The sequence below is a fragment of the Phoca vitulina genome, unplaced genomic scaffold (assembly GCF_004348235.1).
Source record: "Phoca vitulina isolate PV1807 unplaced genomic scaffold, GSC_HSeal_1.0 scaffold7, whole genome shotgun sequence".
In the NCBI taxonomy this organism is placed as follows: domain Eukaryota; kingdom Metazoa; phylum Chordata; class Mammalia; order Carnivora; family Phocidae; genus Phoca; species Phoca vitulina.
The window spans coordinates 14167922-14240010 of NW_022589710.1; positions in this window are offsets into that span (position 1 = coordinate 14167922).

Sequence of the window (72089 nt, forward strand, 5' to 3'; positions counted from 1 at the left end):
CCAGACCCACTTCCCAGGGTAATGTCGAGGAAGCAAATCTCGCCTGAGAAGTTGGGCACTGCCAATTAGACCACTGGAATGTGGACTCTTTTTGTGCTAAAGTGAATAGGGCAGCCTTGCCAACATGTTCAACACCACAGGAGCATGGCTGGTTGAGAAATGTGAAAATGTTGAATTGACTCAGATGTTTTATTCTTTCCTGATGTTTAAAATGTGAAAACAAGGGGCGCCTGGGTGGCTCAGTTGGTTAAGCGGCTGCCTTCGGCTCAGGTCATGATCCCAGGATCCTGGGATCGAGCCCCGCATCAGGCTGCCTGCTCAGCGGAGAGCCTGCTTCTCCCTCTCCCTCTGTCTGCCGCTCTGCCTACTTGTGCTCTCTCTCTATCTCTGTTAAATAAATAAATAAAAATCTTAAAAAAAAAAAATGAAAACAAGATTTGCAATATATTAAACTCAACTTGGTAGGGAAGTCCTAGGACTTTTAAAAATCTCATTGTCTTCACGTTATGCAGAACAGTAACATGAAAATTCAAGATAAAGATTATCTGGGAAGAGGGAGCCCAAGGGAAAGGAAAGGGGCACAGCACATTAGTATATACATAATTATGATGACATTCCAGTACTTTGGTCTAGATGGTATGTCAGTGGGTATTCATTTTGTTATTGTTCTTTATAATTCATGTGTGTGTGTAGAGATACAAAAATTCTTTTAAATGTAACAATTACTACATTTCAAAAGGACATCAATGTGGAAAATGAGTTCTTAAAAAAAAGAAACAAACACAGTTGTCCCTTGGAGAGGGAAGCATACATCATAAGATTCAAGAACTTAACTTCTGTCTGGGAAAATAAAAGATCAAACTCTCCACAACTATTAATATTTTGATTGCTCCTATTTTAACAAAGTTTTGTGTTTTGATTTGTTTTTGCTTTTCTCCTTTTTTGTTTGTCCTCCATTCTTATAAAGTGTTGAACAACTATTTACCTCTTGCCTGCTCTCTGGCCACTCCTCACCTCTGCCCACCGAGACCTTTGTTCTCTTGCCCTTGTCTGCAGGACTCTGTAATCTTCCCTGCCTGTATAAACACTTCCGAATGACTGTCCTTCTTGCTAAGATGGGGAACATGACTTACATCCTGTACCTTTCCCTCCATCTCTCCCTCCCCATCAATGTGCCTCTCTTGTAGTGCTCTAAGTCTCTGCCTCCATCATGCTTCTCCTTATCCTTTCCTTCACCTATTTTTTTCAAGTGGATATCAAAGCACATTTTGACCCTTTTGATGTTTTTCCTCTGCACAGATAAGTTGATTTGCTTCCTGCCTTTGGCCTTGAGAGAATGAAAGCTTATGGGCTGTCTCTGTAATGGGAGTCAGCTACTTGCAACTTCTATCATCTTTTCTTTCTCTCCTCTCTATGTATTGTTGCTTGTCAATGGTTTCTTTTCAATTTGTTCTACATTCCTCTTTGCCTCTGCAACCTTGTGGCCCCAGGACTATTTCTTAAATTATGCTAAACTTTGTGGCTCTCCTTCTATTAAAAAACAGTCTGTCCTTTCTTTCTCGCACACACATATTTTTCTATCGTGTCCCAAACAGAGGGAAGTCTTTGTAGGTTTTATTCATTCTATTTGTGGGTATCTCCTTTGAAGATTATGTCTGTCCTGCAATTAGAATGATCAGATCACCCATGGAGATTTCTGAGACATAGTTTTATAGTCTACAAAAATGGATTATATAGTTTTGAAGCTTCATAGGAAAATATAATAGAATGTGTATGTCTTAAACACACACAGATCCTTGTCTGCTGGTTTTGAGTGAACTAAACAATTAGGAGATCTCAGAAGGGGTCATGCAACCACTTACTCTTAAATAAAAATGAATACTTAACATCATGGCATGGAGAAAACGCCTTTATTACATGCTAGAAAGCTCTTCAGCTGCTTGACCTGTGTATCATATCTGAGAAGGATTTCTGTTAACATGAACCTCAGGAGATAACATTGTCTTCTGTGTTTCTTGCCTGAATCAGTCAGTGTCTGTCACAATAATGCCCACTGTTATAAACCACTCTCAAAATACATGGCAGACAACAATAAGCAAACATAATCATAGTTGCTGATCTGTCGGCCACTGGGGCACTTCAGCATCGCACTTTCTCATTGCTCTGAGACTAGGACACTGCCAGAGGCCCATTCTCATGGCAGAGGCGCCGGAAGGGTGACCAGAAACACTGTACTGCTTCTTAAGACCCGCCCCAGAACAGGCACACTGGCATTCCCATCTACAGTGTGTTGGTCAAAGCACTTCACTAATCCAACGCAATGGGAAGTACACTCTGCTCCTGCTACGAGGAACCTCAAATTCACAAGAAAAAGGGTGGGACTATGGGAAAGGGGGAAGGATTCGGAACAAATACCCATCTATTTCACTATGATTCTCTCCAATCCAAGGAAGGCTTGACGTTTATTATTTCATACATGAAGATCCACATCCTTACTTAAATATTTCCCAGGAAAATACTTAATAGATTTTCCCCTTATTTTGAGAAATCCTTTAAAATGATGTCAAGTAGGGGGTTTTTGTTTGTTTGTTTGTTTGTTTGTTTTTTACTTAGAGGAAACACAATGGTTAGCAGGAAACATCAGTTAATCAAATGTTTAATAGCCACCTGTGGGGTATAAGTCATGGGGTGAAGAAAAGAAAAGCAGAGTGTAAGATGAGGTCTCTGCCCCTTAGGAAACAGCCAATCTGCCATATGACAGGCAGATAGCAGGAGATGAAACTTCATGTGAATGGAATAAGGAATCCCTGATCCTCAGTGAAATCTTCAAAACAGACCCCCATATATCACAGGATGCACTTCTGTTAAAGAAAAAGGTTCCCACCAAAGGTCTTTGCAATATTCTAAAAAAGACTCAGAAGTCAGCCCAGAAAAATTATTCCTCTCCAAGAAGAAGACTCTGATCTCATCATAGTCACAATTGCCTTCACTAGGGGCGCCTGGGTGGCTCAATCGTTAAGCATCTGCCTTCGGATCAGGTCATGATCCCAGGGTCCTGGGATCGAGCCCTGCATCAGGCTCCCTGCTCAGCGGGGAGCCTGCTTCTCCCTCTCCCACTCCCCCTGCTTGTGTTCCCTCTCTCGCTGTGTCTCTCTCTGTCAAATAAATAAAATCTTAAAAAAAAAAAAAAATTACCTTCACTAGAAATAAAGAGGGCTGTCCCATAACACTTACAGAGCTATAAGTAAGACTCAAAGATCAGAAAAAAGACTTCTGACCTGCAGAGATTTAGAATGGTGATTTCTATTTGTTGCTTTGTATGAGGATTAGCTTCTAGAGCTGGACAAACATAGAAATGGCATTGGTGCTCTCTAGTCTGCCTAGCAGCGAGAAAATCAAAATGCAATTGTATCTCTAAGTTTTACAAAGCACAATAATAGCAGCACTAAAATCCAGGATTTTTCAGACCCACTAGGCCACAGTGGAATCCTGTTGGAATGAAGAAAATTTCCTTCAGAAAGTAAATAGAATTCCTCCAAGTAGCCAAAAGCTGGATCTGAACTATGGCTTTAAATAGGACTTTGTGTATGGCCTATAAATCATTAAAATCCTTGTGTAAGACTCTTGAATCACAGACCTGTACCTCTGAAACAAATAATACATTACATGTTAAAAAAAAAAAAAGATAGTAGGAAGGAAAAAAATGAAGGGGCGGAAATCAGAGGGGGAGACGAACCATGAGAGACTATGGACTCTGAGAAACAAACTGAGGGTTCTAGAGGGCAGGGGGGTGGGGGGATGGGTTAGCCTGGTGATGGGTATTAAAGAGGGTATGTACTGAATGGAGCATTGGGTGTTATACGCAAACAATGAATCATGGAATGCTACATCAAAAACTAATGATGTAATGTATGGTGATTAACATAACATAATAAAATAAAATAAAATAAAAATCCTTAGGGGGGCACCTGGGTGGCTCAGTCGTTAAGCGTCTGCCTTCGGTTCAGGTCATGATCCCAGGGTCCTGGGATCGGGCCCCGCATCGGGCTCTCTGCTCGGCGGGAAGCCTGCTTCACCCTCTTCCATTCCCCCCCTGCTTGTGTTCCCTCTCTCGCTGTCTCTCTCTCTGTCAAAATAAATAAATAAAATATTTAAAAAAAAAATTAAAAAAAAGAATGATTTAAAAAAAATAAAAAAAATAAAAATCCTTAGGGATATTTGCTATCATGTTCTCTTCCTTCAGAGCTATATTTTCCACAGGTCCCAGTTTCTTCTATGGACAGAGACCTCACTAGCGGAAAGAAAATTCAGCATGTAGAGAAATTATATTAATCAGAGGGTCCTTTAAGTTCATTCATAAAAAGTAGACACCTTTCACATATGTCTTGCCTCATTAACAAGAAACCAGATATAATAATAGTCAATTTCCTAACCAGTAATAAAGCTGATTTATGGGCCTGTATACAGTTCCAAGGTAGACATTCAATACATACTTGCTGAATTAATAACTAAATATAAGAAAAACTTTGCTATTATTAGAGTGGAAGAGGAAATGATTAATAAGAAATGAGTAATAAAATAGATCAGTGAATCTGATATAACTTGACCTTTTTTTTTTTAAAGATTTTATTTATTTATTTGACAGAGAGATACAGCGAGAGAAGGAACACAAGCAGGGGGAGTGGGAGAGGGAGAAGCAGGCTTCCTGCTGAGCAGGGAGCCCAATGCAGGGCTTGGTCCCAGGACCCTGGGATCATGACCTGAGCTGAAGGCAGACGCTTAACGACTGAGCCATCAGGCGCGCCTGATATAACTTGATCTTATTCACTAATAGCCCTGTCCTCTTCATTTTTAGGTTATATAGTGTTTCTACACAACTGTTTAAAAACCACTGTGTTAAAAGTGGAAGGTCATTAGAGATTATAACTCACACATTATAAAGAATGGAAGGATTGATCAATGCTTTTACATGCAGGCTGCAAATGACTAAATCCTCTGGATTTTAGAATCACCAAAAAAGTGAAAATAGTATCATCTAATTTTCTCCTTTTATAGATGATGAAAATAAACCCTTCTAAAAATGAGAGTTTCACAAGCTGGTTGTACACTAAGGCTTAAAATCTAGGTCTTTGGATTTCTAGCACAACATTCTTCCTATGGGAAGATATCAAAGCCTATGTTTGACCACTTTTATGTTTGTCTTCTTTTGCTCCATATGACATCTGTGAAATTCACCCACGTTGTTGTGTGTATCCATGGTTTATTCCTTTTAAGGGTCGAGTAACGTTCTATTGTATGAATATACCTTGACCTGCTCATCCATTCTCCCACTGATAAGCATTTGACTTGTCATCAGTCTTCGGCTATTGTGAATGCAGCTTCTATGAACACTCATATCTAAGTCTTTTTGCAGACATATGTTTTCATTTCACTTGGGTAAATACCTAGAAGTGGAATTCCTGGGTCAACTGCCTGACAAGTATATCCTAAAATTTATAAGAATCTGCTAACTGTTCCCTAAAGGCAGCACAGCCGTGCCTATAAAGTTCCCAAAGAAAGAGAGTAAATCGAGATTTATGTACCCAGAAAAAATGTAGATAAGGTATAAAGGCAGAAGACAAACTTTTAAAAATATATAATGAATATATATTCCTGAACTTGAAAAGTGACAGGAGATGAGCTTCAGCTTTCCATAATAAAAGACATGGCTGTAATCATTAAATCCAATTAACCACAGGATTTAAAAAACAAAATAGTGAACTTTTTATTGCAGACTAGAATGTAAGTGTCTTAATCCCCAACAATATAGAAATGATAAAAATCATAATTGTTGGTAAGAGAAGGGGAGAGGTAAGGGCAGTCAGTTAAGTAAGCTGATCTTTCATAGCCAAGGAGTCAAAAGACATTTAAAATAGATAAAGAAAGAAATAAAAGTCTAAATATATTTAAAATATAAGAATAAACACTGATAAAATGCACAGTCAACTTAAATTCAACTAGTAGAAGGGAGGGAGAGAGGAGGGAGAGAGGAGGGTGTGTAACGTGTACATATCCTAAATTTATTCCTGTTCATAATAAGGAATCAATACATGAGCCTAAAAAAATAGAGAATTCAGTACATTGGACAGAGTTAATCATTATTTAAAGAACAAGATTTTTTTTTTTTTTAAAGATTTTATTTATTTATTTGAGAGAGAGAGAATGAGAGAGAGCACATGAGAGGGGGGAGGGTCAGAGGGAGAAGCAGACTCCCTGCCGAGCAGGGAGCGCGATGTGGGACTCGATCCAGGGACTCCAGGATCATGACCTGAGCCGAAGGCAGTTGCTTAACCAACTGAGCCACCCAGGCGCCCAAGAACAAGATTTTTTACATAAAAACAGAAACTGGTAAAATATGGTGGTAGAACTAAGAAAAAACATTTCTGTCATGTCAGTAAGGGTCTGCACTTTTTTGAGAGAGAGAGAACACGCATGTGAGCAGGGAGGGGTGGTGCAGAGGGAGAGAGAGAATTTTAAGCAGCCTCCATGCTCAGCGCAGAGCTCCAGGTGGGGCTCGATATCACGACCCTGAGATCATGACCAGAGTGAAAATCAGGAGTTGGATGCTTAACCTACTGAGGCACCCAGGCGTCCCAAGGTCTGCACTTTTCAACGAAAAGAAAAAGACTCTTATCGAACCACAAAGCCAAACGTAACTACACCCTGTCTGCAAGAGAGACACCCTTAGGACAAAACACCAATGTCCCGAGAGGAACACAGTAAACAATGAGATGTCTCATTTCCATACCCTCCAAATCTGACTGAAGTGAGGGAAAGGGCCCCACTATATGATACTTCTATGAGCTGGGCTGGGTGAGACTTTAATTAATAAGCTGTACTCTAGAAAAAAATCAATTGAAGCTCATGTTCTATTTGTTTTCTCCACTTTCTCCACGTTCTCTACTAATGGTCTTTTTGGAAACTTAGATTTTCTTCTTCCTGACAATGAGCCAGCAGTAGGGACCAGCGAGACCCCATCTATGTGCCTTCCCACACACCAGGGCTCCACACTCCTTCTAGATTCAAGAGACACATTACGTGCGTGGTTGACTTAGAAAACTGATGGTGATCTGCCACATTGACAGTTGATTTCTCTGTCTCCATGGCAGCAGCATTTCTCCCTTTGCCTTGGGTTCTTTGGGCTGGGAAGCTTGTGTTCTTGTTCACCAGAAAGAAGATGGACAGGGTTGGGCCAAGGTGGTGCAACATGGTCTCCTGGACAAGTATGACTAAAAGAAGAGTTACATTGATAGGAATAAAAATATGGAGTTTAATATGTCTGATTGTATCTTTCATTAACTGCACAATAAGCTCCAGCAGAGAGTTCTATCTCCAGAGCAGTATTACTAATATGAATCTGCATTTATTTAACTATTACTATGGGGAGTACTTATGTTTTACAGCCTCATGATTGTTGGATTTCCTCTCAGCTGCAGGTATTAGAAAACTGATGATACAGCCAGTGGTATTCAAGGACACTGCAAGCAGCCAAGGCTGCTTTACTGCAAGCACATTTTAGATATTTGGATTCTTCTTCTTTCTTTTTTTTAGAGAGAGAGAGAACACGCATTCGAGAGAGAGCAAGGGGCAGGGGGCTGAGGAAGAGGGAGAGAGAGAATCTTAAGCAGGCTCCATACCCAGCACAGAGCCCAATGTGGGCCTTTTTCCTAAGAAAAATTATGGGTTCTGAAAAGAATGAACCATCTAAAAAAAAAAATGCAGAAATGATGAAGAATAAAATAAAAATGGTCTCCCTTTCTCCTTCAGTATAGAGACAGAATTCTATAAGTCTTGGTGTCTGCACATTATAAGTTACCATAAAAAGACATAATACATTCATACATAAATTAGAACTATTATTTTCAAAGGCCTAGTCCGTCTCATCTCCTATCATAGAGATGTATCCTTGAAACAAGTGACCATTTAATTTAAAAATTTAAGATTTAGCATTTACTTAAAGAAGATGTGGTGTATATATATACAATGGAATATTATGCAGCCATCAAAAGGAATGAAATTTTGCCATTTGCAATGACGTGGATGGAACTGGAGGGTATTATGCTGAGCAAAATAAGTCAATCAGAGAAAGACATGTATCATATTACCTCAATGATATGAGGAATTCTTAATCTCAGGAAACAAACTGAGGGTTGCTGGAGTGGTGGGGGTGGGAGGGATGGGGTGGCTGGGTGATAGACATTGGGGAGGGTATGTGCTATGGTGAGTGCTGTGAATTGTGTAAGACTGTTGAATCACAGACCTGTACCTCTGAAACAAATAATACATTATATGTTAAAAAAAAAAAGACGATAGTAGGAAGGGAAAAATGAAGGGGGGGGAATTGGAGGGGGAGACGAACCATGAGAGACGATGGACTCTGAGAAACAAACTGATGGTTCTAGAGGGGAGGGGGGGTGGGGGAATGGGTTAGCCTGGTGATGGGTATTAAAAAGGGCATGTACTGCATGGAGCACTGGGTGTTATACGCAAACAATGAATCATGGAACACTACATCAAAAACTAATGATGTAATGTATGATGATTAACATAACAAAAAAAAAGATTTAGCATTTACTTTTATGAATGGCTGTAATTTGGTAAATTTTTGTATGGTCCTTGTAATCAACTTTCGTGAGTGTCACCTTTATCATTCCCCTGTTCAAGCAGCACAGTATGTGTTAATAGTTAACATGTGTGGAATAACATGGGCAGGGTGGGGAGGAAGAAGGTGAAAATTCATCAATCCTTCCCAACCCTCTTGAGGGAACTGTGACTACTTTTCAGAACCAGACTCAGGCAAAATGCTAAAGGCTAAACTTTGCTCTGCTGACAATGCAAATTTTGGTGTGGATAACTCATGGCCCAGGATTTCAGAAGATGTCACGGGGAAGAGTGTCAGTCCCACAGGCAGCTTACCTATGTCTGCAAACCCTGCACCAGGGAGGCCCACCCCCAAACAAGATTCATTTTAGTTCTTGATTGAGGGGATAGTGTCCACAAGCAAGCCCTTAAATTGTGGGACACGTGCCTTGACTCTGCATTCTACTGTCTGCTGGGGGCTCTAGGAAGCCCACGGATCCTGAGTAGTCTCAGTCCTACACTTCCCTGGCCTTATCGTCATCTATTCTCCTCATCTCACTCTTAATTTCAGTAGTTGTCAATACACGGGTCTCACATTGAGCCCTGGGAACCTCAGCTCCTGATCTCCCTGTAACCTCACCAAATTCTCTAAGTCCCAGCCTCTGCACCACCTCTGCTCTCAGTAGCAAAGATCCAGACACCAATCCTATGCAACACACAAGATTTCAGGACTGCTCTGTCCTGAAGCCATTACCCCCAAAGGGCCTTGAATGCTCAAGAAGAAAAAATGCAGCCATGAAGATATGTACCTGATGGGCTCTGCCCAGTGAACGTGTCACAAATAGAAGGTAAACTCCTCTTCTCCATGTCCACAAAATGACAGTCTTCTGTGATGGAGCAATGGACAATCGTGAACTAAGAGACAAGGGAGAGAAAAAGCAAGAAAGAAGTCAGTTGGAGAATAGAAGGAAGAAAGTAACAATTAGAGATGAGAAACCCAGACAGGTGATCAAAGGAGCTGTAGTGGTGATGATTAAAACTGAGATGAGGGAGAAAAGTCTTCCTCTAGTTAAAGTCAACTAATAGAAGCATGGCAAGTCAACGATCAGCTCAAGAGAAAATGGACACCCATTTAGCACTGTATAGGGCTGACCACAGGAAAGTATTAGTAGATAAGTACAATACTCTTCCACATAGTACATAAAATATCAGAGAGTAGGATGACTGATATTTAGGGCTTAATAGATTTTTAGTCTCTCAAAGTATGGAAGGAGCAGTGCTCCATGATGCACTCACATAAATAAATTAGGGAAACTATATGGTGTTCTGAGTGAGTGGTTCTCAGTGAAAAGATAGAAATGTCCTTGTCTCCAACCCAGTGCTCTTTGAAAAGGCAAAAGAACTTTATGAGCAATGCAAATATGCAATGACTGATTCATGTGTATTTTTGGAGGAGTGTCTTTGGCATTTTAAAAAAGACCCTTGGTATTAAGAAGGCTAGATATAACATGAAAAATAGTCAGCAAATGACCATGCTGCAGTAGAATGTTGTGACATTTTAGGAGAGCTCATTTCTTAGAACAATCTCTTCTCTATGCACTTCTACAGAGCTGCTGGTACTGCTGAAATCAAGCCCCTCTGGGATTCAGTAGAAGAAGGACTATTTTTACACGTGCAAATTGAACAGACTCTCTGAAATAAAACTGCTGGGCTAGAAACTCCATTATCCTACAACTTCCAAAACTAAAAACATCTTCACACGCTACTCACAGATTGCCTGCCATTGTGTGGATGAATAAACAAATGCATTTGTTTTGTTTCGATATCCAGAGCAGTTCAGACATACATTTATAGCTTTAGGAAGAAAAACATTTCCAAGTCATTGGTTGTCCAGGATTATGAAGTTACTCGACCCACTCTGAGGCAGCAGGATCAGTTTGGGGAATATTTTTTCTACATTCCTATTAAAATGTATCTCATTGATTTGACTCATTGTTTTGTGAATCATTCAGAATATCAAATAATTCTAATAATAGCTAACATTTACTTAGTGTCAGGCAGTTTTAAGCATTTTACAGATGTTTACTCATTGAATCCTCACTAGGGTGGTTTTACCTGGCAACATCAAGGTGAGTTCTTTAACTCTGACAACTAATTGGACTTTGGCAGTCATGACGTCTTGCTATGATGTTGAGAAATGAGGCAAAAGTGAGAAACTAAGCTCATCTGTCAAGTCCGGAGAGCAGAACATATCCAGCCTTAAGCCTTGAAGAACCCATGAGGCTGAATAATTAAGACACTTGAAGATGACAAATGACTTCTACTGAATTTGGTCTTCTCGGGAAGAGTGATATTTACTCTAATGGCTGTAATATTTATTTCAATGCAGGGTCTAGGCATGAAAAAATGAAACCGTAGGTATTTTAGTAACTAAATATGTATCCATGTTTTATTCCAACATATTATTTCTTTAAAATATTTTATAAAATGTGTCTAAGAAGGCTTTTATAAAGAAAGTTCTGCCCAGAGCCAGTCATTTGTGAGGGTCTTATCCGACTAAGTATTGGTCTTACCCTACTAAGTATTCTTTGCCTGGATATGATATATTGCAATAAAAGAATTAATTCCTATTACACTGGGATTCTAATAAATCAATGGATTTGTAGCTAGTTTGCCTTTTGGAGGGAGTGGGTGACATCCAGAACACTTTTTAAGAGCCCCTATTTCTTAGGTATATTCTAGGAAACCATAGATGCAATCACCAAGAGTCTTCTCTCCTGAAACCGAAAAAACCACAGTTAATCTGGTACCGTCATCCTTGGATAGAGAAAACTTGTTCATTGTTGCCTCAGTATCAGGGGAACCATGAACCCCACTCCTTCCTTCCTCGTGGTATTTACTTTTATGCCATATAACTTCTTAGCCCCATACGGGTTACATGCATCACAGCTTAAAGAATATCTTCCCATATGGCAGAAGTGATTGCCTTTAATTAAAAGTGTGTCTTAAAAGAACTATGCTTCCAGATTGGATTGAGGTCATCAATGACTTTTCTACTTTTTACATAACCCAAGGACACACTGCCAAATGTCTCCTGTTGCCACTCTTCTGAAAAGTGCATATTCTGAAGCACAGAGGGAAGGACAGAGTGGATGTAGCAGATTCACAGGATAATGAAAGGTGATTAGCATTCACTTCAAGTTGAATGGCAAGTCAATTATTTCCTTCAAAAGCATCCCGTATCATCCACTCAGGCCAGATTTATGGGGAGAAATATTTATAGCTAGCCCTCCAGACTGCTGACAACCGCACTGCATTTACAACTTTTCACAGTAGCCATTGAGAGGTTGGTGGTAAAAGAGCAAGAGGCTGCTGCCATCCCAGGACCGGGCTCTTCTGAGGGCTAGCTACCTGGGGCTATAGCTGCGCTCTGTCCGCATAAGGGGCAGGCAGCGTCCGTGCTCCTGGGATTTTGTAGCAGCTCTTCTCACAACAGTGCCAGCCAGCCCTGTGATGGTCAGATGGAATGCATTTTTTTTAAATGCTCTAATCTATGAGAACGTAGTTGGATCGAAGATATTTTAAATGTATCCAATGAGAAATTGTTTAGTTTAATTTTTGTTCAAGATCAACCATAATTAAATGGTATAAAGTCACCTTCAGATAATTTATTTCTCTAAGCCCTTTTTAAATAAACTTCACAAGCAAATAGCTTTCCCTTTCAAGTAAACCATGTAACACCTTTGCTTTATCACAGATTGTACGAGATAGGAACAAATTTTACTGGTGCAGCATAATATTAGAAAATCACAACTAAAACAGGAGAGAAAAAATGTTTTCTTCCCTCTTTCCAACACTGTAAGTCATAAAATAAGCTAAGGAAAGTACAGATATATAAAAACACAAGTTGCCTAAAACAGTGAATTTAACTTAATAGATGTCTTTCTACAGTGCTCTAAAGTATTAACTTTTAGAAAAGTCATTTTTCATGGTTATCATTATAAGTGCTTAGAGTAGCAATATAGCACTTAATTGAAAAATGTATGGTCTTCTTCTTAAGCAGACGAAGCTTAATATAGACATAACGAACCAAGGTCTGCATGGGATGAAATTAAAGTGGGAGATTCAAACAGAAACAGGTGTGCAGAGAAATGCGTTTTGATTTTTCTGCAGATAGCAGTCTCTTGAAATGAAATTCCCTATCCCTGATGCTCTGAATGTCTCTAAAACAAACTTGAGCAAAACTGTTCACTGCAGTACTGAAAAATAAAAAAGGAAATAACCCATCTGTAAGGAATACATTAGAGTTTATTCACACCTTGGAATACTATATGGTAGCTAAAATATGTCAGTATGGATAAATTTCAAAAACATAATGTCAAGTAAAAAAACCAAGAAAATTGAAAAAGAGATACATATTGAATACTATATATAAAACACACAGCAAAAGTATGTATTGTTTGGGGATACCAACACAATTAGAAAAAGCATTAAAATATATATGGGAATGACACACTCCGACTTCTGAATAGTAATTAGCTCTCAGGTTGGGGGGGAATAAAATAGATGAAAAGATAGAATTTAGGTGTATCTATAAAAATTTATTTTGAGAGAGATCAGATGCAAATATGAGAAAAATGTTAAAATTTGTTAAATCTGGGAACAGACAAAAAATCTTATTTTTTGCTAGTCTGAAATATTTTATTAAAAATTAAATAGAAAAAGAAATTAAATGCCTCCACATATATTTTATACAGGATTATATGATTATCTGGGTACACTGGATTATTAGGACTAGAATCAAGTTATATCTTGCTGTTAGTACATTAACCACTTAGTTATAATATTATAAAGTACACGTGTTCTCTCATTTCTCCATTTCCAACCGAGAGAATATAGTTCTCAGCTTTCTCTTATCATTGTCCCTGAAAAAAACTACTATCAAATGCAACTACCTTAGCTAAGGCCATTTGTGACGTTCTCAACCCCATCTAAAAAAGTGAGGGCCAAATTCCTGGTGAATATCAGATTTCCCCAGTGCCTAAATCTTATTAGAATTCAATTTAGTAATTGTCGGCAAGAAACATCATGAATTGTACGTACATGGTCTAAAATAAATTTTAGAAGATGCTTAACATTCAACCAGGAAGAAACCTAAATGTCACAAAAATATGATATATAACTATAGCATTTAATATAGGAAAATTCATAATTAAATTTATCTTAACAGAAGAGTTTTCAGTGAATTAGCCATATATCAATGTAAACATTTATATTGGGGAGGTTGTAGCTTACTCAACAGAATGATCAACCATAACAATAATCGGAAATTACATTCATGTATAGAGTGGCAAATGGTCATTATTATTCCGAGATGAAAGTATATTTTATGACAAGATCAAACATATATCCATGTGATATTAAAGGATACAATGTTAAAATTCACACATTTAAAATGGGAACAAATACTTGCCATTGTTTCACAGGATTTGCAGAAAAAATTATTCTGGGAAAACATTAAATCATGGTTTGCCCATCACAGTAATTCTAAGACAAATCTGTTTCCAAAGAAATGAAACAGAAGTACGAGTCATGACTTATGAAATAGAGTCTATGATCTTTGGAATTTGCACTTTGCTGGACAACCTGCAGGGAACAGGAAGATCAGGGGTGGGGGGAGATAGGATGGATTATCGTTTCATTTTTAGTTCTGAGTAAGAAAGATGCCGAAAAATTTAACGTGAACCCATGAGCGCCTAATTACATTACTTGAACCTACAGGATATACTAAATGCTTGAAAGCTACACACGTATTATCTGCTGTCCATTTATTTATACCATTTTCAAAAACACTAATGGAATAAAGCTAGCTTAGAAACAAATGGAACAAACTATGTTCAGAGGCAGCCTTGTGGAGGTGTTAAATAGTGAAATTCCTCAGGAAACTCAACCATGTGTTCTGTGCCTTATCGGCTCTGCATAAATAATACAGCCTGTCTGCCAAATTAAGAATCTCATAATAGGTTGTTCAGATGGTGTTATTAGCGAGAGACTTGGATTGGGCTGTGCTCTCCTGAAGGAAATGGGGAGATGACATTGGTGGATAAGGAAACTGCACATTAGTGGCAAGAACACAAAATTAAAAATGACAGAATAAGTGTGAGATAGGAAAGCAGGAGATGAAAGGATTTAGAGAGACAAAAAGGATTCTCTTAATTAAATGTGATTAGGCATTTGTTATTTTTTTTTTAAAAAGGAAATCAGAGTAGCATTGGGACACATGTTTCTGACTTTTATGATTAAGCAGCTAGACTCTACTACCCCCTTCATGTTTTTTAAACTTTCATTTTTGGTGGATGAATACTAAAGTAGGTCTCAGACATGAGTAATTTCAGCCTAGAATAGCTATAAGAAATAGGGAATTTTGGAACAGAGTTTGTAAAGTCAGTCATTGGATCTTCTCCAAGAAATAACAGCATGTAGTTTTATTAAATGTTGATAGATTCCCCTCACAGAATTTTTTTTAAGAAAAATGCATAATCCTTTATAGAGACAGGGTCCTTGCAGAATAAATCATTCTAAATAGCCTATTAATTAATGATCAAAACACAGAATACTATTTCAACCCACAGGGGACCCTCAGAGATTTTTTTTTTAACTACAGCACATACCCCTGAAACAAATTAATACATTATATGTTAATAAAAAATTTAAAAAAATAAAATAAAATAAAAAAAGAAAAGACATCTGCAAAAAGAAATAAAAATTAAATTTTTGTAGTAGCAACTGCGTTTGGATACTATTAATGTTATAATTCACTAGATTCCTCTTCAAGGGTTTGCTTTAAATCACTCAGGTTTCCTATACTGTTGCCACTATAGAATATAATTCAAACAATGATTAGTGAACAGTTAATGTATACAAGACACTGCAATAGATGCAGGGATTAGAAATGAAAGTAAGTTTACAGCTCAGCCCTTGTTTTTAAGAAGCTTAACATCTAATAATGGATATTCAGGAAATGTGTGATCAGGGAAGACGTTATGGAGAAGGTAGAGTTTGAAGTGGACTTTGAAGGATTCTTCACATTTTAAGAGCCACGGCTGCAATACAAAGAGTAAGTAAGTAAGTCTAAGAAGAATCAGCTATTTCAGGCCCAGCAAAACAACGGTTCCTACCCACCCACATACAAGGAGGAAACGTAATGCTAAAAATGAATTTATAGCTAAGAGATATATATGAATTAAACCAAGATACTTGAAATAATAACATGCAGCAATTTCTAAAATAAATTAGTGGTTCATCACCTGAGAACTTCAGACCCCTGGAGGGATCACTGAATTATTGCAAGTAATCCATAAATGGAATGTGAGCCCAGGCAATAGCATTAATAAATCATATCACCTGTAAATATAAACCACCATCTTTCAAAAGCCATTGTGAGTGATAAAGAATATATTCACTTAATAGCATTATTGCATTTTCTGTTACACTAAAAGAATACTGAAATTTCATATCATTTCATTGTTTTATTCAGATTAAAGAAAATTATATCTACATCTCTCTAGATATAGATATGGACATAGATATAGATACACATTATACTATATTGCCATTTTTTTAAGTAGGCTCCATGCCCAGTGTGGGGCCCAAAGTGGGGCTTGAACTTACAACCCGGAGATCAAGACCTGAGCTGAAATCAGGAGTTGGACACTTAACTGACTGAGCCACACAGGCACCCCACTATATTGCCATTTTCATCTGCATACTTAGTTGATATATTATGACTATATTTTATGTAAACAGATATCCAGCTTATAAATAATTTCAAAATATTAACTGCTATTTTGTTCTATTCTACACTTTAAGCACTTCCCTATTATTGAAAATTAAATTGTTCTAATATTTCACTATTATAAATGATGCCATTAAAAACATTTTTTCCATGGCTAAATACTATATACATCCTTACTTATTTTTTAGGATAAATTCCCACACATGAAATTGTTGAGTCAAAAAGTATATACTTTAAAAATTTTCAATATATATTGCCAAATTACCTTCCCAAAGATTCTTTCATTTCTGTGTTCCTTCCACAGGCTATGAAACCACTAGTTTTCTTGCTAATAGGAAACAATATTATGTATTTAAAAGGCCAAGAAGTCAAAGTCATAGTCAAAAAGATTAGAAATTTCCAAGCTACAACTAAGGCATGTGCAGTTACACAGAAGGTCAAAACATACTTATGTCTGGGCATGTGTCTCAGATCAGCAGACTGACTATAGCCAATGAGAATTGAGTACAGTGTTTCCTATCATCAACCACTCATAGGCTTTCCTAAGAGATATTCACTCTGTTGAAAGTCCTTTTCTTGGTAGCCTCAAAGAGTTACAACCCAAGCTGCACTGAAAAAAGGAATCAATGCGGTATGAAATATCCTCGTCTCCCCATATGCAACATGTGAGAAAGAGGACTTTCCCTTCAAGATCTTGGTACTTCAACAGGAGCTATATCAACAAGAAGGGAATGAGAACAGTGAAAACATGGTCTCTGAGAATGTGGTCCAGAAAGAAGAGAGCAAGAGAATCAGAATTTTTGTTAGTTTGGGGAACTTAGCAAAAGTACCTTCTAAACACACATTCACTGTTTTCTGTGCATGGCAGGAAAAAAAATGATTTTTTGGATCTGATTACAGTGATTAAAAAATCCAAAAGTTTTACCTCTGATTTCTTTATGTGATGTCTTTCCATTTATAGAGGACTGGAAAATACCCTTTGAAAGAAAACAGAGGGCTCAGGAGCCTGTAAGATTAATATTTATTAATTACACTTTGAGGTCTCTGACTACCCATGCATTTCAATGATGTCCACTTATAAGAAATGTTCCTTCCAAGGAAGAGAAACGATGAGGTATGTAGGCAAAAGAGAAATTGAGATTTTAAAAACTTGAAGTCCTTCAGGATCCTTAGATTCTCTATTTAGTTCTATACCTAGTTCCTCTTCCCTGACTGGGTGATTCTTTTTTCCCTCAGATATCAGGACATCCTCTTACCTTGATGCTGCCTGTTGATTAGGGCTCTGGTTTACCCTCCAAATTCACGGTGTCTCATTCCTTCAGTATCTGTTGTTTTGTTCAACACTGGAGAGAGGAAACTAAGAATTCCAGGCAAGAATCCAAAGTCACTATTCAAATAAGCTTCCAAATACACTAACCATGGAAAAGGGTTTGCTTTTCTGGACTACCGTTGAAATCAGGAGGGCAAGGGAATGGGACTGAGGCCCAAGGAAGAAGAGGCGAATTAGTTAAAATTCAGGGTGTGTTCTGTGGGCTTGAAAATAACAAAGAAGCTAAAGGGATTTATGGGAATTCAAAACAGAGTGAGATGTAGGAAAGAAAAATATCAATAAAACTTCTTAAAATGAAATAATGTAGACAGATGATAGAAGTTGCTGCCTTAAAATACTAGTTACCAATAAATATGAGCTAAAACATCAACACTCATCGATCAAAAGTTTTCCTGCAGAATGAAGCTGATGCCAAACTCTTGCATTACAGAGATGTTGACAACTGAGCTCTGTTGGGAAATTGGGAGGAAAAAACATACTGTCTTTTCCCTACAAAATTTAAGAAAAACAGCCAAGATTGCACAGAGAATTTCCACATGCCCTTTACACATTTTACCCTATTGTTAACATCTGACGTTCCCACAGTACATTTTTCAAATCTAAGACAACAACTTTGGCATATTGCAATGAACTAAACTTGATATTTTCTTCAGATTTCACTAGTTTCTTCCTAATATCCATTTCCTTTTCCAGGATCCCATCCAGGATACTACATTGCATTTAGTCATCATGTCTCCATCCTCTTGGCTGTGATGGTTTCTCAGAATTTCCTTGTCCTTGCTCACCCTGACAGTTTTGAGGAGCTTTTGGGGTTTTTATTTATTTTTGTTTTTGTTTTTCTGGATGTCCCTCATTGATTTTGTTTGATGTTCTAATGGTTAGGCCAGGGTCAGGGTTTTTGTAAACAAAACCCACAGAGGTAAAGTATCATTTTCAGAACACCCACTTAATTTTTTTAAAGATAAAATTAATAGATTGCCCTCAAGGCTTTTGAAACATGTTTCCTGTGACTCCACCTTCTAATTAATTCAGTCTATCATAATAAAATGGCATCAGCAAGGCTGCCATGACCTTTTCCATCAAGAACTTCTAGAATCTTGCAGTTGTGACTTTTCCTCAGCAGTGATATTATCTCTCTCTTTCGAAAGAGAAATTTATTGATGCCATTCAGTGTATGAGTCCTAGCAGCTACAGGAGTATAACTGGAAGACATGCAAATTCGTAATGACTGGATGATTCAACAGATACCAGCCTGGTTGGCCTCCCAGCACCCATCCTCAGCCTTCTTTCACCTTGCCCACCTCCTACTTTAAAGTTAAAAACGCCAGCTACTCACTTTCCCAGCTTCTTCTGCATGTGATCTAGGGCTCACCTAGAGATGAGAGCTAGTCTCTTGGGGTGTTCTGAGAACAAAACACTTCCTCCTTGATAAAGGGTGGGAGGCATGGCAGGAAAGCTCTTTTCTCACCTCTTCTGATGTGGATGTATGAAGATGAGATGCTTTCAGCCATGTTTCAGCAACAAGGCAACAAGTCCAGGGATAAAAAGCCAAATGCTGAGAATGGAAGATTAGAGGATAGAAACAGCCTGACTTCTAGAAGACATCACTGAGCCACTGGGTCTGCTAAAGGAACTGTTGATATCCCTGCTATTCATCCGTTTGCAGCTCAAAGTATCTTTACTGATACATATGGCAATATCTGACATTTCTCAGGAGGGGATACGTTGGCGACCCATAGACATGTTTTGTTTGGCCTACATGCTGTTAAAAATGTAGTTACCCTCTCTTTAAAATCAGTTGATTTCACAGGAAAAAAAGTTTCTCAGTTCCTTTGAAAAACCAGCAAACCTGGCAACCTGGCCCACGGGTCTACCAGCCAACAATCACCTGGAACTGGGTAGTGGCTGCCATTTATAGATGGAACCTGTGCTCTTCACTTCATTCACCACAGTCCCCACTTGTTCAGCTTCATGCATTTACATTATGTCTGGACCCTGTGAACATCTGTGAAAAACTCTTAGTAGCTGAGTTTTATCTAACACAAGTATCCTTCTGTAATTTTTTTTTTTTTTTCAGTTTTGCCTAAGAGGAGAGGTCCTTAATTTTGGAAAAATACACTCAATGAAAATCATAGAAATACAGCTCCAACATTACATTGCAACACCTTTGTGATACCGCATCTCCTCTTCTCCTTCCTACCCACTGACTTTCCACAGAGCTGCTGAGGAAAAATGAGTTGGTTCCAATTAACATATCCCAGGTGTTTTACTTAGCCTGGTAGCTACTCTAGTCAGTAGTCAGGAAAAAGATTTAAACCTTTCATGTATCCAAGTACCCTCCATAGAAACTCACCTAACTGTTCTAGACTTACCTCTTTGGATGGAGCCTAGCAAAGCTTTTATCAGTGCCATGTTTGGAGTTGGAGATTAAGGTTCCTAACTAAGGCAGTGCAATGCATGTCCCACTGAAACATGTTCCAATGCTGAATGCATACGCATGACCCATGAATTACAGCTTTTCACTGGCGCATTTCCAACAGCTACAGAAAAATTGACAGAGAGGAAATCTCTTTCCAGAAAAATGTACTGGGCCATCGATGACAATTGTATGATTGGAAGGGTAAATATGATAAGTCACTATAGATATTAGGCAATTCAAAAGGGAGAAGGCAAAAATTTTTTACTGCTTCTGTAGAAAATAAACATGAGACTTGTCTGAGGAGAAATTTCTGAGACTTGCCTCAAGATTTCAGAACCACCATCTTTGGGGTCATCCCCTGCCCTTAGTAGTAGCCTTACTATAGAAAATCCAGGAGCAATATATACCTCTGTGCATCACCCACAGCAGTGACAAACACAATGCCACAGGAAACGTGGACAAGCAGGGAAAGCCAGAAGTCTGTTCCCCAACAAATACTCTGGGGGTGGCCGAACCTGAGGCATGTGACCCCCAGCCCTGTTCAAACATACAGTACCGGTCAGCTGAACGTAGCCTCACATTCCCAGGCAGGGTTGTGAGCTCAGCTGTAGTTTAGAATACCTGTAACAGGTTTTTCTGATGAGAAATTTTTATCATTTCTAACCATCTGATGTTCAGGGCACTATAAGAAATCATCATCAGGGAAATCCAAATCGAAACCTCAATGAGATACCACCTCACACCACTCAGAATGGCTAAAATTAACAAGTCAGGAAACGACAGATGTTGGCGGGGATGCGGAGAAAGGGGAACCCTCCTACACTGTTGGTGGGAATGCAAGCTGGTACAGCCACTCTGGAAAACAGTATGGAGGTTCCTCAAAAAGTTGAAAATAGAGCTACCCTATGACCCAGCAATTAGCACTACTGGGTATTTACCTCAAAGATACAAATGTAGTGATCTGAAGGGGTACGTGCACCCCGATGTTTATAACAGCAATGTCCACAATAGCCAAACTATGGAGCCAAGATGTCCATCGACAGATGAATGGATAAAGAAGATGTGGTATATATATACAATGGAATATTATGCAGCCATCAAAAGGAATGAGATCTTGCCATTTGCAACGACGTGGATGGAACTGGAGGGTATTATGCTGAGCAAAATAAGCCAATCAGAGAAAGACATGTATCATATAACCTCACTGATATGAGGAATTCTTAATCTCAGGAAACAAACTGAGGGTTGCTGGAGTGGTGGGGAGTGGGAGGGATGGGGTGGCTGGGTGATAGACATTGGGGAGTGTATGTGCTATGGTGAGCACTGTGAATTGTGTAAGACTGTTGTCACAGACCTGTACCTCTGAAACAAATAATACATTATATGTTAAAAAAAAAAAAGAAGATAGTAGGAAGGGAAAAATGAAGGGGGGGGAATTGGAGGGGGAGACGAACCATGAGAGACGATGGACTCTGAGAAATAAACTGAGGGTTCTAGAGGAGAGGGGGTTGGGGGGATGGTTTAGCCTGGTGATGGGTATTAAAGAGGGCACATACTGAATGGAGCAATGAATCATGGAACACTACATCAAAAACTAATGATGTAATGTATGGTGATTAACATAACATAATAAAAAAAAAACTAAAAAAAAAAAGAAATAAGAATAGATACAGACAGGACTTTCACATAAAATGGTCTGTTCAGTATAACTGTTCTTCATTATTTTTAACAATGACTCCCATGGAACAGGTTAGATAGTTATTTTGTCTGAAGTGTCAGCATCTTTGTTTTCAAAAACCATTATTTAATTTTAATATTTTTTTTAACTACTAATATTTCAAAAATACATTTCCTATTTTTATTACGAATACTTTCAATACAGTGTTTGCCTGGAAATCACGACATAAGGCAGGTTGCCCTGAAGGGGGTCATATGTTTCCATAAGAACAATGTCATAATGGGGAAGAGAATATGCCATTTAATAAATCACAGTAATAATGAAAAATTCAGAGTGATAAAAATCACAAAAATACAGCTCTATGCTCACTTTCATGATAAAATTGTACTTCCAGTCATATAAAATAGGCATAAAAATAAGATACAGTAGTTATATCTATATATATGACAATTATACAAAGGCCCTCAATGTATCTGTATCTATATCTCCCCATGTATATGTAACTAAACAAATAAACCATATCATAAAACTGACCTAAAACTAATGTAATACTTACAGCAAATATTAATAATTTTGTTTGACTTCTTAGCATTTAGAAGAGATTTGAGAGAGATATAATTTGGTTAACATAAATTCTCAAGCAATATCTCACAAAAGTTTAAATCAATACAATGCTTTCTCTTGAAAATTTTCCATTTAGTAAGCAAAAACATTCTCCATTCTTTTTTTTAAATTTTTTTTAAAGATTTTATTTATTTATTTGACAGAGAGAGACACAGCGAGAGAGGGAACACAAGCAGGGGGAGTGGGAGAGGGAGAAGCAGGCTTCCGGCCTAGCACGGAGCCCGATGTGGGGCTGGATCCCAGGATCCTGGGATCATGACCTGAGCCGAAGGCAGACGTTTAACGACTGAGCCACCCAGGTGCCCCAACATTCTCCATTCTTTTTGACCTCATCACTTTCCTAAAGACTGCATAGATGTCCAGTTACTATATATTTTCCTTATTATATTTTGATGAAAATAACCTGTTCTTGTCTTGTCTCCTTGGTTTGGATTTTCAGAAGGCTTCCCAAAAAAATCATTTAAAATCAATAGGTAATCCCAACATTTAAAAATACATGCAAAAGGGGCTCCTGGGTGGCTCAGTCGTTAAGCGTCTGCCTTCAGCTCAGGTCATGATCCCAGGGTCCTGGGATCCGGCCTGGAGTTGGGCTCCCTGCTCCGCGGGAAGCCTGCTTCTCCCTCTCCCACTCCCCCTCTTGTGTTCCCTCTCTCACTGTGTCTCTCTCTGTCAAATAAATACATAAAATCTTTAAAAAAAATACACGCAAAAATTAATTAGTAATGTGAAAATTAATAAAGGGAAACCTCACTAAAATGGAGTTGTGATACCACAAGGGGGAGCATACTACTCAGTGCCAGTTACAGGAAGAATTGTGACTTACAGCCCCCAACAGAAGAATGTTCAACAGGGAAAGAATCAACTACAGGGCCCAACTGGAAAAGATGTACATTGTTTCATCTACAAGAAATTAACCACCCCTGCAACTCAGCCAATGAGAACTGTCATCACCCTGAACTCTTGCTTTTCTCCAATGGACTTTCATTCAAAACACCCCCTGCCGGCTTCCTCCTTCTCCATAAAATTACTTTCCTCTCTGTTGTTTGTTGGACTTGCCTATGGTTTTGTCTTAGCTTGCGTGTCCTGAATTGTAGTCTCTAATAGTGTTTGGTAGATCATTTTCCTGGTAAAATAACTGGCTGCTTTATCGATAGAAATGATTTTTATAAGCTCAACTTAAAAATTTTTACTTATTACAGATTCAATCAGTGAGATTTCTAGGTCTATTCAGTTGAACATAACAATGTGAAAACAGAAGCAGTTAATAATAGCTGTACTTTTATAAAAACTTTAGCATCTAATTTGTTTCTGCGATATTTTTTTGGCTACGCAGTATTTGGAAAATGCTAAAAAAATTGGATGCAAATATCAATAGTTAAAGTAATAGATTGTAATATCAGGATTTTAAAAATTGAACTTATTCAAAAACTTGAGGGAAAATTAGAATCTTTTTGCTAAAAGAAGAATGAATCAAACTTAAGCTATAATAACAGTGTGTACTACATTAATCTACACATTGTGCATAATACTATACACACATACCCTGTATACAGTAAGGTATTTTTACTGCATCGCATGTGAGCTTGCATGCTGTAAACATCAGCCAAGCAGAGGGTGGTGTTTGTCCATCGCTGAGTGGCACGTGCATGCTGTGTCAGTGTATTTTCTTCTGCAATTTTACAGGAATTGCAGAGATAGAAAATGCCTTTATTAGTTATACCTAGCACCTAGCACAGAGCTAGATCATGATAGGCATGTTTGTTGAATGAAATGCATAAAATTATTTAAGGCTTTGGTGAGAGGTCTCAGCCCAATTCTTAAATTATTGATAATTCACTATACCAATTACCAAGTCCTTATAAAGGACCAACATAAAGGCTAATAAAATATTTATTAGGTATAGTGAAACTACAAAGTGTAGACATATTTGTGTACATTTTGTTGTCTGTGTTTCACTGTGAGAAAACCAGAAGTTAATACTCTTGCAGGTGGACACAAGTGGTGCCACTGGCCATCACCTCCTATGCAGCAAGTGATTTCAGTTGCAGTGTGTGAAACGGCTCATGGAAGGAATATCTTGCCTTTCACTTATATTGTGGGTTAAATAGGATTTTGTGCTCTAGCCTGAAACACCAACATAAAAATATGTATTGAATAAATGTTTGATTATGGTTCTGTTGATGAATAACATATATGTGAAAATGTGATCATGAGATCCAAATAGTGGATTTACATATTAATTTTCTTTAAGATTTTATTTATTTATTTGAGAGAGCGAGTATGAGCAGAAGGAGGGGCAGAGGGAGAGGGAGAAGCAGACTCCCCGCTGAGCAAGGAGCCTGATATGGGGCTCGATCCCAGGACCTTGGGATCACGATCTGAGCCGAAGGCAGATGCCCAACTGACTGAGCCACCCAGGTGCCCCCACATTAATTTTTAAAATAAATCCTATTTGTTACTTGAGAAATTCCCCTACTATCCTACATGTTGTATCTACTTTAAAACAATGCTCAACGGAGCTACATTATTTTAAATTTGTTTAAAGTTTTAAAATTTTACCACTAATAATTTTGGTTCTGGAATGATTTTAAAAAGTAATGGATGTTAATGAATGTTCATGGATTTAAAACATTTGGTAAGTGCAAGGAACTGCATGAACACATTAAATGTCGCCTCATTTAAACATACAAATTACCTCAATATTATCGTCATTTTAAAAATCAGGCAACAGAGGTCCAGGGAAATGCAGTCATTTCTCTAAAGTCATAATGCCAGTTGAATGGGTAAGCCATGATTGCACCCTGGAGTGATCGCTCCAAGGTCCATGGTTCTTTCTCTTATACTTTGCATCTTACCCGTGAGTGAAATACTAGTGCAAAAACAGATCATGAAATGAGAACACTGTGATCTTGGACCTAATGATGCCTCCTAGGTAATGTCTCCTCTGGAGGGTCTTGAAAAATGACTTGGAACTGGTAGACACTGCAGTAACTTAGACTCTGCAGCAAGGGTCTTCCGTGTTCTTTAATCCTCTCGTCTGGACATGATGCCCTCTATTTGTTTTTCAAATCCTCTGAATTTTACTTATGTGATACTATAGTCATACATCTACCTTTCTTTGTTCTCCATTAGACTGTGAAAAATTTGAGGGCAGAAATGTTTTGTCTTTTATCTTGATATCACCGATGCTTTGCCCAATGCCTGTCAACCTATAATGCAATATCTGGTTGGTGCTTACTAACTCTTTGAAATGAATGAATAAAAAGGCAAGAAGCATTACCTTACTTCTAAACCAGTCCTTGCCTAAATAAGTAAAATGCAGAAAACCTACTTCATTTACTATTTAGTATTTTAAAAGACACCAAATTTTTCCTGCTATTTCTACTTCTCCCTGTAGATTACTGATTCTCTTTTGCCTAAGGACTGCACGAAGATTAGTACAATAAATTCCTTGGGGAAAAAAAATCTGTAAAACAAAGGTAAGTTTTTATGGTTCTTATTTTATGCAAAAAGGTATAGGTTATATTTCCTAAGATTTTACTTTTAAAAAATATAGATGGTTCCTTACTTTGGGATTTTTTAAAAAAGCAACAATAACTAAAACAATTCAATTATTCTCAGGACAACACAAACATATTTTCCTTTCTTGCAATTTAAAACCATCACTACGTAATGCAATTAAGCAGAAAAGAAATGTTTCTAGTAATATAAAGAGACATTCCTTCTATTCATTTCTGAACAAAACTGAAACTTTTTTTGCCAATACATTACTAATTAGTTTCTCAATATATGTGCCAGTAAAATTAAAAAAAAAAACAACTAAAAATATAAAAACACTTTTGAACATAAAGCTACAAAAACACATTTCTATTTTAGATAGCTAGTTTTCTAGACTCTTCACCTATACTATTTATCTATCTCCCACCTATAAAATTTTCCTAATGGCTTCTTTTAGATTTTGTTAATTGCAAGATAAATCCTCAATAGAAAGTGACCCCTTTCATTCTAAATTTTGTCCTAAAAAGGTGCTATTTAACTGAAAGAAAGGCAGATATTAAACCTACACTTTTCACATGTTAGCCCCCAGTAATGTGGGGACATTAAGATGCAAGGACTCCAACATCACCTACACAGCTTTTTATTTCTAGGTCTATGGAAGGAAATTTCAAAGAACAAACTCAAGTATAAATAATAAGGGAGCAATATTTAATTAAAATCAAATTTCTTAGGTCCTCATTTATGAATGCATCACTTATGGAATCAGTATTGATCATTTTTATGATAGTCTTTGTGCCCCTTCATAATCTATTTCTAGTACAGCTATGTGAGCGTTCCTTAGGCCAGTCATAAACCAGCAGGTATACTCCAAGCTTATATTATTCTCATTGTCTGAAGGGCAACAGGATGTGAGTGGGGAAAGTACTGATCTCAAAAAAGTCAGCACCTTTGGGCTCAACTCTGTGGTCTCTCATTACCTAGTTAGATGCCTTTGAACAAGTCACTTAAGCACTCTTGAACTCAGCTTTCTCATCTGTGAAATAATGGCATCAGGGCTGGTAAGTTTTGAGATCTGTTCTCAATGTAAAACTCAATCAAAATTTCAGAAAAAAAATTTACCTTTAAGATTCAGAGAATATTTGTATCTATAGGAGTTGATGGCTGTTAACCTATTATGGCCATCATTTCACAACATATATAAGTCAGATTATTATGCTGTACATCTTAAACTTACACAGTATGTTGATTATATCTCAATAGAAAGGAGGGAAAAGATTCAGAAAATAATAAGTACATGCACAATAAGGGGATTATCTTTATGAATATCCGTTCTCATTCTGCACAGGCAAGGAGTTGATTTAAAAGAAAGTTCTGGTTAATTAGATTCAAGTTTTAAAGTCATAAAAGCTAATATTTGTAAAGACCATTGATATTATCGTCTTTTTTGTTATTTATTTTAAATATAAAACCATTCATCCACTTACTAAACATCATTCCCGTGAATGGGCTTGTGATCATTCAGACTGCTACACCCAATGCTAGCACATGGCTCAGGTCTGTGATTTTGGTACAACCTCTCTTGATATTAGACAATGTTTTTAGAATTTTCATTGAGTCACCATAGCAGCTGGGCTAACATGGAAAACTACCTCTCCCATCTCAAGTACATATAAATACTAGTTCAATGTAATCATGCCCCCTATTTGTATATATTTAAACAAGATGTAAACTAATCAATGTATCCACATGCAAAAGAGTGACCATGGACCCCTACCTCAGATCATATATAAAAATTCACTAAAAATACATCATATTCCTCAGTATAAGAGCTACAACTATTCAAATATTAGAAAAAACACAGGATTAAGTTCTTTATAACTTTGGATTAGGCAATGATTTCTTAGATATGACACCAAAAGCACAAGTGACAAATGAAAAAATAAATTGGACTTCATCAGTATTAAAACCTTTTGTGCTTCAAAGGATACCATCAAGGAAATGAAAAGATAACCCATACAATTGGAGAAATGTTTTCAAATCATATATCTAATAAAGATTTTTTATCCATAATATATAAAGAATTCCCAGCTCAACAATAGAAAGATAAATTATACAATTAAAAAATGATTTGTTTGGGCATTGCTCCAAGGAACATATAAAGATGGGCAATTAGCACATGAAATGATGCTCAATATCTTTCATCACTGCGGGAATGCAAAACAAAACCACAATGAGATACCACTTCACATACACACTAGGATGGTTATAAGCAAAAAGACACCACCAATAAGTACCAAATATTAAGAAATTAGAAACCTCACTCATTACTGATATGAATCTAAAATGATGCAGCCACTGTGGAAAACAGTTTGGCAATTACTCAAAATATTGAGCATAGATGTACCCATAATCAAACAGTTTCACACTTAGGTATATACCCAAGAGAAATGAAAACATATATCCACACAAAAACTTGTACACTAATTTTCATAGTAGCATTGTTCAAGACAGCCCAAACGCGCAAATAATCCAAATGTTCATCAGCTGAGGAATGGATAAACAAAATGTGGTATAGCCACATGATAAAATATTATTTGCAATAAGAAGACTGAAGTACTGATATAGGCTATGTAAGTTGGAGAACTGCTACATACACAGTTTTTTTGTAATAATGGAAAAAAGTGAGAAAACCTTAAATGATCATCATGGTAATAAATAAGTTAGGGTAGATTCATTCAATAAATAATAGCCAATTTCTTAAATGAATCAATAAGACATATGAGAAATATTGGTACATTCAATACATATCTTGCATTTAATAAAACATGTTGCAGTTGCTTTGGCATTGATTCAGTTTTTAAAAACATATAATATGCTATATGTCTCAAAGATATTTATGTCTGTATATAGCATATATATGTATATGTTTAAAATCTGTATTTATTTTCATAATAGAAAATGAAAAGTGAACCAGAAGGAGACACACAAAATTCTTGTAAAGACAGGAGAATAACCCTGGAATGCAAGAATAAAATGGATTTCAACTCCTTACTGAAAATCTGTGTCCATGTGACAAATATGGTCAAATGCTAACATTTTTTAATTTGCAAATTTATCGCCTTCTCTGATGGAGATAAATCAATGAAAATCATGCATTAAAGTCACAAAATGAACTACAAATGCCATTTTAAAATTTCAACACTTGAACAAGTAAAAGCCAGAAGGGCCTGGGGATTCATTTGGTATAGGACTAACTTTGAGGTATATAAATACTCATAGCTTTTTTCAAGTGTGTAATGAGTAAAAACCTAAGAAAATATGCCCAAATGATAGCAACCTCTATTTATTTTAGCACAGGACTACATCAGACCCGATGGAGATGCAGATCTTTGACACACATTAAATTCAACATGGTGATGCACTTCACTCTATGGAGGAAAATGCCATTATTATTATTATTATCATGTGTCCAGATGCTCCTGTATATGGCTCTTTCCTATTGCCCACCCACTCTGAGATCCTGGGACAATGGGAACCCATCAGCTTCTCAAATTTTGGGGTCAGGATTCTATGTAGGCAGTATAATGCCAAGGTGTGGCATCAGACAAAACACTTAATCTCTATCCCTTACTTTCCTTATCTATAAAAGGGGGATAATAACATTTAAGCCTAAAGTTATTATGAAAACTAATGAAATAATATATTTAAAGCACCTAATGCTTGACACATAGTGCACTCTAAATAAATATAGTTATTTTTGAAGGAATACTCACAAACCACAAATTGGGAATAAGCATTAGCTACAAATATGTGAAGGATTAAATTTTTACAATGTAAAGATTTATACTGAATGAGATTCCCCTCTCCTGTCTTATATATACAGAAAAATCAAGGGAATAAATGGGAAAATACACTGTATGTTAACTGGAATTTAAATAAAAACTTGAAAAGAATTAAAAAGATAGGATACATGCATGGCTAATGAATGTGAAAAATATTCAACCTTAGATACTTAGAACAAAGGTGTGAAAATTATAAAAACTGAATGTAATGCCATATTTAGCCACTCAAATTGACAAAAGTTTTGTGTTTATTTGTTTAAGTCATACTTACCTCAGATGTGATGAACCCAGCGTTTTTGGTAGAAGGCAGGAAAAAAGTTGATTCAGCTGCGTTAAGAGACAATTTAAAATACTTACCAAAAACCTCAAAAAATTAAACTGATTAATTCCACTTTTAGAGATCTGTGCTAAGGAGATATTCAGAACTATGGATCAAAATATATACACAACAGTGTTTCCAGTTTTTCACTATTATACATACTTCCATTGTTTAACAATAGAATATAATTAAATGAAGTGTGGTTCATGCGAATAATGAAGCTTCATGCAGACATTTAAAATTATGCTTTCAAATGGTTTAAAAGCATGGCTAAATGTAATATATAATTAAAATATTAAGAGGAACAAAGTAGTATATAAACACAATACTTACCCAATTTGTTGGATAGATAAAGATACAGAATATAGTAATATATCAAAAGGTGACAGTTTATCTATTTTTAAAATATTTTATTACACATCTAGTTCATATTGTTTAATAATAATCAGAAAACACAGATAAGCAAAAAAAAAAAGATAACCACCTATAAATCTATCAAAGCGAAAACAATATTAACAGGTGATGTATACCTACTTCTGGATTTTTTTCCTGTGTATGTATGTATGTATGTATGTATAATAAAAATTTATCATGTTTCATACATTTTTTAACATTTTTATATTTTCCAATTTTTTACTGTAAACAATAGTAGTGTATTAAACTAAATCTTTGCATTTACTGTTAATCATCTCCTTAGAATAAATTCTTACAAGTAGATTTTGTGGTTCAAACTATGCACACACTTATATATAAATACCACACTTAACTTTATGTGTCAACTTAACTGAGCCACAGGGTGCCCATATATTTGATCACACATAATTCTGGGTGTTTCTGTGAGGGTGTTTTTAGATGAGCTTAACATTTAAATTGATAGACTTAGTAAAATAGATTGTCCTCCCTAATGTGGGTGGGCCTCATCCAATCAGTTGAAGGCCTGAACAGAACAAAAATGTTGACCCTGGCCTGAATAAGACAGAACTCCTCACTGCTGACTGCCTTTAAACTGGAACTAAAACATCAAGCTGAACCTGGCTTTTTGCTGCCTTCAGACTTGAACTGAAACAGCTCTCCCTGGATCTCAAGCCTGCCAACCTTCAGAGTGGAACTATATCATCAGTTCTTCTGGGTCTCCAGCTTGCCAACTACAGATCTTAAGACGTATCAGCCTCTATAATCTTGTGAGCCAATTTTTTATAATAAACCTCTTTCCATATATAGATAGATGTTCATCCTATTAGTTCTGTTTCTCTAGAGAAACACTTACCCTAATAGATAGTTTTTAAGAAGTGCATATAAATTTATGCTGCCACCAGATGCATTTCAAAGTGCCCATCTGCCGGCACCAAGGCCAATGCTATGTGTTCCTAATTCTCTGTACTTGCCAATTTGATATAATAAAAATGCTATCACTTTGTTATTTTAATTCACATTTTTATTAGTTAAAAATAGATATTGTCATATCCTTAACATTTCCATTTTTTTTCTTCAATGTATTCTCTTCATTTCTTTGTCTATTTTTCTACTGATGTGTAAATATTTTGTAAAGAAGCTTTATAAGTCACAGATATTAACTTTTTGTCATATACACTATATATATACCACAAATGTTCTCAGGGGTTTTTTTTTTTCTTTTAATTTCATTTACATTTTATTATAAGGACATTTTATTTAAGTATGCATATCCAGTATTTCTCTCCTTTATGGTTTCTGGTTTAGTGTCATCCTAAGAAAGTCCTTCCTCAAAGCAAGACTATATGACCTTCTAGAACTTTTATTTTTTCATTTTTATAATAAAGTCTTTACGTCATTTGGAATTTATTTTGGTATAGAATGTGAGATAGACATCTAACTTTTTTCCCACTACATAATCTGTTCTTATTACACTAAAATGAGCTGCTTGAGGTGATCCACTGTTCAGTGCCATTCACTTTTATCAGAATTAGCATGAGCAAAATCAGCAATAGGAACTATGACCCTTTCCTTCAGTAGGTCCTGTATGGTGGGTCTTAATTTCTATAGGTTTGCTTGAATCTGTATTGGACTATATTAACTATTTAACCTGGGAGTAGGTGAAGGGGTAGTCAAGGAGTTCCATCTTATTAAGTCAATTTCAAGTGCCAAAGGCTTAATTTTATTTTATGACTTTTGGGGCCAGAACATCCATGCCGACCATGGGATATTTTACGGCACTGGACGCTGAGACCATGAGAAATTTAGGCAAGATAGTTTTTCTGATGGTTAAGGTGAGGCATACCTGTTTGGCCTCCACTTTATGTTCAGTAACTCCCTTAAAAGTATAGGGGATAACTTGTTTAAATTTAATAGGATCCCCAGGCATAACAGCAATTTGAACCCCAGTATCAATTTAGACCACCAAGGTCCGTCAATTAATGCATCCCAGCAGATGTTAAAGTTAATTTAGAACCTTTACTATAGAGATACTATAGCCAGTGGGTAATCTTTTCATCTTTCTTTTGTATAAATTCTTTCAGTAAATTTTGAATTTCCAACTAGGTCCAATTGCAGACCCCTGCTACAGTTCCTATTTTTTCCCACTGCATAAAGAGATCATTTTGTTTTATTTTGTTGTGCTAAAGTTTTGTGGGGGGGGGGTTTGTTTGTTTTTTGTTTTTGTTTTTTGTTTTTGTTTGTTTGTTTTTGGTTGCTGGATATACTGGGGGAGAAAGGAGTCCCCTCTATCCTGATACTATTTATTATGTCTCCTATCCAAAGTATACCAGATCAATAATATCAACCTTAGGGGCCTCTCCCAAAATGAATGTCATTTGTTTGGGTTAAGGGACCTTGAAATTAAGTTGAGTTTGAATTAACCATTTGATATGTTGATAAGGTTTGGTATTCAATAAAATCTACAATCTTTACCAGTTTATAGCTCTCCAATAAAAGGATGCTGTATTTTGGTCCATGCCATGGGGTGCCATGAGAATTCTTCCCCTCTAAGCTTGAGGATAAAGATCTTTGTTCCAACAGAGGGTTGGACAGCAGCGGCAGCAGAGACATTTAAGGCATTTAAGAGTCCCAGTGAGCTCAGTGAATTTAGGAATGTGGACCTGCACATGCAATATAGTGACTACTCCTCCTCACACCGGCAATCAACTAATGGATCCATACTTTGCACAGGGGTCAACGCCTGGTTGAGACACACAACCAATTGTCACAGGGTAAGAGTTAGTCCCCTGAACCTAGAATCAACCATGGTTTCTACTGGAAATGAGACACATAAATAGGCCCAGGTCAAAACCCACAACCCAGGGCCACTTTAAAGAGGACTTCAAATCCCATACTCCTGTCTCTCAATGCTTATCAAAACTTCCAATCGGATTAGTTACATTTATAACAGATGTTTGGTAGGGCTCAGCAAATGCATCACAGCACAGCACAACTCAAAATACAACAAAATACAAGCTTAGCAGCACACAGCAATACAACTCACAACTTATGCTAGCCAACAGGCAGCAGCTCAATCTGCGTGCTCACCAGCAGGCAAAAAACAAGTGAAGAGAGACCTCCCAACGCCAACTGCTTTGTAGTTGCCCTGCAAAGGGTGGGATCAACCCCCAACCTAAAATTGGTTCAGATATTGACAGACAGGTGCAATAAGAGGGCATGAAAAGGTTTACTGCTCACATAGGGGGCCTTTGGGAGAGCAAGGCAGGCACCAAAGTAGGTCTAAAATGACTTGAGTGAAACAAGGTACTGGTGGCTTTGGTTTATATTGTGGTTAGGGCATAGGGCTTGGGTCAGGGTTCCTGCGGCTTGAACTTCTTCAGTGTCAGGGGAGGAAGAGCTCAGGGTTTCTTATCAGCTTGCCCAGACAGCAGTCAAGAGCAGAAAATCGTCATCTGTCAAACATCAGAAATGGAGTGAGAGTCTTTGTCACAATATTTATTTTTCTTTTTGTACTATCGTTGTAGATTTTAGGATCAGTGTTGTATGAAGGGAGGAAAGATGATTTTGGATTTTGGAAGCTTCCTACATTTTTCTATTCTGTGTCATAATTTAATGACTATGTGAATTATCTATTCCCTAAAGCTTTGCTAGAACTTACACAAAAGACGTATGGGTCATTTTTAGAGCTAATTCTCTGACAATTTAATTTTTTCTAAGGTTATTGATATTCTTGACTTCCATTTCCACTTAAGTCAGTTTTTATAATGTTATATATTCCTGTTTATTCTATTTAGGTCATTTATATTTTTAAGTAACAGTGTAAATTTTCCTTTATACTACTTTCTTATTTTCTAAGTTTCTTTTCATGTTTGTGGTTCAGAATATTGAGTTAATCATAGTCCTCATTTCATGATGTATTACACTTATTGATTTGTTTCTCTAATTTGATTTATTGATTTATTTAATCCATTGCTTTCACTTGCTTTCTCCCCATTTCTCTTCCTCTCATAAGAAAATACTCTAGTACGTTTGTTGTATATCCTTTATACGTATGCATATTGTGAGTCTTGCATTGTTTTGTGCATGCATTTTAATTTAAATAAATAGCATCATTCTGTAGATACCATTCTGAATATTACTTTTTAACTCAGCACTATATTTTAAAAGATACAGCCATGTTTGTGGACATATATCCACTAATTCTGATGGCTGCATAATAGTTCATAATGTGCATTTGCATTATGTTCCTTATCTATTCCCCTAGCAATGGATAAGTACATGGCCTCCCAACTCCTGGTTTCTACAAATAAGACTAATAAAGATTCTACACGTCCCCTCATGGGTCTGTGTGTGAATGTCCCTGCGATATGTAACCAGGAAAGAGGCTGCTAGAGTCCAAGGTACACATCTACTCATTTGACTATGGCAGATGTTTTTCTAGAATGACTGAGACAGTCTACTTGAGTAGAAATATATTTTAGCAAAAACTGTTATTGACAAACGTAGATAACTTTTTCAAACTCCTTCAAAAAGGAAGGCACACCTTCCTTATTCAATCCTTCATTTATGATATATTTAATGAGAACTTATCATGTGTATGGTGGGTATGTGCTGAGCTTACAGAGATGTCCAGATGCAGTTTCTACTCTAAAGGTATTTCAAATCAAGCTGAAGATATAAACATAAAGCCTATTGTGACAGCCATTAGCATACATATTCATAGAAGATGAGGTTGGAATATCAAAAAGATGTTATCATTTCTACAAGTCATCACGGAGGAAGTCATACTTGAACTAAGTAGACATGGAGGCAATTTCCATGTACAGGGACTGGCACAAGACAGAGGATAAGATTGTCTGGTGCATGCACAATCTGCAAGAAGTTAAATGCAGCTGGAGCACAGGATAAAGAAATGAGAGATAAGATTGAAACACTGCCAACAAATAATAGATGGATAGCCTTGCAGGTGCTAAAGAATTTGAGCATGAGCAGATTTATGCTATAAAAAGGTCTTTTTGAGATCACCCAGAAGCATAGATCAAGATACCCAAGAATATGAGTCCTGCAAAGAATTATATCTATAAGACTAGAGCTCAGGAAGGAGAGCTGGGGTAGACAAAAATTTTGGAGTCATCTTTGTATACATAGCATCTATAGCCAAGGGTTTGAATGAAACTGTACATTATATAATATGAAAGCAAATTATAAATGGTACATACAGAAGATAAAATGTAGTAGGAATAATTCTGCAGAGGCAAGAAGACTCAGAAAAAAAATGTAAAATTGTTATCTTTTAACTTTTATTTCTACCTTAAGTCTGTCCAATCACTTGTCATCAATTCAATTTGCTCTCTACTCTTGCATTTGTTCATATATAGCTTTGAAAGTATCTTTCAGTCTCATTCAAATGTTCTACTATACTAATTAGATGGTCACTTCTTGAAGAGGTTTACAATAGCCATAAATTAAATCTTAAAAATTAAAAGTGTAAATGTGTGTATAAAGAAATCCTGTTAACCTTATTTCCTTGTTTTACATCCATAAATATCTGGTGTGGAGTAATGGAACAGGGTACTATTAAATAGTGATATTAATAAGGCATAGAGATTTTTAAGAATTTTACCTCATTAAGTCAGATCCATCCAGGATAATCTTCCTTTTAATTAACTCAAAGTCAACTGATTTGGGGTCTTAACTAAATTTTAAAAAATCCTCTCATCTTTGCCATGTTCTGTTGGCTAGAAGCAAATCACAAGATCTGTCTAACTCAAGGGTGAATTACACAAAGGTATGACTCACTGGGAGTCATCTTAGGGTATATCCCCTTGTTCAATGAGTATTTATTCAGTGCCCATTCTGTTCCAGGTGATCAAGACAGAACAAAGTTCTTGATCTCACATAGGATATGTTCAATTAGGGGAGGTAGATAAAAGAATAGATAAACATATACACACAGGTATCTAATTTCTCAATGTAATAAGTGTTATGAAGGAAGTGTAGCAAGACAAGGATATAGAGAGAAATAGAGGTTGGGTACTTTAAGTCGGATAGTAAGAAAAAGCTCTATGAGTTTCCTGAGGGAATATATGCATAAGACATAATCCAACACAGTAAGGCAAATAAACATTAGATGACCATTTGGAAGCTGGGCTTCATATTCCAATGAAAGGTGTTCTGACTGAGTTCAGACTACGGAAAGACCCACTTTTTTCAACCATAATAACACTTAAAGCATAATGAAGTTGTATGTCCGCTCCTTTCAGTACTACCCCTAGTTGGTAGCTTATGGCTCCAAAACAAGAAAAGACCCACTGAAAAGATGCCTTTTACTCCAAAGACAAAGCACTGAGAAATAAAACTTACCCTAGTTTCTAAAACTCTGCTTGACTAGGCTGACCTCCCAAATCTATTTTGGAGTAAGGATTACCTAAAAATAGGGATTACCCACTTCTCTTTGGGAGTAGAGAGAGAAAAGAGATTTAATCACAAGCGTGCTGACCTTTAAACCAGAGAAGGAATTCCATTCCTAGGAAATAAGGTCTAATGAGAGTATCTCATTATACTTCTCTTCCTTGGAGAGCATCATGAGAACAAAAGGAGGTTCGAGCTCTCCCTAAAGTAAAAAAACCAAAGTAACAACAGGAAAAAAAATTCAACCAACCACAACAAATACTAAAATTACAATAATAGTAGTCATTGTTAATATTTCAATATTCAGCAATATTATCATGAACTGTAAGACCCAGAGTTGTAAATAATGTTAGTCTTTATTAGAATAGTTAATACCAATCAAAATAGTTAAGGCCCATGACGCTTAAAGTTACTTAAATTTGTGCATGTTGTAAAATGTTGTCTTGATCCAACTGACTGATAAACATTTCATGGACCTTTGAGAGTAATTTGTCAAGTTATGGAACTTTAAATTTGTAATCTTAGCCTGGTTCGATCTACTTTATTGAAATGAAAGAATATTAGTAAAAGGGCATTACTGAGGAATAAAAGACTTCAGGATAGATAACTTAAAAATTTTTTCACTTTCATCTGAAATGAACATTAAAAATATTTTATAAAGTTTATGAGCAGAATTATACAACGTAGTAACAAAATGCAAATATCTCTGTTCATTAAGCCTCAACTGTTTCATCAATTTTGCATATATAGTTCAGTGAGGACTGATAATTATATTGCAATATGAAAAAATGTTTATTAAGTATCAGGATGAGGCAGCTAGGTGTATCCAATTATACCCATATAATACAATTTCACAAAGTGATTTTATTTTTATTTATTACTTCATGGTCTTAATTTTAGTGGATTTGATGGAGTTTGGCATATTTTCAAAATGAATTACAAGGGATGAAAACACTTGAATAAATATCCAGAGTCCTTAAAATTAGATGTCTGATTTTAATTGCATTTTATATATGTGTGTAACATAACCCTCTTCAAGATTATATAAAGAAATGCCACTGAATTTTTAAGTTTGTGTGTGTATACTATATATGTCCATTTGATTAAATACTTTTGTAAATTTAAACCACTTAGAGCTTTCATCTGAGTATTAGAATGTTTGTTTCATAAATTAGTTATGCCAGATTCCTTTTTCAACTTCATGATACTAATTCCATAAAATAGAGTGTACTAAAAGGAAAAACTGCAATATCAAGATGGATCTTCAAAGAAGTGGAATTTCTCTTGTAACACAATAATACAATAATGATATTGTTTATAGGAATTTGTAATTTGATGTGCTGACTGACCACATTCATAGTCATAGTTGCATGGACATAAAGCAATTATTCAGTGAAATTCTTTTGGGAATATCCTGAAATTGCACCTTATTCTTTAACAATCATCTCCAATCAGTTTTTACTAACTTACTCCCAAAGTTAAAGAGACTTTTTCCTCCTTCCTTTGACTCCCAAATTAACTCTTCCATACATATGCAAACAAAATTAGGCACATGGCTTCCCCCCCTCCCATGGATAGATCTGACTTTCTTCTGAGTAACTCCTGACGGGAATTTATCTTGCCTTTCTTTATGATTATGCTATTTGTTTTTTAGAGGTAAACATCCTTCTTATCCCCTTTATTTTGTCCCATATATTCTCCATCTCTTATTAACACCTTTAATCTTTTACACTAGCTTATTTCCTCTTTTTCTCAAACATATATGATGTTTCTCATTAAAAACAACAAGAAATAAAACCTGCACTCTGTTCTATTATTCCTTTCAATACATCTTACTTTTGTCTTTTCCTTTATGGTCACTGTTCGTTGAGTGCTTTAATAGAGGATTCCATTTTCTTATCCCCTCCTTTCTGCTTAAAAACCTGGAGTCAAATTTTCAACCAAACCACTCCACTGAAGTTACCATTAGGAGATAATCTCTTACCTCCTAGTTCCATTTAAGCACATTTCTTCTTTTATTTATTTATTTTAATATTTTATTTATTTATTTGTCAGAGAGAGAGAGAGAACACAAGCAAGGGGAGCTGCAGAGGCAGAGGGAGAAGCAGGCTACCTGCTGAGCAAAGGCCTGATGTAGGGCTCCCTCCCAGGACCCTAGGATCATGACCTGAGCCGAAGGCAGACGCTTAACCAACAGAGCCACCCAGGTGTCCCTAAGCCCATTTCTTTACCCTCATTTTAACCATGCCTCTTTCTTTGGCCCTGCTGATCAGTCTCTCCTCTTCTACCTTCTCTTGGTTTCTGTGATATTTCATTCTTCGGGTTCTTCTCCTACTTTTATGATAATGATTTCTTTGTCCTTTCACTGGCTTTATTCCCCTTTTCAACCTCCTTAATGATTTATTGAAGTACATCATAAACTAAAGACAAAAAGTGTAATGGTGCATCTTCATAAAAATTTTTACGAAGTATACACTCCAGTGTAACCAACATCCAGGTCAAGAAACAGAATATCAACACCATCCCAGGGGCCAATCACTACTATATCCCAAGCTATCCTAATAGTCCTTAGCTTTATTCTTCTCCTTCAACAAATAACTTTTGTAAACTAATTTGTGATCTCCATATTGATGAATCTCATATTGATATTTCAAGGACTGATGCATTGTTTGAAATTTTTGCTTCCTTCATCTCCTAATTCCTTTTATTCAAACAGATATTAGAATATAATAATTTTTTTCAACATCTCAATTTGTTTCCTTCTTTTCGTTTCCATGTCACCACTGTGGTTTAGACCAGAAGTCTGTAAACTATGACCTACAGGCCAAATACAGCCCTCTGCCTTGTAAATAAAGTTTAATTGGAACACAGGCATGCTTATTTGTTAATTTATTGTGTCCAGTAGTTGCCACAGAAATTGTATGGTCTAAAAAGTCTAAAATATTTACTACCTTACCCTTTACAGAAAAAGTTTACCAATCCCTGATTTATGTCTTCACTATTTTACACTAAATGGCTGCAGTAACTTCCTACTTGGTCGTATTAATTCTAGTTCCTCTCTCCTGCAATCTTTGGATAACTGCCTTGTTAAGCCTACTGAAACATGCTTCATTTCATCATGAATTCCCTTGCTCAATAGAGGACCAAACTCTTCTCTGGCAACCAAACTCTTTATTATAACTAAAAATAAGAAGTACAGGTTTTAAAGAAGGTTGCAGGGGTATACAATTTTCAAGCCACATTCCACTACCTCCTTCCTTGATACCTTTACTTCTTCCTTTTTCCTATACCTAATCCCCTTCACTCAGGCCTCACTCATCACTGTATCTTGCTATAACCAGATGTTTCTCTCTTCTTTCCTTATGAGCATCTCCCCCTTCCATCATATCCATGTCTTTAAAGCTTGCACACTCTTCACAGTTGGCTCAAGTTCTACCTCCCCCTCAGGCAACCCCAAAGCCTGTCATCTTCCCCATTGTTGGCATCTCATAACACTTGTAGATTGTAACACGGACCTACCTATTGATCATCTGTTGTCTTATATTATTTCCTCATTGACTTAAAGCTCCCCAAACGCAGATAACATTACTTCTGCTTTCTAGAATCCCCTGGGCATATACTGAAAACTTAATAAATACTGGTAGTTTTGATTTCTAGGTTTCATGAGGAAATTATCAGCAATCAGAATTCTTGTTCAGAAAATGATGCCATAGTCTCAGTTACCATGGCAGACTCAGGAAACTACATTTTTGATTAAAGCCTTAGCTTGGAATACAATCTAGAAATTGGGTGACTGAGCACAACTGGTGAAGAAAAATATTCTACAGAAGGTTGCAGCTCTAAAGGCCTTCACTTTCATACCTCAAATCACCTACAATTTGTCAGTCTAGGTACAGTAACTTAGAAATGGCATATTTCACATTCAGTAAGTTTTTATCATTGACAGAATGTTCATTTTCTTAAGAATTACTCAATTTGTCTCAAAAATCACATCCAGAGTTTTTTCATCATATTTTGTCTGGTTTCCAAATCTAAAAAAAAAGTAAATGCTTTATTGTAAACAACCACCAAAGTAACTTAGAAGAATGTGGATTCAAATGAAATATAAAACCCCGGGGTGCCTGGGTAGTTTAAGTGTCTGCCTTTGGCTCAGGTCATGATCCCAGGGTTCTGGGATCAAGCCCTGAGCTCTGTGTTGGGTTCCCTGCTCAGTAGGGAGTCTGCTTCTCCCTCTCCCTTTGCCCCTCCCCCCACTCATTCTCTTTCTCTTGCTCTCTCTCAAATAAATAAATAAAATCTTTAAAAAAAATTCAAAGCAATATATATACACACTTGGAAATATTTATCAAAAAAAACCAAAACAAAACAGGTAAGAGTTAAGAGCCTGAAACTGCTAAAAATACTCAAGGATGAAAACTGCCATATGCATTGTCTTCCATGAAAAAGCCCCTGTGAACAACTTTTACAAGTTTCTTCTTGAATGCAAGAAAAAATCTCACTTGCAATGAGTCCAAATGCTTGGTTTGAAGTTCTTAGAACTCTGAATTGCATGGTTACCCTATGGAGAGAAAGCAAACCCCCTATGCCAACCTAAGAATGAGGCAATCAAGGCAGAAGGAATAGCAGACCACAGGATTCATCAGACTGAGCTATTTGCTACCATTGTGCTACCCAAAAAGATATTCTGAAAGGTTCATTGTAATCTAAGATAGTGACTGTAGTCCAGTAACATTCCAACTGTAAGTGCAAATAGTAGTAGGAGGAGGAGGAGGAGAAGGAGGAGGCAGTAACTAAGGATCTAAGACGGTGGCACAGAGCACCCAGCATCCATGTAACAGACCTTTCCAGTCTATATTTTTTGCAGACACAATAACACACACATAGAAAGAAAAATGCCATTAAGAAATCCTAAATTATAAATAACATTTATTTTCCAAAGTCTCTTTTCTTCTTTCCTGCCATCTCATGATTTCTTTTGAAGTTTTCTGGAATAAAAAACTATAAACCATAAAGAACAAACTCACAAGTCCTTTGGGTATAGTGATTAGAATGAAGCAAAAGTTTATGGAGATTTAAATGGCCTCTGGGATAGCCTTGTTTGCTGTGATTTCTTTTTTGTTGATGGCAAAGTATTGCAATTTATTTTTTGCGCCATGATTACTTCAGGATACTCTGCTTAATCTCTTTCTTGCATTCTCAAGGCTCAACAGTGACCATTTCTCAAGGGCTTTTGGGGCATCCGTTCACTGACTGGGGGGAGGAAACATGACACAAAGGTGATGCCCCAGAGCAAATGTAAATTTTACCTGGGTTCTGCTCCAACAGACTTCTTGCCACTTAACAGTGCTATGAATTTTAATATGATTCTTATTGCAACTCACTGGCTTACTTTTAATCTTCAATCTACAGAATATATTGATCATATTCATCAGATCACAGAGGTGCCCTTGCTGTAGGCATCAAAGCTTTTATAGAGAAGCATATTCAATTTCTGCTTAAATTCTTAAATTCTTATCTCATACTTCTCTCTGAAAATTATTCCTGATTTTAATTTTCAGCTTTTTTTTTGTTTCATCCGGATTTTCCTAGATGGAAATTAACTTCAAATATATTGTCACCTATAACAACTGATCAACTTAAACATTTATGTGTCCAATATGTATCCAAATGTTCTATTCAGAAGCATTCATTGAAATCACACACATTAAGTAACTACTGCATACATAGGCACTGAGCTCAGAACTGGGAACATCCTGATAAATAAAACCAAATACAGTATTTGTCTTTAAGGAGTTCAAGGCTTAGTGGGCAGACAGAGGCACTAAGCAAATAACCATAAAACAGATGTGAAATTTCGATTACATCAAGTGTTATGCAAAAGAGTCATTTCATGCTATGAGGACCCACAATAATATTTTTTGAAAGATCAGATCATTCTTCCCTAAGGAAGTGATGTTGAAACTTAGATCTGAAGGATAATTAAGAGTTAAAGTAGGCAAAAAAAGTAGAGGAATGTACTAGGTATAACAAATGGCATAATGAAGACTCTGTGGTAGAAGGTACCTGGTGAGAATAGGAATTGAAAGAAAGTACATGTAACTGATGCAGAGAGAACAAGAAACATTTTGGTGTAAGAAGCTGACTCCTCTTGATTCTACCCTCAAACTATCTCTTGATTGTGTTCATTTCTCTCTGTCCTCACTCCTATTGCCCTACTTAAAAGTAGGATCTGCTATTTGCTCTATTTCACTGTTGCCCCCTGAAATTAATTCTCTGCATTCTAGCCAGTGATCTTTTCCAAATATAAATTACATTTATGTCACTTCTCTACTTAACACCAATCAATGGCATTTCACTTTTTATTGGATAAGAGAACTATCTGAATGGTCAGGCCCTACCCACTTCTCCAATTTCATCTCCCACTACTCTACCCCATGCCTTCAATGCTTCTGACACTCTGGCCTCTCTATTCCTCCAGAGAACATTTATACAAGCTGTTATCCCTGCATGGAAGCTTCTTATATCTTCAGTTGGTAACCATATAATGGCTTCCATAAAGAGAACGTTGGTAATAAAAAGCACCCCCAAACTAGCTTGGGTCTTCTTCCATTTATGCATTTTTATGGCATCCTGTACTTTTCCTTTCTTATATGGTGGATTTTATTATTGACCCCAATTTTTCATTCTTCCTTTTTTAAAAAAATATTTTATTTATTTATTTGACAGAGACAGACAGCGAGAGAGGGAACACAAGCAGGGGGAATGGGAGAGGGAGAAGCAGGCTTCCCAAGGAGTAGGGAGCCTGATGTGGGGCTGGATCCCAGGACCCTGGGATCATGACCTGAGCCAAAGGCAGACACTTAACTGACTGAGCCACCCAGGCACCCTCATTCTTCCTTTTATCCAAACTTTCTGCCATGTAACATTTTAGCTCCTGCTGCAGAAGTTGTGTGTAGTTCTCTACTCCTTGCCTTTGAACTTGGTGATGTAACTTGCTTTGGCCAATGAGATATTAATAGACATCAAGTAAGTTGGGACTTGTAAACTTCCTTTATAGTTAGAGGGCCCCCACTGTAGGAAGAACACATCCTGGTTAGCCCACTGGTCCAAGAAGAATGAAACATGTAGAGTAGACCCAACTTTTATGTGCTTCAGCTGAGCCAAGCAGAGATCAGCAGAGCCATGCAATTATGCCAAAATAAATGGTTTTTATCATACATATGTCAGAGATTTTTGTAATTATCTATTATGCAACAGTAACTGATACAACTTGTAACAGGTATGAACTGTTTTAAAATAGGAAATATAAGATATGTCACATTATTTGTCTAAACCAATGAAGTACTATGAATAGTACAGGTAACCACTGAGTGATTTTTACAGATGATGATTTTAGCTACCTGAAAGAAGTTAGTGATAACCAAAAAACAGCTCACTGTCACTACCTGGGTGATCATAAACAAGTTACTTAACCCCACAGGTACTATGTTTTCCTATCTTTAAATGAGGGGGATGGACTCAGCAGGAGTAATAAATAGGTTTGTCTTGAGAACTGACTCCAGTTGAGTGCTGTGACTTTCTGGAATGCAATGACCCTAAGGCCAAATTTAGGCTCAGTCAACTGAATGTCATGATCAATTTGGAGTGTCTTCCTTGGACAAGAGAGGAAGGTTTTATAGCACCAGAGCCAACATATTTGACATCCCCAGATTAGAGGATATCTGATGTTCTTTCAATATTTGACACATCCCGTAACCAGAGGAGTCAATAAATTGAGAGGAACAATAGAAATAAGTTCTAACTACAATCTCGGACAAGAATGATCTATTTTCTTTGGTTTTCTCCATGTTTCTCATGAAAATGTTAGGTACACAGAATAGTTTAATAAAGAATTGTGACTGCTTGTTTGCTTGTGGTAGCTCCACAGAGCAGGTGTTCAGTCAATGGGCTGATAAACCAGAAGCCTTTTGGATGCAGTTGACAAACACTCACCTTACTACAAACACTTACTAACTTAGGGAGGGAAAAAAGAGGTGAAAATTACTGACTTACATGATTGAGTTAGTTTCTAACAGGGTTAGATTCTGGGCTCAAAATCATGTTTTGGGACTTAGGCTTATGCAGCTCCTCTTGGGGAGTCCCCATGGTAACCTTGGCAGTTCTAGGCTCCCTTAATAGTTTCCGGGGAAGAAAAAAAGAATACTGAGTCTCACTGGACCTAATTCACCCATCTGAAGTCATATACGTACTCCTGAGCCAACCAATATTTCTAAGGAAAATGTCCTATTGCATTGACTGCGTCAAGGAGTAGCTCTGTCTGCTTGGGGGATTGCAGTTGATTTTTATTCTCTTCTTTATATTTTTCCTATATGTTCCAAATTTTCTACAATGACTGTATGATACTTTTATGATTAGAAAAATGAAGACATTGTTTATAAAAAGAGAACAAAAAAGGAGGAGCAAAACGTCTGATTCACTTTTCTTTTGGACAATTAATGATGTTACTATCTTTGAACCTGTTTCACTCAGTTCTGGAGAAATAGATCTTAGATCTACTCCATTTTTCACACATTATGCTACAAATCAAAAGACTGCTTTTGATCCAGGCCATTTTTAATTCTGCTAAAAATAATTTCTGCATGAAAGCTACTAGACAGCCAGGCATGAGACAACTTGCTTTAAAATGTGCTTGTTGTGGTAACAAAAGGTGCTGGACTTAGTGATATACTTCTTTGTTCTACAGAGACGACTCCATTATTTCATGGAGCTATTATTTGCTGGATTTAAAGATGCTTCTAAGTATAGATATTCCACATAAACTTTGAGACAAACAAAAGATAAAGTTAATTATAAATTCAGGAAAAATCTTGTGTGCCCAAAGCAAATCTATGGTGTAATGAGTAGCCTTAACAATACTAACTTTGAATAAGTATTGTTTACCCAATGCCATATACTGTGTGAGATTTCCTTCAAGACTGAAAGTGCATTGTTCAAGTCTTAAAAGGAATTCTTAAGATCTCTCACTATATAAGAACCATGGACTAAGACTCCAGTTAATGTGCAATAGATCTGCAATAGTATAATTAACAATGTTAATTACATTTATTTTTAGTCCACAATGCACTAAATACGCAGATCTCCATTCTGCTTATTCTAGAGAAACACAATAGAAATTGAATCAAGAGAATAACTGAATTTGAAATAAAGACTTTTTGTGTTTCGGCGATAGTCAATTCAAAATGGAACATTAAAACTCACTTTAATATCATTTCTCTTTTTAACACTAAAAAAAAATTTCCATGGAACACAGAAGTGGAAATAAATGGGGACCTATCATGTAGAGATTAATTCTGTCTAGCCATTTGTCCAATGTTCCTTCTTATCTATCTATATCTGCAACTGGAAAGTGTTACATTTTGGTTAAAACTATAGGAGTCACTCCATTCTCTTGCACTGAAATAACGATACCATTGTGCAAAACCTAGGACTGCTGCATCTCTGTAGTTCAGGTACAGTTCAAATATAATTGGAGATAAATTTGGAAATAACAAACTTCTTATAAAGGAAGATTGCTTTAGTAAATTATAGCAAGCACCCTACTAGTGCAACCATTTAAAAGGACATTTAAAATGCTATGTAGAAATAACAAAAATGTTTGTATGATTTTATGTATAAAAAACCTGCATGAGAGCAAGTGTGTCACAACTATAAATAAAATGATTAAAGACAAGGCTCAAAAAGCAATGTGGCAAATGATGAAAAGTTGTGTTTGAGTACTGGGATTAGGAGTGACTTATTTTAATATCTTCTTCAATTTAGTAATAATGCTCTCAAGTAAAAGGAACAAAGTTAATGTCTTCATATTTAGCTGTGACTGTTTCCACCATTAATAGATATTCATGGATGTTGCTTTCAATGGAATTGTAGAAGGTCATAATATTAATCATCTTTCACTTCCTAAACACCTAATTGTGGAACATACATCCCCCTATTAAAGCATTCTATATTTAAGATTTCTCATCTGATCCCCCCTTTTCTTCTTAGTCAATGAGTGTTATCAGTAAATGAATTTGATTCAGTTTCTTTCAGTTAAGAGCAAATATTTTCATTCAAATTATGTTCTGAACATCATGCTACCAATCATACACAAAGCATGGTTCCCTCACAATCTTTCATGACATTATCAATAGAAAGCAAGCATACGCCATATCCACCAAGAATTTCAATTTTTAAGCTGAATTTCATTCAGCTTAGAAAACATCAGTCTAGCTAGAAATATATATATGTTGACTTTATTTTGATTCTGTAACTATAAAGGAAAGTAAAAAGGCAGCTGGAGAATGTCAATAACCCACTTACATAAAAATGTTTCATTGGCTATCAGACTAAGGATACCTCATCTGTCCTGGAGTTCTTAAAATTGAAGGTCACAATGCAGAAATGGGTGAGTTTGATTTTCTCACTAGCTTAGTCCCACAGAGAGACCTCTGCATACCAGAAATTGAAATTAAATCATAAATTTTAAATCCCATAGCACCACATTCTCCTTCCACCATACTACCTAAATTTCTGACACATCTCAAAATGGCAACCCCAGTCCATTTCATAATTTATAGAACCATCATTTCATTCTAGCTACCTCCTCTCTTGAAAGAGATCCCTGTGGTCTTTGATGTTTGTCTCAGCCTCACTCATCTTTCCATTGTTGGTTTGCAAATTGTCCCTGTACACAAGGGATGTACAGCAAGGAGAGACTGAAGAGAGACAGGCCTACTCCCTATTGGTAGATGACAGGTTTAAAAAGCCAGGGAACTTATTTACGAGGCTTGTCTTGGGGGATGCAGGAGGATTAGATCTCTGCACCTACCTGCCAGAAGCCTAAAAGTTTATATAGAGGCCTTAAAGGGTTCAAACACATACACCATTCAGATGGTCTTAATACCACATCGCTATCTCAAGGCTGTGTCCTTGGGACAACTTCTAGCATGCGGAAGATAAGCAGAATATACAGAACAGGGAAGGAGGTAAAGGTCTGATTGCCAGGATCAAGCTCAAGGATCAACAGGTGGTCATGTCCTCTCAATGACCTCCTCTACCACCTGTCCAGATCTCATTATGGTCGATACGTGACTACTCATATGACTACTTATACCTAACTTTAATAATCAGGGGTCCAGAGGACTTCCGTCTCAGTTTAGCATCAGATGAACACTACAAATTTAATTTTATAACCTGTTCTAAGCAAGAAGAAATAAATGGGTTTAGTTTGTTGTGTCATTATAGTAAGAGTCATGATTTTTTGAGCACTTGGAGGCCAGGCATTATGTATGTTCTTTTAAGCTGCTCAGACTGTCACTGAAGTTAAATTTGAATTGGAGGAAATCTTGGCCTTACCTTCACCTGCTTCCCAATTTATCCCCTGACCCCTAATGTTAGCCAATAGGCTTAGTCTTTGGTTTTTGTTTGTTTGTTGTTTCCTACCTATATAAAGGAATTTATTTTGTTTTACCACAAAGATTTTGTGGGTGGGGAAGATACCACGACCTACTTCCTCTATCGGTCCCCACTTTCTTGCAGGAAAAAAACACAATGGAATATCAAAGAAGTATAAGATTTTTGAGGATTTATATTCACATATCTGCTTTAGTAAAGGATACAGGTAATTCATGCTTGAATTGTCATGTATACATGTTTTAAAGTCAGATACTTAGAGATTATATCCCTAAAATATACTTTACTATTCACTGTAAGGCTAATCAAACAATCTATAATAAAATGCACTGATAATAATGAAGAGAAACCAATGGTAATTTGTTAGAAAGAAGAGCAGCAATCAAAAATCAAACAAGTCAAGGTAACACTAATGATTTACTGCTACACAAAGCATTCTTTCTTAAAATTTCAGAAACTCCCATCTATCTGCCTGTATGCATGTGCAATGGAACTGGCCAAATAGTAACAAGCATTAGTGGAATACTTTAATTAGTTTCTTTAATAACATGATAACATTCACTTAAGTATTAATTACTAGTTAATCCCTTATAATACATTTATTTTACTAGGTAACAATGCTTAGTTTTACCTAAAAAGCCTATGGATTTGCATATGACCCACCTATAAGAAACAGAAGAGCTGAATTTTCAACTAAACTTATAGCACAAGAGGAGAAAATTCTTGACCAGTTATTAGAATTCCATATCCTTTGTCTGACACCCATAGGGTTAGATATATTTCAGGATTTTTCAGATTTAAGAAAGAATCCAGTGCCTATACTGTGTGTGATATACTGCAGCAGTGCCAAGGGAAATACCCTGTGAACAAATACATTTATATGTCTACTGTAAGACATACATTAAATGGGATAAATAAAGACTATAAATAGTTTCAAACCATTTCAGGTCAGAATTTGCTGTGAAATGAGTTTACACCAAACTTAACAAAAATCTGTTGGTTCTATTGATTTGGATTTTGTAATTTGTGGCTAAGAGATTATGTATTTATACAGTGTTCCAGATGGCATTTCAAATCTGAAATGTTGCAATCACCCTGACATTGATAATCACTAGTGTCTACTTCCAAATGCTTTCTTTAAAAACTCACTCAAGCTCCTCCAGCCCCCTATTTTCCCATTCCTTTTTTTAAGCTGACAAATAGTTTATTATGTTAATTTTTTTTATTTTTATTTTTATTTTTTTAGTTTTTGATGTAGTGTTCAATGATTCATTATTTGCGTATAATACCCAGTGCTCATTACAACACATGCCCTCCTTAATACCCATCACCTGGCTATTTAAGAAGTGCTCTATTAAGGATTTGTGCATTTCCTTTCTTTTCTTATCAACTTTATTGAAAGTTATTTTTCAAAAAATGATTTACTTACAATAAACTAAATCTAATTAAAGACCATAATTTTGAGTTTTGATAGTTGTATACACCTGTGAAACCAAGGTTACAATCAAGATACAAAACATTTCCAACATCCCCAAAAGATTCCTCATGCTCTTTTGTAATCTTTCTCTCTTTCTCCACCCTTCCTCCTGAGTTGACCATTAATCTGCCTTTTTTTCCACTTAAATAAATTTGCATTCTACATTAACAAATCATATAGTATATACTCTTTCGTGTCTGTCTTCTTTCACTTGGCATAACATTTTTGAGATTCATCTGTGTTGCTATATACATTGGCAATTCTTTTTATTGCTGAGTTCTGTTCTAATGTATGGACATACCACCTTTTATCATTCACCTTTTGTTAGACATTTTGGTTGTTTCCAGTTTGGGACTATTGTCAATCCAGCAGCTGTCTTTGCATGGGCATACATTTTAATTTCTCACTAATATAAATACCTAAGATCAAAATGGCTTGGTCAAATAGTATGTGTATATTTAACTTTTTGAGACACCTATAATTTTTCCAGAGTGATTTGCAATTTTACATTTCCATCAACAGAATATAAGAGATATATAAGTTGGGGTGGCTGGATGGCTCAGTCAGTTAAGTGTCTGCCTTCAGCTCATGTCATGATCTTGGGGTCCTGGAATGAAGCCCTGTGTTGGGCTCCCTGCTTAGCAGAGTCTGCTTCTCCCTCTCCCTCTGCCCCACCCCACCACTCATTCTCTCTCTCTCTCAAATAAATAAACTCTTTTTTTTTTTTTTAAAGAGTAATGTATAAATTGACAGATTGTGAAGTCAAAATTCAAGTAGTTTTGTCAAATTTTCTATTGGGTTGCTTTTCTTCTTGTAATTGAGTTATAATCGTTCTTTATTCCTGGATACAAGTCCTTTGTCAAATATACATATTGGAACATTTTTTCCCATTCTATGTCTTGCCTTTTTGTTTTCTTAATGGATATCTTTTGAGGAGCAAAACTTTGAATTTTTATAAAGTCTGATTTATCATTTTTTTCATTTTTATAAAGAGTTTCTCCTACTTTTAAAAAAGTTTTATAGTACTAGATTTATATTTAGACCTATTACTCTTTTCGAATTAATTATTGTATGTGGTATGAAGTAAGGGCTAATGTTCCTTTTCTAAAAAGTATGTCTCCAATTGTTCCAACACCATTTGGTTAAAAACTTTCTTTCCCCATTGAATTGTCTTGACATTTTTGTTGAAAATCAATTGACCATTTATGATAAAAACCCTAAGCAAAGTAGGATTAGAGGGAATATACTGCAACATAATAAAGAACATATATGAAAAACTCACAGCTAACATCATACTCAATGGTGAAAAACAGAGTGTTTCCCCTAAGGTCAAAAACAAGACAGGATTTCATTCTTTTTTATGACTAATATTTCATATATATATATATATATACACCACATCTTCTTTATCCATTTATCAGTAGATAGGCAGAAGATATGAATAGACATTTTTCCAAAGAAGAAATACAAAAGGCCAACAGACACATGAAAAGATGCTCAACATCATTCACCATCAGGAAATGCAAATCAAAACCGCAATCAGATACACCTCACACCAGTCAGAATGGTTAAAATCAACAACAAAAGAAACAGTAGGTGCTGGTGAGGATGCAGAGAAAGGGGAGCCCTTGTGCACTGTTGGTGAGAATGCAAACTGGTACAGCCACTCTGGAAAATAGTATGGAGGTTCCTCAAAAAGTTAAAAATAGAACTAACCTATGATCCAGCAATTGCACTACTAGATATTCACCCAGAGGATACAAAAATACTGATTCGAAGGATATATGTTTACAGCAGCATTATCTACAAAAATTCTAGCCATTTACAATGACATGGATGGAGCTAGAGTGTATAATGCTCAGCGAAGTAAGTCAGAAAGAGACAAATACCATATGATTTGACTCATGTGCAGAATTTAAGAAACAAAACAGATGAATCCGGGGGGGGGGGGGGGGGGAAGAGAAGCAAACCAGAAATGGACTCCTAACTATAGAGAACAAACTGAGGGTTACTGAAGGAAGGTGGGCAGGGGGTTGGGTTAAATGGGTGAAGGTGATGAAGGAGTGCACTTGTTGTGATGAGCACTGGGTGATATATGGAAGTGATGAATCACTGAATTCTATACCTGAAACTAATATTACACTGTAGGTGAACTAACTGGAATTTAAATAAAAACTTAAAAAAAGAAAAAAAAAAAGGAAACAAGACAGGGATGTCCACTCTAACCACTACTATTTAACATAGTACTAGAAGTCCTAGCCACAGAAATCAGACAAAAAGAAGAAATTAAAGCCATCCAAATTGGTAAGGAAGAAGTAAAACTTTCACTACTAGCAGATGACATGATACTATATATAAAAAAACCCTCAAGACTCCACCAAAAAATTACTAGAACTCATCAATGAATTTAGTATGGTTGCCAGATACAAAATCAATGTACAGAAATCTGACATTTTTATATACTAATAATTAAGCAACAGAAAGAGAAATTAAGAAAGCATTCCCATTTACAATTGTACCAGAGTTAATAAAATACCTCGGAATAAACTTAACCAAGGAGGTGAAAGATCTGTACTCTGAAAACTATAAAACATTGATGAAAGATATTGAAGATGACACAAACAAGTGGAAAGATAATCCATGCTCATGGATTGGAAGAGCAAATATTGTTAAAATGTCTATACTACCCAAAGCAATCTACACATTAATGCAATCCCAACAGTATTTTTCATAGAACTAGAACTAAAAAATCCTAAAATTTGTATGGAACCACAAAAGATCCCAAAGAAGCAAAAACAATCTTGAAAAAAGAAAAACAAAGCTGGAGGTATCACAATTCCAGATTTCAAGTTATACTACAAAGCTGTAGTAATCAAAACAGTTATGGTACTGGTACAAAAATAAACACATAGATCAATGGAATAGAATAGAAAGCCCAGAAATAAGCCCATATTTATTTCATCAATTGATCTCTGACAAAGGAGGGAAGGATATGCAATGGGAAAAAGCCTCTTCAACAAGTGGTGTTGGGAAAACTGAACGGCTACATGCAAAAGATGAAACTGGATCACTTTTTTATAACATATACAAAAATAAACTCAAAATGGATTAAAGACCTAAATGTAGGCCCTGAAAACATAAAAATCATTGAAGAGAGCACAGGCAGTAATCTTTCTGACATCAGCCATAGTAACTTTTTTCTAGATATGTCTTCTGAGACAACAGAAACAGAAGCAAAAAATAAACTACTGGGACCTCATCAAAACCAAAAGCTTCTGCCCAGTGAAGGAAACAATCAGAAAAACTGAAAGGCAACCTACAGAATGGGAGACGATACTTGCAAATGATTTATCTGATAAGGGGTTAATATCCAAAATATACAAAGAACTTTTACAACTAACCTCCAAAAAACAAATAATCCAATTAAAAAATGGGCAGAAGACATGAACAGATATTTCTCCAAAGAAGACATGCAGATGGCCAACAGACACATGAAAAGGTGCTCAGCATCACTTGGCATCAGGGAAATGCAAATCAAAACTACACTGAGAGAGATATCACCTCACACCTGACAGAATGGCGAAAAATCAACAACACAAGAAACAAGTGTTGGAGCAGATGTGGAGAAAAAGGAACCCTCATGCACTGTTGGTGGGTGTGCAAACTGGTGCAGTCACTGTCGAAAACAGTATGGAGGTTCCTCAAAATGTTAAAAATAGAACTACCCTATGATCCAATAATCATGCTACTGGGTATTTACCCAAAGGATACAAAAACACTAATTCAAAGGGATACATGCACCCCTATGTTTATTGAGGCATTATTTACAATAGCCAAATTACAGAAGCAGCCCAAGTGTCCTTTGATGAATGGATAAAGAAGAGGTGGTGTATATCTACCATCTATCTATCTATCTATCTATCTATTATCTATCTATCATCTATCTATCTATCTATCTATCTATCTATCTATCTATCTATCATCTATCTATCATCTATCTATCTATCTATCTAAATAGATAGATAGATATACACAATGGAATCTTATTCAGCCATAAAAAAAGAATGAAATCTTGCCATTTACAACAACATAGATGGAGCTCTCTAGAGAGTATAATGCTAAGCAAAATAAGCCAGTCAAGGAAAGGCAAATATCATATGACTTCACTCATATGTGGAATTTAAGAAACAAAACAAGTAAGCAAGAGAAAAAAAAAGAGAGAGACAAACCAAGAAATAGATTCTTCACTATAGAGAATAAACTGATGGTTATGAAAGGGGAGGTAGGTGGAGGGATGGGCAAAATAGATGAAAGGGATTAAGAGTACACTTGCCATGATTAGCACTGAGTAATGTATGGAATTGTTGAATCACTATGCTGTACACCTGAAACAAATATAACACTATGTTAATTATGCTGGAATTAAAATAAACTTATTTTTTAAAAAAGACAGTCAATTGGCCATGCAAGTATAGACTATTCCTGTGCTCTCTATTCTGTTATTTGATGTATTTATCTATCCTCTTGACAACACCACAATGTCCTAATTGCTGTAGTTTATCGTAAGTCTTTAAATCAGGAAATGTAAGACCTCCAAATTTGCCCTTTAAAAAATTATTGTGACTATTCTAGGTCATTTGAGTTTTCATAATAAGTTGAAAATCAACTTATCAATTTCTAAAAATCTTGCTATATTTTATTAGAATTGCATGGAATTGATAGATCAATTTGGGGAGAATGCATATCTTAAATATAGGGAGTTTTCCAGTCCAAAAGCATGGTATATTGTTTTCATTTAGTTAAGTTTCTATAATTTCTCTAAGCACTATTTTGTGGGGTTTAGTGTAAAGGTCATATATGTATTTTGTCAAATTTATCTATTGGTATTATTATAAACTGAATAATTACATTTAATTTCAGTAACTCATTTTCCAATGTTTTCTGTCAGATGATAAAAATGCAGTTGACTTTCATTTATTAACCTTGTATCCTACAAACTTGATAACTTCATTCATTAGTTTTAATAATTGTTTTATAGACTTCTGAGGATTTTCTATGTAAACAGTCATGTCATCTGCAAATAGATACAGTTTTACTTCTTCCATTCCTGTTTATGCCTTTTTAAAAATTGCCTTATTGCAATAGCTACAACCTCCACTGCAATTTTGGAATAAGTAGTAAGAGTAGACATACTCACTGAATTTAAGGGGAAAAGCTTTTAATATTTAACCATTAGTATAATACTATCTGCAGGTTTTTCCCATAGATGCCTTTTTGAAGATTGAAGTAGTTTCCTGGTGTTCCAGTTTTGTTTAGAGTTATCTCATTTTAAAATCACGAATAGAGGTTGAATTTTATATAGAGTTTGTTCTTCATCTATTGACATAATCATATGTATTTCCCCAATTTTTGTATTCTTATTTATTTTTGAATGTTAAACCAATAAACTCCATATGGTCATGATGTATTATCCTTTTGATATATAGCTGTTTTCAATTTTTAAATATTTTATTAAAAATTTCTGTGTATGGGGCACCTGGGTGGCTCATTCAGTTAACCATCTGCCTTCCACTCAGGTCATGATCTCAGGATCCTGGGAGCAATCCCTGCAACAGGCTCTCAGCCTGGTGGGGAGTCTGCTTCTCCCTCTCCCTCTGTGCTCGCTTTCTCTCTCTCTCAAATAAATAAAATCTTTTAAAAAAAGAATTTCTGTGTATACGTTCATAAGGGTTAGTTTATTTTTCCTTTAATACCAATGTCTATTTTCAGTATCATAATAATGCTAACCTCACAAGATTATTTGATAAATGTTCCCTCTGTTACTTTTTGCACAATTTTTTAAGGACATATTATTTCTTCCTTAAGTGTTATTGTTTAATAGAATTTTCAATTTAACAATGAAGGCATCTGGCCTGGAATTTTCTTCCTGGAAAAGTTTGTAATAAAAATTTAATTTCTTTGTTAGATGTTGGTTCTTTCTGGATATCTGTTTCTTCATGAGTGAGCTTTGGTAGTTTGTGTCGTTCAAGGGATTTTTCCATTTCATCTTGGTTGTTAAATATGTTAGCATAGTGCTAATACTTTCATTATCCTTTTATTTATTTATTTTTATAAAGTGTACCATCTTAATCATTTTTTAAAGATTTTATTTATTTGAGAGAGAGAGCGAACAAGCGGCGGGGAGGCAGAAGGAGAAGCAGACTCCCTGCTGAGCAGGGAGCCCCACAGGGCTGGATCCCAGGACCCTGAGATCATGACCTGAGCCAAAGGCAGATGCTTAACCAATTGAGCCACCCAGGCACCCCTCATTATCCTTTTAATATCTGTAGAACCTGTATTGATAACCCCTTTCTATTTTATTTATAGACTTAATTTTTTAAAGGAGTTTTAGGATCTTTTTAGAGCAGTTTAAGTTTACAGAAAACTGAGTGGAAAGCACAGAATTCCCATATACTCCCACCCCTCGTTTCCTCTATTATTAACACCTTTCATTAACGTGGTATATTTATTACAATTGATGAGCCAATATAAATACATTATTATTAACTGTAGTGTATAGCTTATATTCAGGTTCATTCTCTGTGTTGGATAGTCTATGGGTTTTGATAAATGTATAGTAACATGTATCCAACATTACTGTATGATACAGAGTAGTTCCAGTGCCCTAGAGTTCTCCTGTGCTCCACCTACTCATCCCCCCTCCAAACTCCCCAAACTGCCGGTAACCACTGATCTTTTTTTTTTTTTAATTTTTTTATTATGTTATGTTAATCACCATACATTACATCATTAGTTTTTGATGTAGTGTTCCATGATTCATTGTTTGTGTATAACACCCAGTGCTCCATTCAATACGTGCCCTCCTTAATACCCAACATTAGGCTAACCCATCCCCCCACCCCCCTCCCCTCTAGAACCCTCAGTTTGTTTTTCAGAGTCCATTGTTTCTCATGGTTCGTCTCCCCCTCCGATTTCTCCCCCTTCATTCTTCCCTTCCTGCTATCTTCTTTTTTTTTTTTAACATATAATGTATTATTTGTTTCAGAGGTACAGGTCTGTGATTCAACAGTCTTACACAATTCACAGCGCTTACCATAGCACATACCCTCCCCAATGTCTATCACCTGGCCTGATCTTTTTACTATCTCCACAGTTTTGCTTTTTCCAGAATGTCATACAGTGTGTAACCTTTTAAACCTGGCTTCTTTTACTTAGCAATATGCATTTAAGCTTCCTTCACATCTTTTCATGGCTTAATAGCTCATTTGTTTTTATTGCTCAATAATATTCCATTTATTGATGTACCATGGTTTAATCACCTACTGAGGAACATCTTGGTTGCTTCCAATTTGGGGTAATTATTAATAAACTTGCTATAAACATCCATGTACAGGTTTTTGTGTGGACTTAAGTTTTCAATTCACTTGGGTCAATGCCAAGGAACACAACTGCCGCATCATCTTGTAAGAGTATGTTTCGTATTATAAGAAATTACCAAACTGTCTTCCAAAGTGGCTATACCATTTGCATTCCCACCAGCAATGAGTGAGAGTTCGTGTAGTTCCACATTCTTACCAGCATTTGGTATTGGCAATGTTTTGAATTTTAGTCATTTTAGTGGGTGTGAGGTGGTATCCCATTGTTGTTTTAATTTGTAATTCCTTAATGACATATAACATTGAGCATCTTTTCATACGCTTATTTGTCATATGTATGTATATCTTCTTTGTGAGATGTCTGTTCAGGTCTTTTTCCCATTTTAAATTAAGTTGTTTTCTTCTGGCTGAGTTTTAAGAGCTCTTTTTATATTTTGGATACCAGTCCTTTATCAGATACGCGTTTGTTCTTTTCTTCCAGTCTGTGGCTTGTCTTTTCATTCTCTTAACAGTGTCTTTTGCAGACCAAATATTTTTTATTTTAATGAAGCTGAGCTTATTAAGTCTTCCTTTCATGGATTATGCTTTTGGTATTATATCTAAAGTAACTGCCAGACCCAAGGATACCTAGATTTTTTCCCATGTTATCTTTTAGGAGTTTTATAGTTTTACATTTTACATTTTGAGTTACTTCTTGTGAAGGGTATAAGGTATGTGTCTAGATTCATTTTTTTGGCACCTGGATGTCCAGTTATTCTAGCACCATTTGTTGAAATGATTATCCTTTCTCCATTGAATTGCCTTTGCTCTTCTGTCAGAGAACAGTTAACTATATTCATCAGTGCTTATTTCTGTGTTTTCTGTTCTGTTCCGTTGATATATTTATCTATCCTTTCACCAATACCACCCTGTCTTGATTATTGTAGCTTTAAATTATGTCTCGAAGATGGGGATTGTCAGTATTATGACTTTGTTCTTCCCCTTCAATATTGTGTTGAATATTCTGGTTCTTTTGCTTTTCCATCTAAACTTCAGAATCATGTTGTTGATATCCACGAAAGTACTTCTTGGGGTTTTTATTGGCTTTACAGGGACTCAAAAGAGCAATTTGAGAAGGACTGACATCCAGATAATAGTCTTCTTATCCATCTTTACATAGTTTATCTCTCCATATATTTAGATCTTTGATTTCTTTCATCAGACTTTTGTTATAGATTTTTCTTCATATAGATTTTGTACTTATTTTGTTAGATTTTTACTTATTTCATTTTTTGAAGTTCTAATGTAAATAATATTGTGCTTTTAATTTCAAATTCCAATTGTTCATTGCTGGGCTTCTGCTCTGGTAAGCTGAACCTTTCTGCATCTCTCTGTCTCTCCAAATTGGGGGACAGGGATTTGCCTTATGACCTTCATTCTCTGACGGATCTGAGAGAACTAGCTTTTGGCATTATTAATTTTCTCTATTGTTTGTTATCTATTTTATTGATTTCTGTTCTTATCTTTATTATTTCCCTACTTTTGCTTATTTTGGGCCTCCTCTTATTTCTGGTGTTTTCAGATGAAACATTAGCTCACTAATTTTAGAATTCTGTTCTTTTTTAATATAGGCATTTAAAATAAATTAAAGTAAAATTTCCCTCTAATGACTGTTTTCTCAGCATTGCTCAAATTGTAATGGGTTATAGTTTTGTTATCATTTAATTTGAAATATTTTCTAATTTTCTTTGTTTCCTTCTCTGATCCATGAATTTAGAATTGTGTTGTTAAATTTTCAAATACATTCATGGTTTTGTGGATAGCTTACTGTTTTTGACTTTTTATGATCTGAGAACATAATCTGTATTAGTTTAATCTTCTATTCAGACTTATTTTATGCACCAGCATTTGGTTTATTTTGATGACTGTTACCATATGAGCTTGAAAATAATGTGTACTCTGCAGTTGTTGGTTTTCATTTAGAGTTCTATAAATATCAATTATTCAAGATGACTGATAGATGAAAAAGAATGGTCAACCCAAAATTCTAGATCCAACAAAAACATCATGTGGAAATGAAGGTGAAAGAAATACATTTTTAGGTGAATGAAAACAGGAATTCATTGCCACCAGAAAGACACTACAGAAAATGCTAATGGAAATTCATCAAGCTGAAGACAAATGATACAAAAGGAAACTTGAATCTCTAGAAATGAATGAACAACTTTGTAAATTATAAATAGATGGGTAAATAGAGTATTTTTGTTTTAATTTATTTAAAATACATAAGACTATTTAAAACAAAATTATAATATTGCCTTATGGGATTTATAGTGTATATAGATAAATACATACTCATTTGCAGCCTCTGCTGTAACAGGAAAAAGTAAAAAAAAAATACGAAACTTGGTTGTTTGGATGAACAATGCAAAATCTTCGAGAGTTCTTTAAATAATGCTAACTCATGAATTTTTACCAATTTCAGAAAAAAATTATGTTAATAAAATAATTTCTATGTTGATTAACCCAAATTGATAATTTTACATAAATATGGGGCTAGATAGGAGTTTCAAGATTATGTAGTATTTTAGATGATAATTTTAAGGCCCAGCTAGTGTAAACAGCTTATCTCAGGTCACAACTCAGACTAGGGAGGATCTGGATTCCCAGACTCCTCATCAAGCACTCTGTATCCCCTTGGTTCCTTTTACCCTTACTTACTATTGTGTCATGGTCCATGTGATCTTTAATCTACTCTTTTTTTTTTTTAAGATTTTATTATTTATTTATTTGACACAGAGACAAAGAGAGCAAGAGAGAGAGAAGAGAGAGGAGCAGAGGGAGAGGGAGAAGCAGGCTCCCCGCTGAGTAGGGAGCCCAATGCCGGACTTGATCCCAGGACCCTGGGATCATCACCTGAGCGACAGGAGCCACCCAGGTGCCCCTTTAATTCACTCTTTTAATGCCTTTTTTTTTTTTAACACCTGCTTCCTTGGAGTTTTCTATACACAGGAATTGTTTCTTCTATTCCTCATACATCCATCCATTGCCTACATGTAACCAAGCTCTACAATAGCAAAGGCCTCAAAAATTCTCATTGAGTAAGTGAACACTTATTTAAAAAACTAAGGTTTGTGAAAGTTCAGAGGGACTTCATGGTGACGTGTGCAATGGGAAGGGGTGCTCACACTGCTTAAAGATTAAGCAGAAAAACTGAATTCTGAGGTGATTCAGCCACCCTTCCTAAGACATCCCCGACCAGATTTGCTGAAATAGACAGCTTCATCATCTCTAGGGTCTGCACGTGTTCTAGCTGAGCTTATTATTTTCCTTTCAGCTTCCCTATAATTTGGCCTTTGTTTACATTTAATAAATTAAACATGTTTTTCTAGGCTGCTTTTTTTTTTTTTAAAGATTTTATTTATTTATTTGACAGAGAGAGACACAGCGAGAGAGGGAACACAAGCAGGGGGAGTGGGAGAGGGAGAAGCAGGCTTCCCGCTGAGCAGGGAGCCCGATGTGGAACTCGATCCCAGGACCCTGGGATCATGACCTGAGCCGAAGGCAGACGCTTAATGACTGAGTCACTGAGGCGCCCCTCTAGGCTGCTATTTAAACCAGAATTTGAACCATAGCTTTTTGCACAGGAAAGAATGCAAATGGTGATAGTTACTTGTACCAGCTTCAAGTAACACCAGCATAATTCTCAATAAATCATTTAAGCAGCAAATGCAATTTTATTTTTAAATGATCATTTAGACCTTGATTCTTTTCTTTTCATCATAATAAGTCTCTGTGTAATGGAAGACATGAGTCCTCCAGATAAATTTATCTCTCTCAAAGGTTTATTGATTGAGAGTAGAGAATACAAAACACAGAACAAAAAGCCTGGCTCATTTGCAATCCATGCAAGTAGCAATCATGTTGAATTGTATGATTTGTAGAGTGCCTAGAAACTTTTTAGCACACTGCAGCTTATAAAAATTAAATACTGATTTTTTGTTAAAGAAAGTAACAATTTGAAAAATTTACTTAGCAAATCAAAGGTGCTATTTCTAGCCATAAGTTACCTAGCTCCCTAGCATTAATTTAAGGTAGTAATTATATAATATTGGCAGAATTCTCAAGCTAAGGGAATAATTCATAACATCTCTTCTACCCCTCCCTTCCTTTTCATTTCCTCTGTCAGCATCTTATTCCATTCTTTCTCCTCTTGGCTCATGGATGGCTACAATAGCTACCTCATTTGTTTCCTGAAGTCCCTCAGCCCACTTCAGCCTGCACTGACAATTATTCTTCCAAGCACATTTCTGTCATCATTTACTTCCTTGCTTAAATTATCTTAATCACGGGACGCCTGGGTGGCTCAGTCGGTTAAGCATCTGCCTTTGGCTCATGTCATGGGATTGAGTCCTGCATCGGGCTCTTTGCTCAGCTCGGAGTCTGCTTCTTCCTCTGCCCCTTCCCCTGCTTGTGCTCTCTCTCTCTCTCTGACAAATAAATAAATAAAATCTTAAACAAAAATTTATCTTAGTCACTCAGGTTATCTCCTCTGTATATCCCAAATTCCTTAGCCTCACATTCAAGGCCCAACTCCCTATTTAGTAACATTGCCATCCAGTGCCTATCCCTTTCACCCCAGCCAGACACATCTATTTTCCCCGGTATTTCTCTTCTTGTCTCTGATCCCGATGCACACCTGTGGGAAGCAGATATCATGTGCCCCCTTCTCCACCCACCTGAACACTATGGTCCTCCTGGCCCACATAATGTCGCAGGCTCAGTAACACTGGACATCAGATTTGTAACTTTTGCTAAGTTTTCCTTTTCCTTTTAAGTTGTATTCGGTGACCTCAAAAGTTGTTCTCTTAATCATATCCCTGACCTTCAAGGGTTCAAGGGCCATAGACTCCACGCTTTCTTCTCCCTCTCCCACCCACAAAGTTATGAGCTAAAGAGGCCGAGGTCTGCCGCAAGCAAGGCCTAATAACTTCTCTGAGCTATAGCTTCATCATATGTGAGCTGGAAATAGCCCCCGCCTCATGTAATTATATGCTAATAACAGCACCCACCTCATATAATTATTGAAGATCAATGAGAACTCTATAAAAGATATTTAAAGTATCTGCTGCTTCAGTCTAAGCACTCAGTAACAGCTATTATTATTATTTTTCATATTTTTATTACTACCACTCCTTCTTTTTTTATTCTGTGCAACTTTTAAAGGTCTGGAGACAATTTCCAAAAGATGTAGGTGAGACCAAGGCATGCTTGGCTGTGGACGATGGGCCTAACTCACTTTCCCTTGCTCTCCATGTTTCTCTGTCAATTTCTTTGAGGTCCTTCATACCAATAGGAGTGAAAAGATATGACACTCAGAGTTGGACTTTTGTCAGAAACAGAAAAAGCAGGGCTTTCCCCTGCTTTAATCTGAGGCTATAGAACCAAATAAGTACTACCACAAAAGTCACTGGATGGGGTACTTACAATAATTAGGTCCTAGTAGTTCACGCATGGTGAGCACTGTCAGGATCTTGTTAACGAAGATATTAGCATACTGAAAGCCACCAGCAGACAAGGTCAAAAGAACTGAGACTAGACTGTGGAGGCATTGAGGATGCTACAACAGTACCTGCTCGAAAAGACCAGAGTGACCTTCTATTCCATATGCTGTACTAAAAGCCGAGCCACTACTATAGCAAATTTATCTGCTAAGTCATTTCTATTTTGCTGAAATTTGTCAGTTTTAGGCTGAGCTAACTTCAGAAAAAATAGTTCTTTCACAGAAACTCTCTATAGGCATTTTTTTCTTTTCTTTTCTTTCCTTTTTTTTTTTTTTGCTTGTTTCTTGAGGTAAAGAAATGTGAATTTATAAAAGCCAATGCCCTCCTCCTTATAAACATATGGCTATCAACATCCCCCAGGTACTTTGTGCAAAATTTGAAATTGTTTACCAAGAGCAACCTTCCTACCAACTGTTTGAATTGAATAGGACATTCTGTGCTCTGAAAACTTTCAGAAGTCCTTCAGAGCCTAGAAAAAGGCCAAACTCCCCCTTGCTTGTATTCAGAACACTCCAAAATTTTATTGCAGCCTCTCTTGAATCTTATCTCCAGAACTTCCTATGGCATACCTCATGTTTCAGCATAACTCATTCATTCATTCATTCATTCATTCATTCAAAGACACAGTTATCGAACACCTACCCTGAGGTAGGCCTTATACTAGGTATTAAGGATTCAGTGATGACCAAGACACAGTGCGTGAGCCAGTGGGACTTAGAATCTAGCAAAAGAGTCAGATATAAAGAAAATAAATTACTTGAAATTTTAAATACAGCTGTGATAAGCAACACACAAATATAAAGTGTACAATGACAGTGTGTAACAACAGAGCATCTTACCAAGTTTCTGGATGTGAAACTTTATGAAAATTATGTATAATCCTGACTGTAAGATTCAGTTTAGTCAGGAGAAAGTAAAATGGGAAAAAGGAATGTTCCAGGATGAGGGAATGGCATGTCCAAAGGCCCCATGGTAGGAAGGTACTTGGTATATAGTTGAGCAAAGTATCCAATTAAGTCTGAAGAATTAGTCAAGGGCCAAATCATGTAGAACTTGTGAAATAATTTAAGTATTTCACCATTTTTCTTTTACATCACGAGACTTCCTGTCTTAGGCTTTTGGACATCCTGTTCTCTCCTCTCTCTATATGTTTCTAAATATGATTTATCCTGAGAAGTCAACTTCGTGTGCTATGTTCTCTATCTAACCATCCCTGTTCCTTAAAGCTGGGCACATCAAGGCAGGAAGGGGCTTCTCTGGTTCTCAGTCCCCAGTGGCTTCTGATTAATGCCTTGACCACATGGTTCCTCAGAGCAGTTCAGCTCCTGTGCTCCGTGGAAGACCAGCCCTTCTATTCATACCATACAGACATTTTCTCTAAGGTTCATCAATATCCTTAGGGTATTTTCATCAACTGGTCTGGAGGTCCTTTCTCTCTGAACCCTCTTTTTCCCCCAATTTTTTATTGGTCTTAGCTAAATCACCCTCCTACCACCCCCACCCCCATTTGCATTGTCCTCAAAGTTCCTTGGCATGATCTCAATAAATCCAGGCTTTAAGAAAGCAAAGCTGGGAAGACACACATTTCGTAGTCATCTGCTTTGGGCCCCCCAACTTAGACACTGAAAGGTCTGAAGAATAAGAAAAATTTAAACATAATTACCTTGCACTATTTTCACTTACCAATTGGATGGGACCCTGTCTATGTTGTGAGTAGGATTTTCACATCCATTGTTCTAACACACAGAATAATAACTGTGTGGATGATATTTTTCCTAATTTTTCCAGGGGATGTTTGTGAGTCTGTGAAATGGACAATTTTCTTATCCCTCCTTGAAGAGTCTCCTGCTTTCCCAACTCTGACCACAGAATATCCCCCAAGTCTAGAAAAGGCTCTTAGGATGAACTGATACCTCCAGGATCTCCCTTAACAACTTTTATAGATGAAGTTCAGGGAGATGTTAATATCCAGTAATGTTTAAATTGGAGTGGGATATGCCCTTCAATTTTGTACCTGTCCAATGCTATTTTAAAGAGACTAGATATATATATCCTAGTCTGAAGTTTCTGGAGGTGGATCTCTCTCTAAGCAAGTCTTTAATCTTTTTTTATGACAAAATATTAACTTTACTAAATGTATCAGTCAGGCTTCAATCAGGATACAGGAACCCCAAAGGGAAAAATTAATATAAAATGAAAGGTGATTAACTACTAAGTGGGGTAAAAGAGACAAAGGAACAAATGTGGAAAGCGGCTACTACATCTAGGGCTGAGAGACAGTACTGAGAAAAGGAATCACTTGGATGATCCCCCAACCCAAGACTGAGATTCAGACCTGAGAGAGGGTATGAACAGAGTTCACTGAGGTGCCAAGTCTCTAATCTTACCCTGACGGATAGTTAGAACATTTACATTTTCACACGAACTCAAAGCCTGTTTCAAAATATACAAATATTCAAACACAGGCTCTGAAGAATTATTTCCTTTGAGGGTATGATGGTCTCTCTATCTGGGCATGGACTCAGGTATCCCTCCAGTGTTGCCCATCTGGACCTCAGTTCCACCTGTCATTGCTGCAGTACCTCTAAGGTATGATCCAGGATTGAAAGCTTTCTTCTCAGTGACATCTCCATGTTTAGAAATTCTACCTCTGAAAGTTCATCATTGCCCTCTTCAGTACAACAGCCTTCCCTACCATCTGTCCCATTGCATTAGTCTACGGCTCAGGTGCCATGTGCAGGTGTGGTGCTGTGTAAGTATTTCTCTACTATGGGATTCTGCAACTGGGGCTGCCAGGGACTATTCCCCTCCTTAGAAAATCAAAATCAACACAAGGAATTTAAAGTCCATATTTTATGATCCTCCTTTTCAAATTATTATTCTGTGAATAAATTTTTCCTCTTTTCCTTCTCCTTGTCAAGAGCTTATAACCTTACAAAGGTTTTCAAAGTCATTCTCATTGCAATATCCTGGTTTACCCCAAATCAGTAACTTCTGAGAGCCCACAGTCTTCCCTGAATAACAATCAAGTTTTCAGCAATGGTATGAAAATATGTTGGTCCCATTCTAATGAACTACAATCAGTCCATGGAGCAGATCTGGGCTGCACAGGGATTGATAGTAAAGCCTAGTAAATCTCTATGTATCAGATATAAAATTTAGTTCACAAGCTCACATGAACAAGAAATAACACATTTCATTTTCTTTCCTTTAAATCCAATCCATCCTATCATTTCATTTCCTTTAAATCCAATCCTGACCCCATTTCTCTCAAATATTATTGGAGCTCCCCAGCCTAGACTGTTTCAAGGATATGGGGCCAGGGAGACTCTCCATTGATGTCACTGGTTCACACAGGCTTACCGTGCAATGCCCATTGCTCACTCCACACAGTTTCCGTGGATCAGATGGTTCTACCTCTGTGCCTATATAGAATCCAGTAATCTTTACCAAAGTCAGAAGCTCAGTACCTGGGCTCCGGTCTTCTCAAATAAATCACACACACAGATATCCCTTTTGAGAGCCTACCATTCCCTGGAGGGACTTATATCACATATGGCCCAGCTTCCCAGATTCTCTTCTACTCCAACATCCAACTGCTTATTTTTATTACAAAGAAGTCACTCATTCTTTTCTCACTGACACACACTTACATCGTCTCTTCAATGAGCTCATGCTTTAGGACAAAACAAGCCAGTCAGGCAAGTACCCAATAGCCAGCCCTACACTAGGCATTCACCAAGGCAAAGAGTAACTAAAAGATATGGTTATCTCAGGGAACTGAAGAACAAATAGTAACACATGGTAATATTTTAATAAATTATCTGTCAAAGCTATACATGATTAATTCTTCCTTTTTATAACCATAGTATATTGTCTCATAACTTTTGGCCTCATATATGAATATGTATGTATATATATACACATATATCTTTATTTTCCTATCAGTTAATAACATTTATAAAGGAAGTAATATAACATATTTCTATAATGCCTCATAATAACTTGTGTGAGGTAGGCTCTGAATAAATACTTGAAAATTAAATGAATGTTTATAAAACAATGATAACACTATTTAAAATTTTAAATGTAAAATGCTTTCCATGTAGACAAAAATAAGACTAAAAAAGCTGCTACAAGCAATTTATTTTATTTTCAAAGTCTACCAAACGTCATTGTAACTGTACATGTTCAAAAGGCTAAATATGATTTAGAGTATTAGATTTCTGACCAAAGTAAGGCATAGTCAAGGAATCATTATTTAGGATTAGTAGCTCACTCTTTGAGAAGATGTTCTTGCCTCAAAGCTACTAAAGAAACCAATCTACATCTTTTTCTCCCAAAAGAAAATATCTTGAATTGTTGTCTCAGCTAAGTATGAATACTCAAGATCTAGGTCTTCAGATGTAGCAAAGGTTATACTACAAGTTCATTCCCAAGGACAAACATCCAGTCTTGCCCACCAAATGAAAATTAGATGATAGTAACATATGGGTATATAATAGATGCATTGCACAGATATTCACAAAGTTGCAAATTGCATAGTTTATGGTTTTTATGTTCAGTTCACCCTAGTGAGGATAGCAAACACCTTGGTTTAGAGAACTGAAATTTCTCACTCAGTTTCACATTCAAATCAAGAAGTGAGTAGCATAAGAAAATATTTCACAGAAACAAAATTCCTCAAGGGTTAAGAGCCCCCTTTTTTTTTTTTTTTACTTATTTTATGCTCTTAAACATTAATTATTATAGGGCATTCATACACAAATATATAGGGGAACAAGATGGACTGTGTTTAGTTCTCTTAGAAATACATTTGCTTGCATTAAAGGACCGCATTCATTTCCTATCTTAAACTCAATTTATCTTGTCACATTGTTAGATTAAGGCATTTCCCAAATATTTTAGTGTCAAATAAAACCACCACCCTCATTAGCTTAAGGAAATTGGAAAGATCAAATTGATGAGAAATGTCAAGAGTTTTCAATTTTGATTGTGGCAAATAGCCCAGCCCCATGTTAGTCATTAATAGTAAAAGCTAACCTGGAATACACGGGTCCATACACATAACACACACACACACACACACACACACCAGAGATTGTGGATGTGTTTTGAACTTTCCCTCAGGCAATATTCAAGCCTTCTGAATTCTTCTCAGCATTTTTTACTTAAGAAGAAATCATTTTGGGAAAGCATTAAAAACACAGCAAATGTCAGTGTAACATAAACAACATTCTTAATCCTTTAGCAATGTGCTTTGGACCTGGACACCTGCTCTCCAAGAAATAGACTGAGATTACAGTCTCCTTTGAATCCACTAAAACACTGTTTTATGTCATTTACTTGGTCAAGAACTAAATATGCAAATCCCTTAGGTATTCACCTCCCCACTCTAACATCAACAGCAATAACAACAACAATAACAACAAAATCTCTTGATTCAGGCAGGACCTAATAATAAAATACTCATAGATAGTAATTATTGCTGACCACAAAATATCACTCTTAATAACATTCCAGTAACCAAAAAGTGTTACCAGGGTTCTAGAAGAAGCTAAATTCTAGTGAGTAATTCATGCAAGAGGGAGATAGGAATGAATACAGACAAAAAGAGAGTTCTAAAAAGAATACATGGGGTTTGTATTTTAAGGAAAGAGGACAAAAGCATGAGGACATAAATAATAAATCACTTTGAATTTTACAACTCAAAATTTGGCTTACAGACTGTATGCTGGAATTGCATTTCCCCACTTCTTTGATGAGGACAAATCTCTTTTTAACTGCAGTGAACATTCAGCAGCTCAGTATATGGCATGATCATTAAATCAATGAGCCAGCTTTTAGAAGCAGCCTATGATAATGAACCACTCACAGCCATCTCCCTTAGTACTCCTCAGCCATCATTTTATTTTACTTTGCTCTTCTGACCTCAGTATCAATGCTCTATTTTACTACTACAAAGATGATATTTTGAAAGCAGATTCAACCTTTAGCTGCACATTCTCCAACTCTGATTTCGCCCTGTAATGTCAAAGAATGTTCTCAAAGAAAAAGCCAAAGGAATAAAAATTCCTGTTAAGTGGTCAACATTTTTCACTCACACTAGCTCCTTCATTTGCATAAGTTGTTAGATAACCAAAAAAATCAATCAACACACATTTATTATGCATTGGCTTTATTAAGGGTACTGTGCTAGCTACGGAAGGAGCAAAGATGAATAAATCACATTCTCACCCATCTAAGTGCTTATACCCTAATTCAAGAATGGCAAATTTGTGGCACATATGCCGTTATTCTCTTCTCATGGGCCAGTCTCCACATTGCTAGTCGATTTGAATACAAAACCTTCTGATCTCCAAGCTGACCTCAGAATCCTTCTCAGTGATTGAAACTAGCATGCAAAATGAAACTTCTCAGTGACTGAAACTAGCATGCAAATTGAAACTTATTTACCATGCAAAATGAAACTTATTTACTTAGTGATAATCCAAATGGAGAAATGGAATAGATATTAAAGAGAATAACCAAGAGACAGTAGGAGATGTACTCTAAATGAATGATACAGATATTAAATGCCATAGAAGTTCAAAGGAAGAAGAGACCACTGTGGATGGAAAAAGAAGTCTTTCTCAAGGATTTAAAACCTCAATGAAGTAGTCTCAAAAGATAACTTGAATTTAGCCAGAGAGAATGAGAGAGAATGTTTCAGACAGTAAGGATGGCAACAAAGACATGGAGGCAGGAATGAACAGAAGCCCTAGGAATGGTTGGGGCTGGACTCACTTGATCAGAGTAAGATTTACATGGATAATAGCAGCAAATAGAATTAGAAAGAAATGTAGGGAGTCAGTTGCAAAGGACCCCAAATGCTACACTTGAGTGCTGAGATTTAATCTACTTCTCATTCAATCCTAATTTGAATTTGCTAAAATCCAAAGGTAGCGATGAGTAGCTTGATAGTCCAAGACACCTGGAGTTTGTGCTGCTTACTTTCTATTTGTCCCATCCAGCTCCAATTTTGGTCCATCCTTACTGTGCTTTCTGCCCCATGATGCTAATTCTGTGGAGTGCATTCCTAGGCTCTCTTGGCTTCTGACTTCAGCCAAGACACCAGGAGATCGGAAAGTAGGAGGAAAGAAAATGTAGGTATGGGGCGCCTGGGTGGCTCAGCCGTTAAGCGTCTGCCTTCGGCTCAGGTCATGATCTCAGGGTCCTGGGATCGAGCCCCGCATCGGGCTCCCTGCTCTGCGGGAAGCCTGCTTCTCCCTCTCCCACTCCCCCTGCTTGTGTTCCCTCTCTCGCTGTGTCTCTCTCTGTCAAATAAATAAATAAAATCTTTAAAAAAAAAAAAAAAAAGAAAATGTAGGTATTTATATCCTTCACACCCTCATTGCCAAGCTATGATTTTAGTAGTGGCTTGGTTCCTTTGCTCACAGCTTATTTCAGATGGTCCCTTTCCCAGAACAATGGCTCTTACCACAGTCCAGTAACTCCATTCCTCTTCTTGCCCCATTAGGCCTCAAGATGGCATCCTGTTGCTAGTTGCTAGATATGTTACCATTCTTTGTTACTTAGGTTCTTTTTTTTTTAACCTAGCCACATTTTTGTCCCCTTACTCTCTCTTCAATCAACACTTTGAATCTGCCATCTCTTTCTTGACAGGATTCTGACTGATACAAAGCTCAACTCATTGTTAACGAAGTATCAACCATAAATGATGTCAGTCTTACACCATTTTGGTGCATTAAGAATTGAATTGCCTTGTACCAAAAAATGATATCCTCTGTGAAGTTCTTCATCCCTTCCCCCATGCATGTAGAGTCTATGAACAACTTAAGACAGGATGGAAAATCAGTTCCTCATATGTGCCAACTCAAGTTGGTAGCAGAAGCCTATGAAGGCATGCCAGGCTCACTAAGAAAAATTGTCATGACTGAGAAATGATGTCTGCCTTGGACACAATGCCTCCATTCTGCTTATCTGTATTCCCTCATACTACCAAATGTCTTCTATACTTATAAGTTGTCAAATCTCCAGTCAAGGTATTAGACATGTCATTTCAAGATCCAGTTATGTTAATGATTTCTGGTGATCCTTAGCACACTGGAGACTGGCTAGTTAGCCATGACCTTTGGATTACCTGAAAATTTACTGACCCTGGAAACTTCATTGCTAAGTATTTTCTGACACATGACCTTGGCTGACACCTACTCCCCACCCCCAACATCTTTTCCATTCTCCTCCTTCATCAGGGCTTTTCTACCCACATCACTTAAATCAGATGCTTCCCTCCAATGTCATTGTCAATACCAGGATCAAAATATACCAGAGAAAGAATTGCCTGAATAGCCAACACTGGTTTTAGCAATCCAAAAGTTTCCCTCATGTGTCTGTTACTTAATATTTTACTTTCTATGTAGGAAAAAAAAAACTTTGTATTAGTTGTCCCATTACTACATCACTCTGGTCAATGTACATGCCCTAATGCTGTATTTTCTAGGCTGATTTAGGGTCCCAAATGGAAGATAGTCCAGACAAATCTTTGAAACATATTTATCTATAAGTACCTAACACAGTATAGAATTGATTTGTTTACTGCAATTTATAATTTATCATTTCTAGATTTTAGGTTTCACCATGTTCCAACTAGAACTATTTTTTAGGGTTTCTGTTCAGAAATTAAATTAGATTTTTTTTTAAGTAAACTAAATTGACCATGACTTGACTCCTTTTGAAAAAGAACTCAGAATTTTTCATTCACATTCAAGACTGACATCTTCTACCTTCTCTTAGAAGACATATTTAATACCATCTGGTTTGTTATGCCAAAATATTGCAGCAACATTTGACTCCAAGAAAATAGAACAGACTCAGAAATCAGAAATGTAAAAAATGTTTCCACAGTCCCTGTTTCCTTCAGTGTAATGAAGTCCAGTACATATCTTTGTAGTTTTAGGTCTGAGAAGACATGTGTTTAGTAAATTGTGCTAGGTATACTTGACTCATCAAAATGCTCTTGGAGGGAATAGACCTAGCATATTATTGAACTATCCAACTATCAGAAGAGTTGAGTAGATAACAAGGAGGCTTTCAACAAAGTAATTTACAAACACAAGTCTTATATCATTTGGATTGCTGATGCCTGGGAAATGATCTCTGTATTCCCTTGGCTCTCAATCCTTCTAATAAGCCAAAATCATTGGCCTATTGTTGTTATAAATTAAAAAGTAAGAGTACTTTATGGCACTCACAGAAAAGCCTAACCAAAACACACAACATTTAATTCATTC